This window comes from Berghia stephanieae, chromosome 1 (assembly GCF_034508935.2).
Source record: "Berghia stephanieae isolate SIO BIC M18660-M18661 chromosome 1, UCSD_Bste_1.3, whole genome shotgun sequence".
Taxonomy (NCBI): Eukaryota; Metazoa; Mollusca; class Gastropoda; order Nudibranchia; family Aeolidiidae; genus Berghia; species Berghia stephanieae.
In genome coordinates, this window is record NC_088360.1 from 137,940,614 (window position 1) to 138,010,526 (window position 69,913).

Here is a 69,913-nt window from a genome sequence, read left to right on the forward strand (position 1 = left end):
TAAGCTTCAATTTTTGTTTATTCATCTTAGCAACACCACTACCACATTATCTCATTCACCAGTAGTGTTTCATTCATCCCGTTTTGTTGATAAAGGGGAAACCCAAAACGTCCATATTATCTGTTTTCATATATTAAAATGAAGCTTACATTCAATTTCACATATTGTTATTTATTTTTTGTTCTCAAGTATAATTGTGTAGAAAATAACAGTACATTTATGCCACAAAATACTAAGCATCAAAACCTATGAAAACAAAGGTTATTAATATTTGTATGTGCAGCAATGCAAAATGAAAATATATTCATATTCATAACATGGTGTGTCACCTACTCCAGTTATTCACATTGTCTTTACTGAAGTTGATTGAAAGGAGAGAGGAAGTGTAACAACACAAAAAGGCTAGAGGAGAAACGTGTACATTTCATCATGGTTTCTATTAATAACAGCGATAACTTCAGCATATAATAACGATAAACTCAGCATATCGGTCAAACAATTGCGAATGGATTAATTTGTTGGTTTTGTTTGTTTGTTGCTTTAGGTCTCTTCCAACACAATTGAGGTTATATGAGAGACCGCTGAAACAAAAAAACAAGCAATCTAACAAAAATAGTACAAATGTAAATCAAAATCATAACCTAAAGATATCATAAGCTAAATTATAAATAACCAAGAACAAACAGGCAGAAGATTTACAGAAAAAAAATATCCCCTGTCAAAAATACAATCACAAACCAAAGAAACAGGATAGGCTAGTAAAGAGAAGAAGAAACGACATCACTATCGGATCGTACACCCATGCGAACATCATAGGTATATGATTCAAGGGTGATGCTCCCATCCAACCACCCGCCGAATGGATTAAATGAAAAGCAATATTATTGTTTTAAAAAATTTGGTGTTGTTAAGCACACTTCACACACACACACAAACACACAGACTAAAACAATGAAAGACCCAATATCCTTATACCCTCTCTTTCCCCCATTCCTTAAAAATAAAACACAATCTTAGTCCTCACAAAGGTATGAATTTTAAAAAAAAAATTTAATCCCCAAACTAATACTACACGTTTGACCGTTTCCCTCTCAGCCAAAAACTCCTACCAAGGCCAGGACAAAACCAAGTAATCTCATTCCAAGACAAAGACAGGTAGGAAGATAGAAGACACAGCAAAAGTGACCTCCCCTCCCACTGAGGGGTCAAAAGACCCCCCTCCCAGTGTGTGTCTAAAGCTTGAAGGACAATGTTTTGTGTTATTCTTTACAACACCCACCAACACTGTATAAATACTGCATAACTGAGAAAGGAATGTACGGATTTTGTTAAAAGGTTACAGTCAATCATACAAGTTTATGGTAATACATTGTAAACAGAGTATATGAAATCCAAAGTTGTTTTATATAACGGATCAAGTATAGAAAAAGGGTTAAAGACATCAGTAACTAGAATGTTAAAAAAAACAAACAAAGAAACAAAACAAATGAAACAAAAAAACAAACAAAACAAAACAAACAAACTTAAAGGACAAAAAGAAAGAATTTTTAAAAAAGAGAGAAAGTATGAAGATAAATAAATGGAATACCACGTAGAAATAGCTGAGTATTTGGATGTCACCTGTTGTATATATATATGATATATTATGTATACATATATATATAAATACTGACACTTGATTAGCTGTAGCCATGCAATCAACATCCAGCAGCGATGACCTCCAAACTATGTTGTTTACGAATTAGAGCTCTTGTGATTAGCAAGTGTGTGTGTGTGTGTGTGTGTGTGTCATAACAAAATCTCGACTTCACCCAAGATTCACCCCTTGTGTGTGAAGCAAGTGCTCAACCAACTGAGCTATCAGGACCTCTTGCAATAAACATAGGCCTAATATTATTATTTTGACAATCCTGATGAAAAAGAGGCTGCTGCATCGGTAACACGGCCACACTATGATCCAATGATAAAGAATCTGAACACGTATGTATGAAAGGTGCCAGAAAAAGCAAGAAAGAAAAATACAAGAAAAAAAAACCATCCCAAAAAATCAGTTGACCTCGAGGTAGGTCAACTGATTTTTTGGGATGTTTTTTTTTCTTGCTTTGTCTGGCACCTGCTTTCATACACACTTGTTCAGATCTTTATCTTGCGCCAGTACCTGCTCCTTAATTTCTTAATATGATTAAATGACTGTTTTTTTCTTATTTAAAAGTTAAAATCCTACTTTTGGTGAATACAGACCACGCGTGTTTAAATATCAAAAAGGTTGAAGCAAAATAAAACCTACTTGTACTGGATTAAAACTTCACTCTGATGTTTAAATAAACAAAACCCATGAATTAAATTCAGTGGGACAGTGTGGCTCAGCGGTACAGTCTTTGCTTCGTACCAGAAAGGTACTGAGTTCGACTATCCGCTACGCTGTGTGGCCTTGAGCAAGTCACCGCGCCCTAGCTCAATTTGCGCGCTGCACTGCGGCTGACGCATGGTTTGGTTATTCCAGTCTTCCCTTTGGGATGAATAAAGGCAATTTTATTTTATTATTTATATATCAAACAGTGGGGAAAATAAAATTCAGAAATTGTAAGGAGCGGGCACTAATATCAATAATGGTGAGAAATAGAGAATACAGTTTTCATCTAGCACTTCTCTACACCTTATAAAGTATTTGCTTTCAGGGTTTTACGACACTTGCAACACACTTAGGTCAGACCAGCACCAGTAAAAAGGAAGAAAATGGGATAGTCAAAATATTCTTGAATTACAATTACAGTACCCAAGAAATAATAAGACAAAAGGGAATTGGTTCAAATAGGGAACATATGTTGATTCCAAGAGCATACTATCAGTGTACTTAGTTTGAGATCACCTAAAAGTCTCATTCAGACACCAGTACAGGATCCCACTAAGAGGAACACACTCAAATGTTTACAAGATATGTTCAAAACAAAAATATAACAATCGTTGCATAACAAGAGAGATGATTTACAAAAAAGAAAAAAAAAAAAAACAACTACCCAACACTAACACAAGATTGTTTCTCCCTCAGCCAAGGGCCAGGACAAAACCAAGTAATCTCATTCCACGACAAAGACAGCAAACGATTCAGAAAACAAATATTGGGGGAATAGAAGACACAGCAAGTGACCTCCTGCCAACCATGAGAGGTCAAAAGACCCCACCCAGATACCTTATATTTCTTCTCATCACTATTAACTAGTGGGTAATATGTGAATACTTTGAATTAAAAAAAAATTATTATCAATATCAGCCGATTGCATCTAACATGTTCCCATAGGATTCAACAGTCGTGACGTCACTTCCCTTGTAATGACGCATAGTAACTGGTTCTAAACTATCGGAACAATGGCGGATGCCATTATCTCCATCACCGCCCTTATGAAATACTTCTCCAATGAGCATAAAAGTGTATCCAGAGGACAAAATCATTATAAATCCGATCATGTTTTGACTTTTATACATTCTGATCAAATGACATATGAAAAAGTTCTAGCCAGCACGAAGAATAAAAAGTATGATTTTCTTTGTTTAGAACCAAGCTGCTGGTTGCTTGCTGGGCGGACATGACATCAGACTACTGAATCCTATTGGTGATTACAAAATGAAAGACAAGAGTACAAATAAGACAACGGCCATTCTCTTGACTACATTATTGGTATATTGCATTAAACCCACATGGACATATGTATGCATTTTATCATGAGGATTTTAAAAATCTCTCATAATACCAACAAAAAAAAAAAACAAACAAACACAAAAAAAACAAAAAAACCCTCACCACACATCTAGTTTGAAAATTGTACTAGAAACAACTTCACAAATATGAAAAGGTGTTGGTTTAAAAGAAAAAAAAATCACATTGCTTTTTGAACAATATGCTCTTATTCATTATATAATATATATATATATATTATATATATATATATATATATATATATATATATATATATATAATATATATATATATATATATATTATATACATTCTATTGAATCCCAGACGCTGACAAAACATATCTTTTTGCAATCTGGTCTGAAAATCTATTGAGACGACCCCCCAACTTGTCAAAAGAATCTCACAACTGAGACTTCAAAATTCTCTGGGTGGTTCACCACAAAGTTGTACTCCTTCAGAGCCAATAAGCAAACAGAGCTGGAGTTCCTCTCAGTTTCTATAGCGTGAAACGGATAATATAGCAATTGCTTGCCATCCTTTAGATAGGACACTGGTCTACTGCAAAGAACTTTCTGTCAGAACTAACAGATCCCAAAATAATCCTTCAGAGCCATTGGGCCCATGGAGCCGGAGTTTATCCCGGTTTCTATAGCGTGAAACGGACAATAGCAATTTCTTGCTACCCTTTGGATAGGATGCTAGACTACTGCATAGAGGGGCAGAGAAAAAAAGACCCCAAACAAATCTCGACTGCACCTGGGATCGATCCTAGTCCTTTTGCTTGTAAAGCGAGTGCTCTACCAACTGAGCTATCTGAACCCCCCCCCCCCCCCCCCCCCCATCTTTTGTAAGGTATTGAGTTTAAGACCTTTTAACAAGTGTGGAGTCATCTAAACTGATATGTAGAATAAGTTGGATTTTTTTGTGGCCGAAATAAAAAATATACGCTTTGTCAAGGCTACAGCAGAATATCCAGTCAATATCCCAATTTACTTCCAGATTAGATAGAAAAACCATTTCATTTTGAAGAAAAAAGATAAATAATAAATGATTATTACTGAATAGACTTTTAAAAAACCCCCAACAAAACATAACTGTTTTTGTTACCGTGGAATGGGGCGACTAAGACTAAGGCCACTTGGGTTCACTAAGACCAGCCCCCCCCCCCCCCCCCAAGTGTGACCCCGCAGATTGAAAGATATTAAACAATAAATGTTACAGTGAATGACATAATCAGTCGGGTGGTGAAAAGGTTTGAACTGAGATATTGCCAAGTTTAGTTTTTAGAAGGTCAATTTTTTAAAATCCAAAATGAGTTCTTGTCATAAATGATTAAATGACTACATCTTCGAGAAATATCAAAGCTTAATTTCACATCTAAATATTTTTTTACAGCTAGTATGGTTGAAAAAGTATGAAATTTGAGAAAAATTGCTGGATACCGTTCCCATACATCTGACCATAACTTTGTGAAAAGTCACCCGATTTACTTCAAATAAAGATTACAATGCTCTAGGGAGCATATTCTTTCAGAAAATGAAAAGAAATATATGCAAACCCAAAATTTTCACCTTCCGACTGATTGTGTCATGCACCGACATAAATATGGTAAAATGTACATTATTCAGAGCTGCCAACTTGAAATTTTTAAAAAATTGTCGCTTCCAAGGGAAAAAAAAAAAGAAAAAAAAAAGGAAAGTCGCCTTAAATAGCTTTAGAAATAAATAATTTGCCCTCAGCATGATCCCAAAAATGCCCCAAAGTCCATTTCAAAGGATCTAAGGAACTAAACATTCCTTTTTCAACAAAGATTTATTGAGTCAAAGAGGCCAATACAATCCTGTGGTTGAAGCCAAAATTCGTATTTCTACAAATTTTTCGTAGGACTAGGCAGGTCTGCATTCATTATTTGATAGATTTCACCTTTCCCTGCACTTTTTGTTTTTTGTTTTTAAGGGTTTTACTGCGCTTGCAACACATTTAGGTTATATCAGCGCCAGTAAAAAAAAGGAAGAAAATGGAATAGTAAAAAGTTCTAGAATTACAATTAAAGCACCCAAGAAAAAGTAAGACAAAGGGGAACTGAGAACAAATAGGGATCAGATGTAGATTCCAAGAGTATACCACCAATGTACTTTAGTTTGAGATCACCAATAAGTCTCATCCGGACACAAGCACGACCCCCACTAAGAGGAACACACTCAAATGCTTACAATATAAATTAAACAAATATAATAATACATAACAGAGAGATGATTTACAAGGAAAAAAATATCGTCTCCAATACAATAACTATGCATTTGACTGTTTCCCTCTCAGCCAGGACCCTGACCAGGGCCAGGACAAAACCAAGCAATCCCATTCTAAGACAAAGACAGAATGCAAGTTGGAAAACAGATATCGGGGGATAGAAGACACAATATGTACCTCCCTGCCCACTATGGGAGGTAGGAACCCCACCCAGTCCCTGCACTTTAGAAAAGACCAGCGGTCAGGTTATATCAATATCAAGATATATCATATATTCTTCTTCTTCTTCTTCAAGTACCAAGCCTGTGCCAGACATCGGTGATCATGGTACGCAATTCATCTCTCTGATCAGATAACCTCAGAAAACTAATATTGCTCTTCTCTTTCTTTGTCACATTAATAGTTCAAACTATTGAAATATGTTTTCTTGGTCTACCTTTATTCTTTTTACCTTCTAGCTTTCCTGTGAGAGCAAGATATAAAGATGTTAAAAAAGTGTCCAAAGTGACCAACTTTGTATGATATATCTTGACAATGAAATAACCCACTGTTCTTTTTCTAAAGTGTAGGAAAGGGTGAAATCGAATTAAATCATGTACATTTTAACCATATTTAATATCTTTTAATCTGTGGTGGGGGTGGGGGCACAGGCACATTAGGGGGGGCCGATATTAGTCACCTCAACTGGCCTAAGTCAGTCACCCCATTCTACAATGACTTCTATAACAGTGACACATAAATACACAAAGTACACACACACACAGACCTGCCGACTTGAAATGTAAAAAAATCGTAGTTTTCCGAGAGAAGAAATAGAAGTCACTATAATTAACTTTACAAATTAATATTTTACATTAATCAGTATTAAATATGTCTTCAAAACCCTGAATAGATGCTTTGTGGCATCAAAGTTTTCTTTTTATCATATTGTAATGAATCAAAATTGTCTATTTATTTCTATTGTTGAAGCCAAAAATTCGTATTTTTCCGATTTTTCCGTAGTAGTTGGCACGTCTGCACACACAAATAAACAAAAAAACAAACCCAAACAAGTCATTTGTTCTATCACACAAAAATGCTTGTAAAGTTAATGCATAATTTAGCTTTTGAAAACATTGAATCAACCGTCAGCTTAGGTGTGTCACCCAAACCAAAGGGAAAATAACACGAGGTTGGAGTTGGTTGGAGTGTATGTGTGTATGTGTATGTGTATGTGTGTCGTCACATATTAGAAACAGTTTTCCTATCGGAAGGTGGAGTCGTCCTTCTCTCCTTCTTGATTCGTTTCACCAAGGGGTTGTAGTAAACCCAGTGTTCTCCAACCTCATGGAAATGCTGAAAAAAACCAAAACAAAACAAAACAAATAAACAGAAGGAAGTATTATTATTATTATTATTATCATTACTATTATCATCATCATCATCATTATTATTATTACTATTATCATCATTATTATTATTATTACTACTATTATCATCATTATTATTATTATCACTATTATATTATTATTACATTATTATTATCATTATCATTATTACTATTATTATTATTATTATTATTACTATTATTATTATTATTACTATTATTATTATTATTATTATTATTATTATTATTATTATTATATTATTATTATTATTATTATTATTATTATTACTATTATTATTATAATTATATTATTATTATTATTATTATTATTATTATTATTATTATTATTATTATTATTACTATTATTATTATTATTATTATTATATTATTATTACTATTATTATAATCATCATTATATATTATTATTATTATTAATATTATTATCATACCAAGTGACCTATATTTCAGTAGTCAATAAATTTCAGGATTACGATCAAAAGGGCGCTGGCAATGAACACACATATATACATATCAGAAATTTGGTGTGTAGAAAACTGGAAGTCCGAAAATTTAGCTACTTGTTTATAACAGCCAATCTGTTATATATAATTAAGAACATTTTGCGATTAAAACAACCAACAAAAAACCCCCACAAAAACAAACAACAAAATAGTTTCTTTAAATCTCATCAATTGTTTTGTGGTTAAAGCACGAGTAGCATTTTTGATCTACTCCAAAATGATACAGTTAAACAATGAGATATGATCAAATAAACATAAAACACAACAAACTGAAAAAAAGTTATATTCATTACCCCCCCCCCCCCCCCCAGCCCTTCCCCCGAAAAAAAAAACCCAGAAAAATGTTCTACTTATCTACCTTTGTTTTCCATTTCGTTCCAGCCTCTTTGCGTTGTTTTGCTTCCTCTCTTTGTCTCTGTTCCAATTTATGTTTCTCTTTCGTGGCTGCTTCCACATTCTTTTGTTTTAGGTTAAGGGTCACTACCCTCCATAACCTATACAAAAAAAAACAAAAAAAAAAACAAAGTGAAAACTATAAAATTACTACAAGTGGTAGGGTCCCAATAGCTCAGTTGGTAGAGCACTCATCTAACAATCAAAGGGACCAGTATCTTTATTAACGCAGTTGACCTTTTTTTTCCAGACCCTTCTGTTAAACCAGCAGTGACTGACTGAGCAACTGGGTCTGTTCAATCTTGTGTTAAGTACTTTATGATAGACTAGTGTCCTATCCATAGGATAACAAGCAAACATTACTGTCCATCTAATTCTACACAATATCTGGACAAACTCCAACTCTGTAGGCCTTTTGGCCTTGAAAGACTAAATTTAACAAAACAAACTATGATATTGATTTTTAAAAAAAAAAGGTATTGATAATAAAGACACTTACTGCCGGGATTCAAATTCCCCTTGTTGGTCTGGAGGTAACAAGATCTTCTTGATAATCGGTAATGTTTTGGTATTAACAAACGTTTCATTTTTCTGTGTGAAAGAGAAATAAAACAATGACAAAAAAAAAAAGAAGTAACTTATAAAATGCAGTTTTAGGTAAGAATTCAAATACATGTTTATATGTTTAGATTTAAAGGTCAACAAAGAAATCTTCATACCAAACATGTAATATATATTATATCATATGACATTATATAACATTAAAATTATTATATAGGCAAAGAGATTTTAAACTCTCTCTCTCTCTCTCTCTCTCTCTCTCTCTCTCTTCTATATTCTTCATATATATATATATATTATTAATAAATATATATATATATTATATATATAATCTATATATATCTAAGTCTCCCTCTCTCTCTCTCAGAGCATACTGATAGACAATCTAAACAAAAAGTAATATTCCAGTCTCATGATCCTCTTCTTGTCTAAAAGTCTCAAAACGGGACTTCGAAAATTTTTTACAAGATCGATATTCGAAAGACAAGTTTTCTGACCAAAGTTTTAAAATGTGTTTTTCTTAGAGTACAGCAGTACTAGCAGTTTATCATTCCCATGGACTTACCCCAGTGGACCATTTGCCATACATGACACCGTTCCATTCTCCCTCCACTGACAAGAAAGGTTTCTTTTCATTTGGTTCAAACACTTGGGCTGTCACTCGATGCTTGGACCGTCCATAAAATGGCTGGGAATTCATATGAATAAAAATATCCGTTTGAAACTTTAAAAAATTCTCTCTGATGGAAAAAATTTGGCCACCAACGACTACACGTTCATCCAATCCATTCATCATGTGGGCTATTCAAGGTCCCATCAGACCATCTTGTACTACGATAGAAATGAACACCATGTGGGCTATTCAAGGTCCCATTGGACCATCTTGTACTACGATAGAAATGAACACCATGTGGGCTATTCAAGGTCCCATTAGACCATCTTGTACTACGATAGAAATGAACACCATGTGGGCTATTCAAGGTCCCATTGGACCATCTTGTACTAAGATAAAAATGAACACCATGTGGGCTATTCAAGATCCCATTGGACCATCTTGTACTACGATAGAAATGAACACCATGTGGGCTATTCAAGATCCCATTGACCATTGACAAAAATGATGTTTATACCATTATTGATAAAAATGAACACCATGTGGGCTATTCAAGTCCATCTCCATATGAGATCACCTTCATCTGTACTAAGATAGAAATGAACACCATGTGGGCTATTCAAGGGCCCATTGGACCATCTTGTACAAGGATAGAAATGAACACCATGTGGGCTATTCCAGGTCCCATTGGACCATCTTGTACTACGATAGAAATGGACACTTTTATGTCGTTTTATTGCACAAAAACAATTGTAATTTAGAAGTCGAATAGATGTTTATTTTTAAATACAATAACCAAATTTTGTGTGGCTTTAAACATCTGCTAAAAAAACACATGAAAATAAAACAATGAGAAAATCTAAATAAAAGAAGGATATAAAAAAACCATTAAAATTATAAAATTCATAACCAAGAAAAAATAAAAAATCCCACCAGAAACATACCAGAATGAAACAAAAACTAAACAAGAAACTGTCAAACGTAAAAAAAATAAGAAACAAACGTCAAACAAAGTAAAAATAAAAGAGTACCTGAGCTCAAAACTCTCCCCTTACCTTCGTATGGAAATCTACATTAGCGCTATATCCAGATTTAGCACAAGCTATGACAATTTTGCCTCCTAGCTCCACCCAAGGGACAGTCAATATAGACCTGACATGATATTTGATTAAAAAACAAATTATTATAGGATTTATTTATGAGTGATTTAGTTTGATAAGTTTGAAAACTCAGTAGTCTACCACCCACTAAATAATAATATAAAGAAAGAAATAAATAATTCTCCACAAGGAGTAGCAGGAGCAAATTAGTGTGATCTATTTATTGCTGATTCCAAAATTGCTTTAAGCACTGGCTATGTAAAGAAATTATCATAATATATGATATTATATTATAATTGTAAATCTTCAAAAAATAAACTTTCCCTTAGCATAAACTATTCCTTAGCATCTATAAGCACGTGTAAAAGAAAGTTTATTTTCTCTCATTAATAGTATTAAATATCCCTCATTATCAATAGGCACTAAGCAAATAAAGTGTATACTTCTCATTAAGTGTAAAATATACTTTAATGTCCATGGGCACTATGGACGAAAAGTTGATATTCCTTATAAAGCGTAAAATACCCGTTACCGTCCACAGGCAGTAGATGGAAAGTTGGGGGGCAGCTTCAGACCCAGATGGTCCTGAATTTGATTCGCCCAACCCCTGTTTAGCCTTAATCTAGATCACTCTGCGGTGCTTGGGTTATTGCAGTCTTCCTTTGGAAGAGACTCTTAAGACAGATTTTCCCTTTGGGATTACTTACTGACTTACTTATCCGAACCAGCGACCACCTGAACTCTAGCCCTTCGGTCTTGTGCCATGACGTAGAAGTTAGACGTCTTTTGTAGTTGTTCCAGGTGACTATAAAATGTGTTACTGATGCTTGGATATGGTGGGAGGAATGTGCTTCTCAGGTCTTCAGAGGTTGACATTCAAGCAAGTGGTGTGTTACTGTTTCATTGGGGTGTTGACATAGGGGGCAGGAAGGCGATGTGTCTTTTGCAATTTTGCTTAAATGGCTGTTGAGCGGTATGTGTTGTGTTCTTAGTTGAAAGATGATGCTTTGCTGGTGTCTTCTGAGCTTATTTAGGCTTTCATTCCCTTTAGGATGAACTAAGAGAATTTTAACTATTCATTTCTTACAAAGAGTGTCAAGTCTTCCTTACCGTCCATAGGCGCTAGGGAAGGAGAGTGTATATTCCTCATCGTAATCCAGAACAGACAAGACACACTGGCCAATCATGTGGACACCTATGGACAGGCCCAAGAATTTGGATTTGGTCCAGATATATCCATCCAAACTTATCCGTTTGTTGTGGTGTTCGGCATAGAATGCAGAAACTTGATTCAAAGATGAGAAAAATCAAAAGATAAGACGTGAGTGGGTTACATGAGTTAAAATGTCATATAAAAAGACAAGATATAATCCAATCGTTGCTGCTTGAATTTCAAAGAAGTTTTTTAAACGATCATAAAACGGAATAGAAATGCCAATTTCATTTAAAAAGACAAATTGTGAATGTTTTGAGCTTCCCCTTTGTCAACATGTCACATTAAAATATAAAGTCTTGTTTGTTCGCCTTGGCAGTGACATCCTCTCATCTCTCCTTTACATTAAAAAAAAAAAAAAAAACCAACATTTTTTTAAAAGTTTTTTTTTAATTTGGAAATTTCAATGGTTATCACATGTAGTCAGAAACAGAAATCAATATATAAACAATGATATGGACAGAATCATTCTTCCTTCTTAATATTACAAAAAACCCAAAAAAACTTTTTATAAATTGAGCTTTTATATAGCGCAATATCCATTAAACATGATCAAAGCCCTTTACAAGGGGTCCCAGGCCAACAGCAACACTTAACATGTAGGACGAGACATGACGCCTGTTAGGTGATATTACAATTTTTTACGGACAGAGACAAAACTGTTAATGGCCAGGTACTCATTTAAAACCTGAGTACGGTGAGAGAATGTGAGTAAAGAGCCTTTTCCAAGGACTCAACTATGCACCGAGCTAGGCTTGAACCCAGGACCTTCCGATCTGAAAGCGAGTGTCACACCACAAGACCACGTAGCCGCACAATATTTATACCGCATTATACCATAAAAGCTCCTGGAATAAAATTCTAAAAAACACCTAAAGAATAAAAGTTAACAAAATAGAGATGGAACTTAGAAAGTATTTGAATCATAAAAACGTCCTTACTTGGGGGATGATGGGAAACTTGTTCAGCAATGAAAGCTACATTGTCCTTTGTGGCCCAAGGAATGGGGCCTCCAGTAGACTTTTCCTGAAAGAAATAAAACAGAATATTACAACAGTAAAGCAGTCTTGCGTAGCAATTGTCTTTTTCATACTAAATCCCAGAATCGAGAATATTTTTCCAACTTGTTTTTCAAACAAATTGCTTGTATTATATCTGTTTCCCACTTAATCAATTGAGTGCTTCTTTTTTTGTTTGTTAACTAATTTATTCATCTGTTCATTTATTTATTTATTTATTTATTAATTATTTTTATCTTTTGTTAGCTTTGGTTCACTATTGACTTTACCTGTTTTGATTTCTTAATTGCAAGTTCTATGTTAATTTATGAGTCATACTGGCAATTGCCTAAAAATAAACCTTTGAACTTTGAACTTAAAAAAAATAATAATCATATTTCCTATTTGTATTTAATTGTACTGTACATTTTAACTTCCATGATTGTTATAAGCTTACATGTGACCCACTCTGTCATCTGGTATAATTTTGGAAAGAACAAAAATTAAAGCAAATTGAGATTAAATTCAAAATGATCGGTACTAGGACATTAATGTTTAATAACATTAATGGAACAAAATCGACTCTAAATACATAAGCCATTTATATTTCAAACGAGGTCCCGACAACTCCGTTGGTAGAGCGTTCGCTTTACACGCAAAGGTACCAAGATCGATCCCCGGTGCAGTCAAGATTTTTTTCTGGCCCCCTTGTCCACCCAGCAGTGAACGGGTAGCTGACTATGCTAGATTTGGTGGAAAGTACTTTGCGATAGACTAGTGTCCTATCCAAAGGATAGCAAGCAATTGCTATTGTCCATCTCACATTATAGAAACCAGGATAAACTCCAGCTCCTTGGGCCGAATGGCTCTGAAAGACTACTTTTTATATTTTAGTTTGAGATGAGTTTAGCTTAAAATTCAGTCTAAAGCACCGTATACAACCCAACATAATACCATTTTGAGAAGATAAGTCGCTTATCTGACATATTTAAGTAGTCATAAGGCCCATGGAGCCGGAGTTTATTCCATTTTTCTATAGCATGAAACAGACAATAGAAATTCCTTGCTACCTTTTGGATAGGGCACTGGTCTACCACAAAACACTTTCCACCAGGTCTAACAAACCCAGCTACCCAATTACTGCTGAGTGGACAGGGAGGTAAGTAAAAAAAATCTCGACTACACCCGGAATCGATATCAGTCCCTTTGCTTGTGAAGTGAGTGCTCTACCAACTGAGCTATCAGGACCCCCCCCCCCCCCCCCCCCCCAATATCTACCATGGCCAATAAAATGAGTACCTGGCCATTAACAGCATTGTTTCTGTCCGAAAAAATTATAATATCGCATAACAGGCGTCATGTCCTGTCCTACATGTTAAGTGTTGCTGTTGGCCAGGAACCCCTTGTAAAGTGCTTTGAGCATGTTTAGTGGATATTGCGCTAAATAAAAAAGCCCAAAGCTCAAAAGAAAACTTTATAAAGAGGTCTTACACTATGTTCGGGTGAATTAGGAATATTCCATCGACACTGGAATGTTTCCCCTAATATCGGGTTATAAGGCTTCTTGGCAATCTCACTGGGCCGACCGGCGTGGAAGGCGCCCAAGTACCACCGTACTACTTGTATCATACGCTCTTTGGGAGATTTCAAATCTGCAATTCTGAAATTATTTTTAAAAAACAACAAAAGAAGTCATTAAGTAGAGAATTTCTACTTGAATTTCAAATTAAGGCATTTGTCACGATTCTGTCTAGGTTGCAATCAGAGTAAAATTAGGAAGAAGAAAAGATATCATAGAGTTATTCCAATACCTACCTCCATCACTCCCTCAAAACAAACCAAAAAAAAAAAAAAAAAAAAAAAACCCAAAAAGAAAAAAAAACAATACAACAAAACTTAACAAAGTTGTTGAAATCTTTTTCCTGGCCACTCCTCACAAACTTAATGATTTGGACTTGCAGTTTAGGCAATGCAGAGTAAAATACGTAAGACGTTTTGAATTACCAGATGAGAATCCAACTTACTTGCAAAAAGAATCCGGGTGGGCGAAGAAGTCGGCAAACATCTCAAGAAGCGACCGCCTCTCTAAAATAAACGTGGGAAGGACGACTTTGGTCAGATCCATGCCAATTCTCACTTGGGATAGCAAGTGACCAATGATGCTGCCATGTTGTTCCATAGAACCCACTGAGGAGACAAGCATTTGGGGTTAGTTCTTGAGTGTGCAGCAAAAAGTATGGCTATGCGGTCTTGTGGTATGAAACTCGTCTTTGGATCAGAAGATCCTGGGTTCGAGTCCCGCTCTGAGCGGCGTATTGTTGAGTCTTTGGAAAAGGCTCTTAACTCATATTCTCTCATTGTACTCAGGTGTAAATTGAGTACCTGACTATAAACAACTTTGTCAGTGTTCGAAAAAATTGCATATATAGCCTAATAGGCATCATGCCTCGTCTTACATGTTACGTGTTGCTGTTGGCTGGGGACCCCTTATAGAGCAATATGAGAACATTTTGTGGATATTGCACTATATAAAAGCTAAAGTTGTTTTTGTGTTTTAAAAAATTATAAAGCAAAAAAATAGTGATGAATTAAGATTTGGAAGAAACTTAGTCTTGCCAAGAAAGAATTGAAGTACAGAGATCTGTCCCTGTTCTGACAGTGGCAAATAATCATTACTTAATCTCATGTATCCGACCATTCTCTCCCCCCCCCCCCCCCCCCCATCTTAAAAAAGAAATGGTGCAGATGCTTCTAAAAGTCCATGGTCTCAATGTACCAGGACCTCTATGGATTTCGATTCTCATGCTTATTTCAAGAACTATGACATTTATGGTGTTACTACAGGATGGATGTTAAAAAATATATAATGGGCCTATTTTGAAATATCAGTAACACCGAAAAGTAGAAAAAGTGAAAAATTGTATATCTAAAATGAAATGAGAATGCTTTACCAGATACAAAGCCAAGAAGGTAATCACTCCCTTAAAGAAAAATTGAAACTGAGAGCTTAACTTATAGTCTAAATATTTAGGAACACAGAATTTCATAACAAATGCAACAAAAATAAAAAAAAATAAAAAAATAAAAAATAAGGCTGTTAACATGGTGCGTGTGACAGAGACTAGAGATGTGCTTTTTGTTAATTTCACATCTGCTATAATCCTCTTTGAAAATGTCTACAAAAGTATAGCACATTATCTGCCTTGTCTTTATCTAGTATTGTTCTATTTTAATTATAGTACTTTTCAAACTTACAATCTTCGTCATCTTGAATGTCGTACAATTCTGGGGAAAAAAAAAAGAAGAGAAAACATGTACACAATTTATATCAACACCAGAGATACGTCACTCCCATTCTTAAATTTTTTTTTATTAAAAAGGCACTTGAGGCTTTGACTAATTGCGTGAATTAAGTAACTGGTCATCTTTTAACAGACATAAGGATATCCTCAACTTATTCACTTTACTAATTTAATTTCATTAAAACTTAACATCTATTTTTTTTCCGACAGAGGCAACGCTGTTAATGACCAGGTACTCATTTTACACTTGAGTACGGTGAGAGAATGTGAGGAAAGATTTTCCAAGGACTCAACTATGCACAGTGAGAGGATCGAATCCAGAACCTTCCGATCCGAAAGCGAGTGTCATACCGCAAGGCCACATAGCCACACAAATGATCATTATTTAATTTGTCAATTGTTTTTAGTTTTAGGGACCAAAATCTTACAATTACTCCCACTAGTAAGATGGACTAATAAATGTTAAAAAATTAAAACACAAAAACACATCTGGCCTATTAAATAGCATGCACTGATAAATCACATGATTCTATTGAACTGTTCCCCATTCGGAATTGGTTTATGAGATAGATTTCAAATGCATATCACAGGAATGCAGATCAGTATTATAACAGTTTTGTTTTGAAAAATATAAGCAGAAATAATATGATAATATGATAATGTAATTTCAAAGACATAAGTTGTGACCCCTTGCCTCAAAACGGCATCATGCCGGGATGATTAAGATGTTATTAAGTCAAATTAAAGTTAAACTGGTCAAAAATTGGAATGATCGCTAATTAGCACAATAAAACATAACATTCATTCTCCACAATAAAGCATAAAAACTCAACGCAAGTCTGATAATTCTGGCCATAAATTAAATTTTCAGCATATTCATCATCCCGACATAATACCGTTTTGAGGCGAGGGGTCACAATTTATTTTTTGCATTGATAAGATATGATGTTATTTGCAATGACTTCATACCATCAAAGCAATCGTCCTCCGAGGAAATGATGTTCTTGGCACTATGACATGGGTCAACTGACGTGGATGGGTTTTGTTCTCTGTAAATATATGAGTACATCATATGCATATTAACAAGAAATGAAGTGAGTAAGAACGTGCCAGAAGACAACAGAGAATAAAAAATTTGCAGCAGAAATGGGGGCTTGAACCCAGAACCTTACTGGTTCGATAACTCTGCCTGGCCGGGGAGATTGTGACTCTACCGTATGAGCTATCCCCGACCCCAAGAAAAGTCGCTTCAAATTCTAATCTATCTAGAGCCACTTCTCCCCGACTTCTTGAGGTCATGGGTTCAACACACACATGTGTATTATGCTTCACAACACTTTGGGTCATTTAACTTAGATACTGCTTGCTTTCACTAGGCACAACTTTGTAATGTACAGTTTCCTCTAAATAATGAAAATTTTGCTGCTGGGAGCTCAAAGAAATAAATAATAATAGGAAATGAAATGGAAGTTTAAATTTAATCAACAAAGACAGAAAATGTGGATGTTTACAGATTCCCCGTTATCAACAAAACACGATGAATCAAACACTTAAGATGAATGAGAGAAGCGAGAATGGTGTTTTATTCACCATAACAACGCCATTCTCACATCTCTCATTCGTCTTAAGCGTTTCATCCATCGTGTTTTGTTGATGAACAGGGAAATCCAAAACAACCACATTATCCGTCTTCGCTGATAAAATTCAAGCTTCCATTTCAATTTCTTTTGTTATAGAATTCCTCGAAAAAATAAATGTGTGGCTGGCTGAGAAAACCTTGGAAAGATGAGCAAATTTCATAAATTGAGTGATGTATGCAGTGGTGTGGACCCCATCTTTCTGATCATTTACCACTTTAAATTATTCTCTTTCTATGTTTATTAGAACCCAAGTTATGAATTTTTTTCTGAATAAAATCTGTTGCTGTGGGAAACACTTTATCTTCGATTTTGGCTCATATCTTGAATCGAAGCTTGCCGCATCTTCCCAGGTATTCTCAGCCAGCCTCACAAATACATATAAACAATGTTCACTTCATCTCTAATAACTTGTCTTTATTAACTATATTCATTTATCATTGTGACTACTGTCTTTCAAATACAAATGCGTAATCGCATCAAACAACTTAAATGCCACATTCTGGACAGAAATGGATATAAAAATTTGGCCACAAAACTCGTCCTTCAAAAATCGATCGGTTTAAATGACAATCATCTTGGCAAAAACTCTCAAAACCTGGGACCTCGCAAAGTCATCCATCAAGTCTCAGGTTTGAGTTTTTTTTGCCAAGACGACGATCATTTAAATCGATCGATATTTGAAGGACGAGTTTTCTGGCCAAATTCTTAAATACGTTTCTTTCCAGAGTATGGCAGTTATCTAGTTAAAAGTATTCGTGCACATGTGACCCTTCAAGGTCATACAACTAGATAATGACCCCCAAAAATAATTTTTATTGAATGGAACCTTTAATCTTATCAACAAAGACAGATAATATGGACTTTTCGGGTTTCCCCTTTATCAACAAAATACGATGAATGAAACTCTAAAGACGAATAAGTGTTTCATTCATTGTGTTTTGTTGATAAAGGGGAAACACAAAACATCCACATTATCTGTTTTTGTTTATTAAATTGAAGTTTCCATTTAATTTCCTACTGTTATCAATTACTTGGCTTTAGAACAAACTGGTGCTCTGTATATGGAAATCTTAAATCAGTCAGAAATTGGTTAGAAACAATCTAAGCATTAATCAATATTTATATACATCCCAGTCAATACAGACAACTCATATTTGTTTGTTTGTTTGTTTTTTTTTTCAGAAAATGTTTGAGTTCGAGATATCAGTCGATTAAAATGACTCCCATTTTGTTAAAAAATATTCCACGAGAGACTTTAAAAAATTGGGAGTCGTTTAAATGGATCTGTTATAGCTTTCTGGCCAAATTAAAAAAAAAAAAGTATTTTGTTCGTGTACTGTATAGAAATCACATCAGGTAAACCTGTCAAATTGAATGCATCTGGATATCCTCAATTAAAAATGAAAAAGTTAAACAAAAAAGTTTTTAAAAAAGAGAAATTAAATAAAAGAAAACGTAACTTTTGTTTTAAATAAAACTTTCCACTGTTGATTTGTAGCTCAAGTCTGAATGTTAGTCAAATTCTATCACGGTCACAACCAGAGAAAATATGTGTTAGTTATTTATTTCTCAATTGTTTATCCACATACTCTTCAGTTAAAAAAAGCCACACAATTAAGCAGAATATAAACAACTTTAATAGAGAAAAAAACCCCACAAAAATGTATAAATACATTTTCAGACCTGCCAGCCCGTCATATCCCAAAAGTGGAATCAGAATGTCAGAAATTGGAATTTCAGACAAAAAATAGGAATCTTTTAACAACGGATAATTCTGTATCAAATTTACCACCAACTTTGCCACCAAAATCATAAAGACAGTTTTCAGGACAGCTGGCAAAACTACATATCACATATATTAGGTAATGGAAGGGGGAAGGGGGAAAGGAGTGCAATTCATTTTCCTACTTATTTCCCTTTTAGCAATCAATTTTAAAATTCACCTTTTAAACCCCCCCCCCCCCCCTTTATTTTTTTCTTCTTCTTCTTACCATTATCATAATTTTTGAAAATCGGAATTTAAGAGACAATGGTGGAATAGTGGAAAAGGAAAAGTGAAAATAGGAATGATTCCGCCAAAAGGGGAAGGGTTGGCAGGTAAGCATTTGTTATGAAATCCATGTCATGAAAACGAAAGCACAGGATTGGCTAATCTTCCTCCGTTGTAATCTCTTAAACATAAGAGAAAACATAGATACACAACGAATATGTGTAGATTTCTATAATAATTCAGACTAGTTGTATTTTTTAAAAAAATTGTTGCAAAGACTCTGTTGTAGTGGATTGTTTTATTTCCTCAACAGTTTTCGATCATGCAAATGAATCACTCAAACACGCATACTTAAATCTCTCTCTCACTCATACACACACACACACACACAAACACATGTGACATGTACATATTTAATTTCTGACATTCTAATGAGGGATTAAACTCGTTTATTGTCAAAATATTAGATATGACGTGTTAAGTTAAACTTGCTTGTTTACTACATAACCAAAAAAAAAAAAAACAACAAAATTTTAATTGTTAGTGATCTCACTATCAATTACTAAATTAATAATGAACAAAAACGTAATTTTGTTCAAAGCTTGGGGTGAGTGAACAAAGAAAACAAAAGATAGAAAAAAACTTCCACAAATTTCAATAAAATGCATAGCGTCCAACTTTTTAAGGAGCAAAATCGGGTCAACCAAACGCCCACTATCGTGATAAACTTACAATCTAGATTTAGAGCTATACTCTCAATTTTTCTATTCCTTGTTTTATGACCAGTATCATCCACTAAGACCATCAGTTATTATGTCAGAAAGAAGTGGTCGCCCTTTCTCTATTTCAACGAAAACAGAGAGACACCGAAAATCTTTTCTGCCGTCCAGTATTAGGCTTTATAACAACAAGCAATAATCATTTTATATAATTATTTCACATTTTTACTTTCAAAAAATGTAAATATTAATATATTAACTTATTTGTTTTGCAATCTTTTCAATTTTCAATTTATAGTGACAGTTTTAACTATTTTACAGTGTTGAAATTATTCATATTATAAAGCGCAGCTCTGGTTATAGAGCTGCTCCTTTTTTATAAATACATCCTATTTCCATTGTATTTTTTATCTTATTGTGTAAATTATAACACGTCTGTACAAAAAATTTCCTTTTTGGGATGCAATAAAGTATTATTATTATTATTATTATTATTATTATTATTATTATTATTATTATATACTATTATTATTATTATTATTATTAAAACACTAGTTTTTAAAAATCATAATCCTGAGACACGTCAGGGTCATTTCCTTACTTATAAACAGTATATTTTTTTTTTTTTATAATCTATATTTTTTTTTTCTCTCTTTTTCTCCAGATTGCCAAATCGGGACAGTTGGCTGCTATGAACATTTGGGATATAATACAAGATTATTGAATCGAAAGGAAACTCTAGATAAATAAATAATATTTTAAGAAAACTGAATCAATGAATGAGTGAGTATCATGCCATATTGGTAACACCTGTCTGATGCCGAAGAGATAATTTTCCTGTTATGAGAGATGGACATATCACAAAGAATAATCATGGTATCAATTTTTAAAAAATAAATTATATATATATATATACATATATATGTATATATATATCACATTTTCTAGGTTTATCATACTCAATACACTTCACAATGTTTTATTAATTCACCAAGCCCCCCCCCCCCCCCAAAAAAAAAAAAACCCCAAAAACCCACAAGGAAAACCAACAAACTAGTTTCTATATAGTGCGATATCCACTAAACAAGCTCAAAGAGGTTTACAATTACAAGCCAACAGCAACACTTAACGTGGATAAGACATAACGCCTGTTAGGAGATATTACCATTTTATTTTTAGGACAGAGACAATACAGAAACAATGGCCAGGTACTCATTTTACATCTGAGTACGGTGAGAAAATTTGAGTAAAGAGCATTTTCCAAGGACTCAATTAGCACCGCTCAAACACCAGACCTCATCGCCGAACAATTTGGATTTATCATGCTCAATGCACGTCACTGTTTTATATATTCACCAAATAAGCCATATGAGCTGGAAGAACGGCACGGAGACGGAGCAAACCAAGGAAGTACTGGATAGGAAATGTGGAGGCAACAACTAGAAAAAAAAGATAATTGACTGGTTGGTAATCGCCCTTGAGCGAGGAGAATGGCGTTCCATGACATTAAACCTCTGTAGGGAGACGGAACTCCGGTAAGGTAAGGTAAGGCCATGTGAAACGAAACATTCCATTTCGCACAGACAATTTTTCCTGTTGGGCATCCTTTTAGTTATAGCACTCTTTACAGTATCCATCATGGCCTATAGTCTGTGTCAAAGGAAGTAAACGTGTAAAGTGCCTTTCTGAGGACACAACATTCACTTCGGGTCCAAGTTTTCCTATCACAGTCACCCATTTTGTCACTGACCATTATCAACATCCCTTGATTTTGTTATAGATGAGCCTCTGACTTCGATTCAATAGGTTCCTGTTTTTGATCCTCTCTTTGCGACAGAGGAGTGTCAATCCAAATGGTAGCAAGCAATTTGTATTGTCTATTTCATGCTATAGAAACCAGGATGACCTCTGGCTTCATGGGCCTAATGGCTGTGAAAAGCTACAAAATGCTTTGTTTTTGTTTTTAAGGGTTTTACGGCGCTAGCAACACATTTAGGTCATATCAGTGCCAGTCAAAAGAAGAAAATGGAATAGTCAAAATATTCTAGATTTACAATCAAAGCACCCAAGAAAAAGTAAGACAAAGGAGAAATTGGTTCAAATAGTGAACAGATGTAGATTTCAAGAGCACACTGTCAATGTACTTAGTTTGAGATCCCCTTAAAGTCTCATCCGGGCACCAGCAGGGATCCCACTAAGAGGAATACACTCAAATGTTTATAAATCATATGTTAAAAAAAACAGCAGTACATAACAGAGAGATGATTTACAAGGAAAAAGAATATCATCTCCCAAAACTATAACTACACATTCGACTGTTTCCCTCGCAGCCAAGGACTCCGGCCAGGTTCAGCAAAACAAAGTAATCTCATTCCAAGACAAAGGCACAGAAAGCAATTGGAAAACTGATATAGGGAGGGGTATAGAAGACACAGCAAGTACCTCCCTGCCCACTATGGGAGACACAAAATGCTTTAAATGACTCCTGTATCATATACATGAAATGAGAACAAAGCATGATCTGAGTTGGAATAGAAATAACTGACAGGAATGAAATTTTAAAAAAAACATGCATTTCGACTAAATTAAGTATAAGTTTTGAGGGCAGAAAATGAAAAAATAATCTTACTTTGGTGATTTTTGGTCTTCGGCATCGTAAAATTCTTCATCTTCACTGGATGAGTAGGATCTTTCTGGAACTGGATCGATTCCTTCATCTGATGAATTTGGAAATAAAAAGAATTCATTAACACGACGACACGACAAGTAATCCTTCATAATAATATTAATATAAACGTGGTCATCAAAGATCAAACAAATTATACTGTGAGGCTTTAAGACCAGTCTGTAATTTCACAGTCTGAAATATAATTGATAATAATAATAATAATAATAATAATAATAATAATAATAATAATAATAATAATATAATAATAATAATAATAATAATAATAATAATAATAATAATAATAAATAATAATAATAATAATAATAATAATAATAATAATAATAAATAATAATAATAATAATAATAATAATAATATCATCAATATTTTATCTAAGTATTTCAATCAATCAGATTAGCCTTTCTCGTGTGAAAACCCTGGAGCTTGAACATTTTCACAAAAGGTATAATCTCAAAAGTTTCAATAATCAAAATATAAACTGAATTGAATGCTAAACGGAAATATAAGGAACAAATTTTTTAAAAACACACACAAACCCTCCCCCTCCAAAAAAACAAACAACTAACAATGTTATGTAACTAGATATGAAAATAACAGGAAGGAAAAATGAAGACTGAAAAATGAAAGAAAAGAAAAAACAAAACCAAAACCATTTTGTGTCAACAATGCACAAACTTTTATCTCTGTAGTCTTTCTTTGATTTGACTGGTCTAAAGCAACTCATGGACAATCTGAGTAAACGGCATTGATTATTGACATCGGCTGGAATGGTTACATTTAGGAGAAACAAGAGTTAAAAAAGGCGATGCTTTAAACCACTGAAAAAATATTTGAATATTTGAATCATTCATACACAATTAATTTTTAACAATAGGCTAATTGAAGATTTAATAAAAGAAAAATAGCAAAGGTAACGGCGACGTTAATAATGTTAATAATCTGACATGCAAGTTTCTTATACAACATGGCAACAATCAATAAACAATGTATATGGTCTTTCTAAAAATAACTTGTAGGGGATATTAGCGAAGTCCACGGTTTGAGAGTTATTGCCAAGATGAGAGACATTTTAATCGATTAATATATGAAGGATGATCTTTCTGGTCTAAATTTTTAATATAAGTCTTTTTAGAGTACGGCAACAGAGGTCTTTAAGCTTGTGCTCTTTGACCATCTTATTCCATAATACTTGGATGAAATTTCTAAAAGTCGTAGTATTGATTATCACTCAGTTTGGCAAAGTAGATGTCATGAGAGTTGTCAAATTTGATTTGAAAATAGTGTGACATGTAAGTCCAAATAAAATAGACTTTTAGAATGAATGACAATGATGTCCCTCAACGTTTTGTTATTGTTTTCAGAGTGATTAGTTCTCACTAAAATATATCAATGATAAGCATTGTCACACATAGTCTTTTGTGTGATGGTACTGGGTGGGCAGATGTTGTGAATATTTTAGCTAAACAGATACAATCAATAAGGTTGAATAAAATTCACCAGTAATTGTAAAAAAAAAAAAAAAAAAAAAAAGTAAACCACAAAGGCATGTGCAATCTTGGTTGTTGTTAGTCGGTTTAGAAAAAAAATAATTAAAAAAATAGGTGAGTACTATTCACCTATACAGCTGTCAACCTGCTGCAATAAATGGCTGTTCTATACATAGCATAAGTAAGCTCTATGATGTTCAAGAAAAATCTACAGCTGTCTTGAATCAGAAGAAATTTGACTGCATTGTACACAGCGTACACAACGACAACAGTTTAGTTGAGACGGTATCCCGTTCCTGACACCTGCTGACCCGGTCACGGTGAGCGGTCAATCACCGAGAGGAATTTACCTAACGGGGATTGCCGTTTCACTCAATTTAACAATGTTTTGTTTTATTGTCTGTTAGACACCCATATTGAATGAGTTGAAATATCACTACTTGGTATAAAAGTTTATATTTTCTACTTTTACTGTGTGTTTTTTATTTTTTCATAGTATTACTAGATTTCTCAATATAAGTTATCAATGAACGGTAACAAATTACACAAAAAATATAGCGGGTGCAACATTTCAAAAATTAGAGAAAAAAAAACGTTGCTATGGATTTGTCTGAATTTTATGTATTATAAAGACAAGATGTAAATACTTCTCCTCACAAAAAACGTATTTTTCCTCAACAAAAATATATCCGCTACGAGCATTCAAACTTGTCAGTGTAGTTTGGGGCTGGTCTTTAACTGCATTGCGTTGATGGCAAATCGCATTTTATTCATATCATTGATAATGTCGGATGCTCTTTTTTTCCAATTTTGCTGTTGTTTGGTGACAGGTCTCTGTGCCTTGTTCTCCAAGAAGTCTAAGTCCAAACTTATATTGAGTGATGTGTGGTATGCACTGGTACTCAAGGAGGTGTTGTTTTGGGATTATTTTGTTTGGAAAATATTTTCTGTATGTATCCGTGTAATGTTTTATTGCACTTTGAATATATTGGAGTGTGTCTGCTTTGATTGATTTTGTGTGTGAAATAAAGTTGTGCACATGACTATAGGCCTTGTTTATATTGTAGAAAATTAATCCAATACTGCATGCGTCGTCAGTGATGAGTGGGTCGTGGGTGCAGTTCTTTGTTTGTTGGATAATTGGAAGTGTAGACTTTTTCTTGTAAGTATTTGTGGCAGTGGTTGCCAATGAATGACCTGCTGTGGTAAGCCTGTTGTGTAATGCGGTATTCTGTCCAATTCAGAAGCAATAGGACCATCCCTGAGGGTGAGTGGCTCGTGCATGAGATTTGAAAGTCTCTCCTGCGTTTTGGAGTTTGTTGTTATATTCTACTCTGTCGATATCAAACATGCAAGTGCAACCCGTTTCAAGGTTGATTTATTTATTATTAACGTCTTGGCAATGAGAAAATACAAAGAAGCTAATGAGTCGTGTGTTCAATGTGCTTTATAATGTGTACTTTTTACACATAAATTATGAGTGTGCTCCTTGCTTGTCCAATGCCGTGTCAGTCCCATAGACTAAAAGAATGTCATTAGAATAATTTGAACATTTAAATGGTTTCTTGCGGGCACGTTTCTCTTTCTGTGTTAAACAAATCATACCACATGTCCTACATAATGAATTCACTGCTTGGTTATGACTTGCAATTGTGTGGTCCATGCTGTAAGAGAAAATTCAAAATTGACTGAGCGATGTAAGCAATGATATAGTGAATTAATGAATAAAATGAGTTTTAAAACACTCTGTATTACTTCTCATATCCATGCATACATAACAGCGTACATAAAATTTGGAAAAAGAAAAACCATAAACTTCACCCAATTTGGTGAAAGAAAGGGGGGGGGGGGGGGGGGGGGAAAATTCTAAAAAGCATTTGAGCTAAGTTGAGGCCCAACACACCCTTTCATTTAAAATTAAACATTAGCAAGATAATTCAAATTATGCAATTTAAAAATCAAATTAACTCATCATTGAAAAAAATAAAAAATAAAAATATAATTAACAATAAAACCGCAGCGAAATATTACGTTTCAAGAACAAGGCTAAAGAGGTAATATCATTATTACCTGACCTACCACGGAAAAATAATCATTACATGATAATGAAAACTGAAGAGTAAATGAAACTTACCTCATTTCGTAGTAAAACTTGTGCCTTGTGAATCACACCAAAAAAAATTTGAAGTTTATAGCAACGTTTTTTTAGAATCCTGAGGTAATTACAAGTAATTTTATTTAAATGTTATAGAAAAATATGTGAATTTGAATCACGGCTTGTGGAATAAGTACTGGAGATATTGAAATAAAAATTGGACCGATGGAAAGAGGAGGTCTGCGAGAATTCTTTGCATTTGGGTGGAATTGCATCGTCACGAAGATCGTGAGGTTAATTGGTACGGAAATCATCCATTGGTATCACCCAATGCACGTCAAATCTACGTTCTGGGAATTGATATCGGCTGACCGCTGTTGACCCCGGTTACCTGTCGGGTGAGGTTACGTCGGCGCTCGGAGCAGCGGGAAACTAAACGGTCAGATTTATAGTGCAGTTTAGACGCCGTGTGTAGAATGTTCTCCTATAAGGCAGTATAATTTAATTAATCTATATTCATATATGTTTTGTTTTTGTTTTTGTTTTTAAGGGTTTTACGGCGCTTGCAACACATTAAGGTCATATCAGCGCCAGTAAAAAGGAAGAAAATGGGATAGTAAAAAGTTCTAGAATTACAATTAAAGCACCAAAGAAAAGGTAAGACAAAGGGGAATTTGTTTAAATAGGAAACAGATGTAGATTCCAAGAGCACACTATCAAAGTACTTAGTTTGAGATCACCTAAAAGTCTCATCCACACACAAGCCCAGGTCCCAACTAAGAAGAGGGATACACTCAAATGTTTAAAAATCATATATAATATTTAAACAAAACAATACAGTGCATAACAGGGAGATGATTTACAAGGAAAAAAATATCATCTCCCAAAACTCTATACATTTGACTGTTTCCCTCCCAGCTAAGGTATCCAGCCAGGGCAAGGACAAAACCAAGTAATCTCATTCCAAGACAAAGAGAGAAAGCATGTTGGAAAACAGACATAGGGGGATAGAAGACACAGTATGTACCTCCCTGCCCACTATGGGAGGTCAGGAACCCCACCCAGTATTCATATATGTAAATATTCTTTAAAAAGGTGTGGATAAAAATATCTCAAATGATGGTTTATATTGCATTATGGTATTGTCATTACTATGAAAGCCGTTTTGGGTTGCTCGAATGTGAAGATCATGAAAGTAAAGTTGACAGTTGGAATGCGATGAAAAATATCATGGATTTTTGGAATGAAACAATAGAGAAAACAACAGTCAGCTCATGCGAGGATTTAGGATGAACATTTTGAAACAGGCAGCTGTCATAAATAGTCAATAACATCTCTATGTATTATAGCATCACAAATATATCCAGCAGGAAAATGAAAAATTTTCATGCTTCATCATAACAATATTAATCAAAAAAAGAAATACAAATGAAAAAATCACTAAATAAAAAAAATAAAAAAGTTTAAGATTTCTGTTAAGTTCTATATTTGTGATGTGCAATAAATTATTATTAAAGAATCAACTTTGAGTGATTAATACAACATGAAATGAAAATTCATGTCTTTATCCATGAAATTTCAATCCATTCTGTTTCATTTGTCAAATAAACAAGTTTCTTCATAAAACTTCTTCAATTACTGTAAATTGCACACTTTTCCAGGAAGAGTAAAATTCATGAATAAATATATCACTGCTTTCAGTTCACTGAAACTTAATTTTCTAATCCAGATATAATTAAAATAAATAATTATTAACATGTAACTCTATGTTCATTAAAAATGCCAGTAACATCTTCATTAAGCCAAGCATTGAAAACGATTAAATTTACATTTCTGAAGGTACAAGGAAATGTGTGAAACATTGCAAAGCTCATCGAGTAAGCTGTGGATCAAGGGCATTTGTTCTAATCAATGTTTTTCATTGGGTATTTGTCAAGCAGCTTGAGTTTAAAAAAAAAAGAAGATATTAAAGCTGCAATCATATTTTCACTAGTTGCCTGAAAGTTTCGAAAATGTTTAGGTCACAATTAAAGAGATAAATTTCAATCATGCCATTAAAAAAATTGACAAAAATGCTAAACAAAAGAAAAAAAAAAAAAAAGAAAAGAAAGAAAACGCAAAAAATCCCTTTGTTTAAAAAAATATACAAAAATGATCACAGCTAAAAAAAGCCATTATAAAGAAAAACAAAAACTTATAAAAAGTATTAAAAACAACATAAAACGAAGAAAAAAAAATCTAAACTGAAAAACAATTATTTTGAAGATACCAATCCATGCAAAAATTACAAAATCTGACATGAACTGTCAACGAAAAAAATGACAGTTGTCAATTTTAAAAAATGACAATCTATTGTGCGGATGCAAAGAAAAGCAGCTGAAAGACTAAATAATGTGACTCAAATTGCCTCAAACAGGTACTATGGTCCTGATGACCCAGATTCTAAAAACTGACTCTTAACTCGAAATTATGAACTTTTGAGTATTATTGATATCCTTCAACTGAGGAGAATAAGTGTAGTTTTCTGAAACTGAAAAACAACAACACCCCCCCCCCCCCCCTCAAATTTCATCCTTTCACCGCACGATGACTTAATCTTAACCAATCAAAAGATCAAACATAACCTGTAGACAACAGATCTTTTTTCCATGAATCACAAAGGAATGGAACAATCTACTAGAAAAAAATAAAGACAGCGCAAAGAAGTCATGAACAAATCCTGGTCGTTCACAGCACATAAAACATGGTGCAGCACCTGTTGCCTAATGAAGAAGAAAAAGAATCTGGTAAAAATAAAAATTGCTGAAATTAAGGCAATCATATCCTCACTATCAAAATGGTCCTCACCATCTGTAACAAGTCCTTTAGATCCATAAGGCTCAGGGAGCCAGAGTTTGGCCCTATATCCATACCATTAAACAGACAATAGAAATTGCTTGCTACCCTTTGGATAAGAAGATAGTCTATTGCAAAAATACCTCCCATTACATCTAACACTATCCAGGTATCCAATCACTGATGGGTGAACAGGGGGATCAGAATTTTTTTTTTTTTTTTGGATACTTTCGGAATGGACATCAGTCCCTTTGATAGAGAAGCAGGCATTCTAGCAAAAAATTAATGTCTGAACAAGTGTGTATGAAAGGTGCCAGACAAAGCAAGAAAGAAAAATAGAAGAAAAAAGACCATCCCAAAAGATCAGTCTACCTTGATTGGGGATCAAACATCAGACCTTCTGAACTTTCTTGCTTTGTCTGGCACCTTTCATACACACTTGTTCAGATCTTTATCTTACACTGGTGCCTGCTCCTTAATTTCTTAATTAGGCATTCTACCATCAGAGCAATTGGAACTCTCTTGCATCTATAAGGAGGATTTTCAAAGTCAGTTCCTGATAATTTTTCAGCTCTAATGTAAAAGAGGATTTTACCATTCATTGCAATTTTTAAAAATTATGTTTTAGTTATAACACAAGAGCATTTGGCTGAATATGGAACGCACACCATGATGTAATACCAGATTGAGGGTTTGAGTCACAAAAAATAATACATGAAGTAAACAAGTAACTAAAATCAAAACAACAAAAAACAAAAAAAAAAAAAAAAACAAAACACGGAGAACCTGGGTATAAGGCAAAGCATGGGCCACATACCAGGGCAGACAAGATTAGGCAGTGATATGCTAGTCTGGCTTTTCAGAGTTGGTTTCTCCTCGATATTCGCCTGACACATGTTTTCCGTAGATAGCGAAGGGGCCACTTTGAATAGCAAATATAACAAATAATCAAAACTGTTCAAATAACATTTTTATAAAAAGGACTGAGAAGGTAATTGCAAAATGGAGAGAAAGATAAAAGGAGTAAATGTGACTCATAAATAAGGGAACAACACAAAACAAATGACGTCTTAGCCCTTTTCAAGTAAACATGTGATTACTTGAAAACGCCGTTTGTTTTGTGTTGTTCCCTTATTTATGAGTCACATTTTCTCCCTTTCTCTGTCTCTCCATTTTATTGACTCATTTAGGCATCTCTAGATTTTGGTTTTAATTGCAAAATGTAAATGAGTAATTTTGTATGTGTGAGTGTGTATGTGAAGGCATCAATGAATGTGGACGTGTACCAGTGTGTAATTGTTTAAATGTTGAACATCTATTAAACACGTGTGTACAATAATATCATAATAAGATGTCAGTGTGTTTTCTAGGGGTTAGAGGAGTGTTTCTTATTCTTATTGTACAGTTACAGTGATGGACACAGTGTCCTTCTGGTCCAGATTTAGGTGTGTACAGGATGGAGTAAGTATATATTCATAATGTGAAATACACTGGAATGCCTAAATGTGTCTGGTCTGGGACCCACAACAAGACTTGAATTAGGTTTGAGGGGAAATATGAATATAAAAAGCTTAATATAAATTTCTCGACTTGCTATCAAAATTGTACATGTCACTAGATTATGTAAGCCCCCATCTCCGCCGCGAAATTTATATTCTCTATTTTGTTTTCTGGCACTTTCCTACTCACTTCATTTCTTGTTATTATCAACATAAGTGCCTGCTGAATTAAAAATTCATTTCAAATACTGGAGCATACTCAATGTCTCAATCGTTTCTATGTTACATGTTTGTGTTGAGATTGGCTTTTAATTAAGCTTAAATGCTGGCCAACTAACTTCGCAGTGTTTGTGTGTGTTGAACCCGTGACCTCAAGAAAGGGAGAGAAGGCTCTAATAAGACTGTTAGAAGTGATCTTTTTTGGGATCGGGATATCTCATACGGTAGAGTCACGATCTCCCCAGCCGGGCAGATTGTCGTACCTGTAAGGTCGTGGGTTCGAGCCCCCATCGCCGCCCTGAAATTTTTATTCTCTATTGTCTTCTGGTACTTTCCTACTCACTTCATTTCTTGTTGTTATTAAATTATGTGAACAGTGGTAAAATTACAGCTAACCACATAGTAACAAAATTTTGAATTGATCCTAATTTCCATTTCTAAAAGCTTTGTCATGACTGCTAAACCTATTGTTGCTTTGGGGGGGGGGGGGGGGTTCCCCCTGTAATGTTTAATGTTATGTAAAAAATAAAAACAATAAAAAGATATTTCATTCTTAAAACTGCAACAAAGATAGTTTTGACTGTGTCACAAAAGAAATCAAAACACAACTTTCAAGCTGATAAAAACATTTCTGTTAAAAGCCTGTAAGAATATTAGTTGGAATGGGTAATTAGTGGGTGGACTATTCATTAATTCTGTCCTTAAAGTGTACGAGCCCCATTCAGCTGAACATTAAAAAACAAGACAGAAAGAGAAAAGGGGGAAAGTTTGGGGTGGAGAGAGAGAGAGAGAGAGAGAGAGAGAGAGAGAGAGAGAGAGAGAGAGAGAGAGAGAGAGAGAGAGAGAGAGAGAGAGAGAGAGAGAGAGAAGAGAGAGAGAGAGAGAGAGAGAGAGAGGAGAGAGAGAGAGGGAGAAGGAGAGAGAGAGAGGGAGAGAGAGGGAGAGAGAGAGAGGGAGAGAGAGAGAGAGAGAGAGAGAGAGTGAGAGAGAGAGAGAGAGAGAGAGGGAGGGAGACAGAGAGACAGACCTGTCAAATACACCCCTTATGGTAAATAGATGAGATTACACACAGCCTTCTCATTTCATGAACATAAGCAATTATTTCCTCTAAATGTCTAGACATATTCCTAGATAGTTCAAAGTCCCTCAAGTTGGGTGTTACACTCTTGTGGTCTTTTCTCTTGATCTTAGTTTGACAACAGACACAAACAAGTCAACCAGGACAAAAACAGAAAAGGTTGATACCGTAAAAAAAACCCCCCAAAAATCCCAACAAGAAATACCCTCTGATCGGATGTATGAAACCATTGCTTTACAATTCGATCATCATTTGGTCAGCTCTTTCTCTTGTCGGTCATAGTTCCATTTTAATACCATGAAAGCATTATTTCTTGACAGATTCAATTTTCCTCAATTTACTGATTTTATGTCTTGACCAGGAATATTGAAAATGATTATTTCCCCCCCCCCCCCCCACCTCCTTCTTATTTGCCCTCATTTTCATGACTCATTAGGAAGCCTGTCAAGTATATAAACATTATGCAATCAAACTTTGGAAAATAAAACATACTTGAATTTTCAATGACACGGACAGATGGAGAGTAAAGACTGCTTGTAAACCCAATTAGTGCTGCAACAATAAATACTATGATAAAATTCCAAACATTAGCACACAACAATGACAAAAACAAAAGAAAACAAGATATAAATATGACGCGACACTGACACTCAAAAACCTCCTCTCATCATTCGCATTGACTCAACTCATTCATGAATTTAAGCATCAATTTAGAAGCAGTAGTGAGATACTAGCCGACTACTACACATAATGTGCCAACCTTTATAAATAGCATTTGTCAAACCATCACAAATTCTAAAAAAAAACCCCCAAGAATTGTCCTTTTACCTTGTCGAGACGATGAAAAATGGCCAAAATTGGCACTATCTGTCATCAGGGGAGGGTCGTGAATCGTTCCATTTAGCACAGGTTCCTTGAGACTCTCCTACACAAAAACAAAACAAAAAAAACCAAAAAATAAGAAAACGAATTAGGAATAATTGGTCATTGCAATTGGATTCAATGGTCTGATGTCACGTCGCTCAGCAACGGTGGCCATCGTGGTTCTAAACAAAGAAAATCTGTACTTTTTATTCTTCATGCTGGCTAGAATTTTTCATATGTCTTGTGATCAGAATGTGTATAAGTCAAAACATGATCAGATTTGTTTTTTCCTCTGGATACGCTTTTACTTTTATGCTCATTGGAGAAATATTTCATAAGGGCGTCCGCCATTGTTCTGATAGTTTAGAGCAAGTTACTAAGTTACCATGCGTCATTACGAGGGAAGTGACGCCACGACTGTTGAAGCGTATTCAACAACATTTGAGGCTATGTTCATTTGATTCCACCCTGCTTAACCTGGATTTTTACCGACTACCGACACACCAAGCAAAGTGACTCTGCGATACAATATTTGCTTTTCACCCAAAAGGTACAAAGTTCTACTACCAAGTTCGTTGTGTGGCCTTGAGCAAGTAACCTTACACTGCCTCATTTTGCAGTTCTGTCTGTACTGCGACTGATGCCTCTGGGTTATTTCAGGGTTCCCTTGGAATAGACCTCTGAAGACAAATCGTCTTGGGAATGAATAAAGGGAATTCTATTTATTTACTGGCATTATTTATTTTATTTTTCTGCTTTCGATACCTTTTATTTCACATAATGATAAATTAAGATGACAGCCAACTTGTCAAACAGCTTTGAAACTGAGACATTTTGATGTTTGGAGTCATCTTAATGTAAGAATACTTGAAAAGGTTTCTGGAGAAAAAAGTTATTGTCCACATTTGGCTGATATGCACTCACTTGTATTTATTTTTCCTTTGATTTTAAGAAACAACTGAATATCAGCTAACTATTTATGCATCAGAGTTCTCTTAATTAATAAATACAATAATTATAATAATAATAATAATAATAAATAATAATAATAATAATAATAATAATAATAATATATATTATTATTAACATTAATATATTATTATTACTCAGCAGTACGGTCTTTGCTTCATACCCGAAAGTTACAGAGTTCAATCACCCACCACTCTGCGTGGCCTTGAGCAAGTCACCTCGCCCTTGCTCGCTATGCAGCGCTGCCCTGAGGCATAAATATTACCCTTACCTTTGCAATTTGAAGTTGAACTATAGAATGCTTGATAGCTTCAATCATTGCCTATGGTCAAATTTAAAAAAAAAAAGAAAAAAAAAAGAATCATAATCATAATATAGAAAACAGCAATAATCAACATGTTTATTTCATCTATATCAATTGAGAGTAAGAAACCAAAACAAAACAATACACAGATTATTTTTAACATCTCTTATCTTATGTTATCATAATGATAAACTTAATTCAAACCACTTCACTTGTCATTTTGATTTCATTGATGACTCACTTATCAAAATAATGAAATAAACAAGCTATTGTGGTATATTGATAAAACCATAAAATAAAATTAGTCTGTAAATATGACAAAATTCTTACAAGGTCTTAAAACATGGTTGACAACAAAGTACCTCATAAGACGAATCAAATGCTTAAAGAATTATTCAGGTACTTGAATTCTGAACATATCAAGAGTAGAAAGCTAACGAAAGAGTGAAAATGGAGAGGCTTCGTATGGGAACAAAACAGACATTGTCTGTTTTGTTCCCATACAAAGCCTCTCCATTTTCACTCTTTCGTTAGTATTTTACGATCACCGGCTTCAGGCAGCCCTCCCATTTTCTACTTTTCAAGAGTGGAAAGAGAAGCTAACTTACATCTGCAGTGACCTTGATCACATCGTACCTCTCTCTATCCACTTCACTTGGACATGCTTCAATTTTTCTTTCCAATGCCTAAAAAATAAATATTGAAAACAATCCATAGAGTCACTGACGAGGTAAAAATCTGTGGTAAATGTGGAAACACTATCAAGAAAGAAGGGCAATAACAAGCATAAATGAAAAGCTGGATATGAAACAGTGTCAGACAAAGCAGAAAGAAAAATACAAGAAAAAAAAAAAAATCAAATTACCACGACTTGTAGAGCAGGCTGACTTTTTAGGATGATTTTTTTTGCTTGTATTTAATAAATTGATCTTTTTTATAGAGCAATACCCACTAAACATGCTGAAAGCGTTTTACAATGGGTCCCTGGCCAACAGCAACATTTAACATGTAGGATGGGACAATTTTTTTCAGACAGAGACGACGCTGTTAATGACCAGGTACTTGCTTTACACCTGAGTACAGTGAAATAATGTGAGTAAAGAGCCCTTTCCAAGGACTCAACTATACGCTGAGCGAGGTTCAAACCCAGGACCTTCCGACCTGATAGCGAGTGTCATACCACTAGACCACAAAGTCCTGGGTTCGAGCCTTGGAAAAGACTCTTTACTCACATTCTCTCACCGTACTCAGGTGTAAAATGAGTACCTAGCCGTTAACACCGTTGTCTCTGTCCGAAAAAAAATTGTAATATCGCCTAACAGGCGTCATGTCTCGTTCTACATGTTATGTGTTGCTGTTGGTCAGGGATCCCTTGTAAAGCGCTTGAGCACGTTTAGTGGATATTGCGCTATATAAAAAAAGCTCAAGATCAAAGCTCAAGTATGACTTCATGTGTCCAATAAAATATGAGAGATCATAAAGCTTTTACAGTCTCAATCAAATTGGTGAAGTCAACTGTTAAATAGCATGATAGATAAATGGTGGGAAAGAAATGTGATAACTCTACTGTTTAAATAACAGTGAAAGGACAATTAAAGAGTATAAAATTGAAATATGTATATTGTTCAAAATCCTTTTTTAAAAATCACCTCATTTTGATTGATCAACAGTTGAAGGTAGGCGTCAGTTTCCAGCAGTTTCTTCTCAAAGTCTTCCAAAGTGATTGGGTGCTCTCCTCCACCCATTCTCTGTAAAGATATGAGCAATATTCATATATCAAATAAGATACTTTGATAAGGCCAGAACCATGAAATCTTTAGATAAATAAAGTCAATATAATTTAAGATAATTAAATAACTTGTGTCATGATTTTTTTGAGCAATATTCATATATTAAATAAGGCACTTTGATAAGGCCAGAATCATGAAATCTTTAGATAAATAAAGTCAATATAATTTAAGATAATTAAAATTTAAGATAATTAAATAACTTGTGTCATGATTTTTTTTTAAAACATAAAAAATAATTTAAAAAAAAAAAAAAAAACATCTCTCCGACAGATATTAATTACGGAAACTTTTCTCACAGCCCAGAAATAGATTCTTTTTATCTTTTTTCAAATACAGATTGAATTTTGACTTTGAAATTAAGAATTCAATCTACAGTAAAATGAATGGATAAAATTGAAACATAAATCATTAAACTTTAAAACATTTTTTTTTTCTTCCAAAACTGAGTTCAAATGTCCTATACTAAAACTTTACTTGTGCGGCTGTGTGGACTTGAGGTATGACATTCGCTTTTGGAGTGGAAGGTTTGAGCTTCGCTCTGCGCATAACTGCGTCCTTGGAAAAGGCTCTTTACTCATACTCTCTCACCATACTCAAGTGTAAAGTGAGTACCTGTCAAAAAAAATGTAATATCGCCTAACAGGTGTCATGTCTCGTTCTATATGTTATGTGTTGCTGTTGGTCAGGGACCCTCTGTAAAGCACTTTGAGCATGTATAGTGGATATTGCGCTATATAAAAGCTCAGTTTTTTTATTTTTTATTTTCACACAATAGCCCATGATTCAACTTCCCCAAAATAAGTTTTTCATTCAATCATGCAATCTTGTTGTACCACTAATGGGCACTAATGGAGATATTTTTCAATCTACAGAGTGCCAGTCAATCATTTCTAATTTACCTGGCCACTTGTTTTAAAGATGGCAGTTTCAAGAGATTCAATCCACTTTTCCCTTTCATCCTCATCTCTTGCTGTAAAAAAAAAAAAAAGGATCAAATCAAATTATGACATTGCTAAATTTTTGTCATATATAAATAAAAAATGTAATTAGTTAACCAGATCATTCTGGTCAAAGTCGGCTTAATTAAAAATCAAAATCAATGTCTTGAAAGCAAAAGTTGTCTTAGTTCTACCATACGGAAGAAGAGATACATGGCAAATGTATGCAAAAGATGACCATCATTGTTTTTGTTTGTTTTTAAGGGTTTTACGGCGCTTGCAACACATTTAGGTTATATCAGCGCCAGTAAAAAGGAAGAAAATGGGATAGTATAAAGTTCTAGAATTACAATTAAAGCATCCAAGAAAAAGTAAGACAAAGGGGAACTGGGAACAAATAGGGATCAGATGTAGATTCCAAGAGCATACCATCAATGTACTAAGTTTGAGATCACCAATAAGTCTCATCTAGACACAAGCACGGCCCCCACTAAGAGGAATACACTCAAATGTTTACAAATCATATGTTAAAAATGAAAAGAATAACAGTACATAACACAGAAATGATTTACAAGGAAAAAAATATCATCTCCCAAAACTATAACTATACATTCGACTGTTTCCCTCCACTCCAGCCAAGGTCAGGACAAAACCAAGAAATCTCACTCCAAGACAAAGACAGAAAGCAATTGGAAAACAGATGAAGGGGGATAGAAGACACAGCAAGTACCTCCCTGCCCACTATAGGAGGTAGGAGTGACCATCATTCTACAATGCCTCCTCAATTGATGACAATAAGGGTGACCAAAGAGGGAAATCCACTGTGGACAAAGACTTGAAAACTATAGAACTGACCTGGGAAGAGGCGAGCACTAGATAAAGATGAAAGGCGAGTCTGTACTGCCTAAAATGTCAAAGACACGAAGTAACTCCGTAAGTAACTGGAGTGAAAAAACAAACAATAACAACCCAAGTGTGGCTTTTGAAAAAAAAAAAAATAAAGTCCGTAGTATATAAACATTTATGTTTTTCATCATATTGTAACATGTAACATATCGAAAAATAGCTTCTGACAACAAACATGACCAAGATGCTTTTACCTTGAAAGTGGAAAGTTTTATGGTCAACAGTGATGGTAAATGTGCTGTCATCTTCATCATCAATGCCGATGATGGCTCCCTTTGAAATATTAAAAAATGAAAAGAACAAAGTCATCGAGTAAAATAAAAAAAAAAAAAAGAATAAAAGTGACATCAATCAATGAAAAAAAAAAGACAAAAAATGCCCATTAAAATAACACATTTACAGTTTTACCATGCTCAATGGACTTCATAACGCTTTATTAATTCTTCCAATCAGACCCAATGGAATTACTTTTCCAATTCCATGCCCTATGAGTTTTCTATTGGGTTATCTTTTGTACAGGCTCTCTTATAATATCCATCATTGCCTGTTCAGTTACTCAATCTAAACCGAGTTGAGTGAGATAGTATGTGTAAAGTTCTTTATTAAGGACACAATACTGGGACCAAAGTTTGACAATCATTGACACCCATCCAATATCTGACCATAGTCAATATCACTTGACTTTGTCACAAAATGCACATTATCAAATAGCCCAACAAGTGAAGCCTCTCAATTTTAAATGAATACAATTTGTTTTTTAAAATTAAAACAATTCAGTACGTTTAATTCTTCATCAGTAAATACCATATTACAGTAGGTTGATTATTGATACATGTTCAAGAAAACTTGAATACTGAGATTTGTATAACAAACATCAGACTCAAAGTTAGGAAACATTGAAGTATATAAAATTGGTATAAACAGGGTGAAAAAATATGTCAATGGAATATTGTAACAATTTATTTTGCCAACAAAAAAGGAAAAAAATTTAATGACAAAAGAGTTAAAATAATTTTATTAATTTTTACCCGAGAAGTTAATTTCCTAAAAGTATTAAACTAAAAAAGATTGACCTTCTACAAGGAAGTCATCTAATCCTTACCCTTAAACGAACACACCCTCTTCTGGATCCCTTGACCATTTTCTCTTTGGACTGAAAATAAAAGAAAATGAAGATTATTTCATAACAATCTACAGGACTCTCACCTTACAAATTATAAGGATCTCTAGGAAAATCAGAAAAAGGATTAGTCCGATATGATTGGTAAGGTTGTGAGAGTGTGATTAAAATAAAGGCGTGTACAAAAAAATCAATTAAAAAAGTCTTCAACAATGAATAGCACATTACAACATGTTACATGTTAAAAGTTGAATGCTTAAAACATACCCGACTCAAAAGTTAATAAATCTTTAAGTATTACACAAAAGTTAAAATAAGTTGCACCCCTTTCTTAGCTAAGTTGCAGATTCAGCTATCCAATTACAACTGGGTAGTCCTTCAGAATTAGGCCTATAGAGCCAAAATGTATCTCTGTTTCTATAACGTGAAATCGACAACAGCAATTGTTTGCTACCTTTTGGATAGGATGCTAGCCTATCACAAAGTACTTTCTGATAGATCTAACAGAGCCAGCTACCCAATCACTAACTGTTGTGTGGGCAGGGGGGGGGGGGGGGAATCTCGACTTCACCCTGGATCAATCTCGATCCCTTTGCGTGTGAAGTGAGTGCATTGTCAACTGAGCTACTGGGTAGACAGAGGAATTGTTAAAATTTAACACCACCCCCAGCATTGAAGCTAACGATTTTATGGTTGTCCATGGTGGGGGCCGAGGGGCTGTCCTCTTACCACCCTGACCATGGAAGAGTTGATGTTGGTGTGGTGCGTGTTATAGTTATAGCAATCTGTCTCCAGTCTCCAGGGTCGCGATATGAGTAAAGATGAGTAAAAATGAGTAAAATTGAGAGTTTTTATATAGCACAATATCCACTCAAGGCGCTTTACAAGTGGTCCCTAGTCAACAGCCAACAGCAACACTTAACATGTAGGACGAGACACGGAGGGCATGGCACATGTGATGTAAGGCGATATTACAGGGTTATTGTTTTTTTTTTTCAAAGACGATGCTGTTACTGTTAACGGCGAGATCATCATTTTACACATGAACAAGATAACAGAATGTGAGTAAAGAGCCTTTTCCAAGGACTCAACTATGTGCCGAGCAAGGCTCGAACCCAGGACCTTCCGAACCGAAAGCGAGTGTCATAGTCATACCACAAGACCACACAGCCCCACAAGACTAAAGAAGAGTAAAGACTTGTGATTTGTGATGAAGCTGAAGGATTTCAATTTCTTGGAAAGACAAGGCACCACTATGTACTGCTGAAGTATCGCTGTCCCCGGGAGTGAGGGATAATCTCTTGTTACTGTCCGTTATCTGTGTAAATTAATGTAATCATAGGCATAGGTACAGTTGTAGGAGTGGAGGAAGGGGGGAGGGGCGATCGGCGATATCCTGGAACTTTTTTATTTTTATAATTCTGTGCATGCATTTTAAAAAGTCCCGGTTGAGAGCACGTTTTATTTAAAAACTCATGAGCGCTAAATATTTACCGTGTAGTATGATAGAATCCCAGAGTCTCCATCGAGGACAAACCACCGATACTGCCATCCTTTCATAACATTGGTCCATTTACTCAGAGGTCCTTCCATTTTTTGTTGACTTGCCCACAATTTTGATCTCTGGTTACAATGATAATAATGTTGATGGTTCAGCGCATTGTAATTCCGTCATTGGTAAGGAATGTCACTAGGCTGATGGCACTACCTGTATCAGTATTAATCTGAATTTTGTGGAGTGTTATCAATTCGCAAAGTCTGGAAATAATCCAGTGCAAGTGGGGTGTGTGGCTGTGTTTACGTGAAGCCTAACTTATCATTCATCATCAGCAGTCGGAGACACTCGTGTGAACTAAATAATAGTCATAATAAAATTATCTTATACATACGACAGAAATCCATTCATAAAATTGTAAAAAATATAAAATATCTTTTTAATGTGTTTAATCTCACAGTAAATGGAAAAATACTTTGTCAATATAAAGTTAAAAGTGTCAATTAAAATAATATTGCAAACAGGATTTATCTTGTCTTCAAATGTAAGAAGCGAAAATGAGTTACCGATACTGTGAGCGTAACGGTAGACATGACAATTACAGTGCTCTTGTTTAATAAAAACAAAAAGGGGCCTCTTTGACGGACTGACACTCTTATCTTTCCATGTTACAAAACTTGAAATAAAACTTGTACTTGAAATGTTGAGATTGTTGGAACCATAATATGAAATGTCTAGCTTGTTCATTTGATTTTCTGTTCAGCAATGTATACGGTATAATTGACACATCAATAAACTAGGGATGGACAACAGTCAAGGTAGACATATTTGTTTCTCTGCCGCACTCATTTCACTTTCACACGTTCACTCCATTCCATCATTCATCATCGTATTATTTTATTAACGTTGTATCTACGTACACTAACTGTAACTTGAGCAGCAGCAGTGGGAGTCAAATTGTGACCCAACTCTCCCATAAGAAAGATATCACTGGAAATTGCCGTTCGCTTTTACTAAGTTTTAGGGGGGTTCAATTCAAGATGCATAACTTCGTTATAATATAAAGAGGAATATCGCAGATATGAGATATCTTGGGTATTGGTAGGCACTTTGATAACTCCAGTCCAGTGGCCGCCGATAGGCTCACTGTAAGGTGAAACTCGTTTTTTGGAACTTTATTTTTGACCCTTTACTGTTTTGGTCACCATGGCGTTATTTGTGAACCTATGTGACTAACTTTGGTATCATTATTAAGGGCACAAAACAGGCTTTCTAACTAGGCAGTTTAGTGAGCAGCAGCAGTGGCAGTCAAATTTTGACCCAACTCGCCCATAGGAAAGTTGTGACTGGAAATTGCCGTTCGCGTTTTGGGGGGTTCAATTAAAGATGCATAACTTCGTTATAAAGAGGAATCTCGCAGATATTTTGGTATCATTATTTTCGTCTTTCCAATTTCCTTTTATATGGTGCCAATTAAGGAAAAATCCATCAATAATTCCAGAAGTTATATGAAGTTAAAATTTGGCAATTTTCAAATGCATTTATTTTTTTATTTACCGCGTGTGTTTTTAAAATTTAAACGCTTGTTTTTAGAATAACATCTAAACTTTATTCATGCCAAATTTCAGGGCTCTATATCGATGCGCAGACACCTTTTAACTCTGCGCCGAAATGCCTTGTTTACATTATCTTCTCATCATGGCTGCCGGGCGATATCGATATTCATATCGATATTTTAAATTTAGTTATGTATGATGTTAAATTTAGTCCATAATATTTTCAGTACTATTATTTTCTATTTTTTTATTTTGAATACATAATTTCCAACTTTATTTATAGGCATTTTATAGTTTTTGTTTTAAAAGTTCGTATATTTCTTCTCTTTGTGAAATCCGATATTAATAATATCGATATTTTAAAAATACCAATTGTTTTAATTTAATTTTATTTTACTTTGCCATCAAGTCATCAAGTTTCTTTCCCATATGTTTAGATATGTTTATCATTTGTATCCATATTCTAAAGGCCTTAGCCTTAATAATTATTATGGTAAGAAGTTCTTTTAGTTTTGGCACCCCCATACATTGAGAGAGAAGGGGGGGGGGGGGGGGGGCGGGGATAAAATTATATTAATTGTCAGTTCAAATGATGTAACAGCAATAAACCCAAAGTGGTTCAGCAGAATTTTTTAAAGTATTAAAAGCCAGAACTTTCCTTCTAATTATAATAGGGAATCTGTTTCAATTTATTTGAACTTTTTCAATCTACCATTTTATTTATATGCAATTAAATTGCCATAGGTAAAAATAAACTCATTATGTCATTACACAACACGTAATCTTTTTATTTAAATACTCTCAAACCCTTTTTTATTCTCTCTGTATTAATTAAAAGAGGGTAATTATTTGCAATTGTTTCAGTGAGATATTGGAGATAAATCCAAAAGTGATAGAGCAAATTGTTTCTTACGTCTTTTAATTATGTAACATTTGCGACATATTATGTAATAATGTGTTAATTTGAAATGTTTATCTTCCTCTTTATTAATTTAAATGCATTGTTCTCGATAAGACGAACATTTTGGGATACAATATATGATAAGAACTCCATATTGACTGTTTTAACCATTTTTTATTAACATCACGCGTTTTCGGTCACAACTTTGCAATGGTAATTTTGGGGTAAAAATCGGTCTGAAATTTCAGACTTTGAACTGCCGTAACTACATTTCTAATCAAGATAGAAACAACATTCAAACTGTTTTGTAATCTGTGTTGCCAGCTCTTTCATATGACATTGGTTTCAAGTGTGTGAGGTACATTTAGAATTTCTATTAAACTCCCTATTCTAACGGTGTATTTAATTCTTAATTCCTGATTGTATTTCTCAGAAAGCTTATGTAATAAAAATTTATAAATTTTTGAATTATAAGAACTTTTTAAATTATGGATACATTTTAATTATACTTCATATATCGATAGACAATTAATTGAAGAATATCTCTGCCAAATTTCATCAAAATTGATACACTCGCTCATTATTTTATTTTTTCCGCCATCAACCCCACTTTTTAAGACAAAAACCTCATATTTTCCCCCTTTTCATTTATCCTTAATTTTTTCCATACTTTCCATCCATAAAAATGATTTATATGAAAATAAAGCTTATTTCCTGACCATTAAAATGATACCTAACACTTGCCAATTATTTTTTAATTGAAACAAAATTACTGAAAACAATAAGTGGGCCATGTTGACTGTAAAACTCAAAATTTCCCGATCGCCGCGAGATGCTGGTTTTGAGGCAGCAGTGAGATCACAGATTCTCTCTGTAAAATTGACAAAAAATTTCAATAGAAAAATATAAATAACTCTGGAACCGTAGGTCGTAGAGAAACAAATAAGGTATCAAATTTTATGTTTTTTCAAGTCCCATCCCCCTGACTGAGTCAAATCAAGATATTTTGAGTTTGAAAATTTTATCAAAGTGCCTAGTATTGGTTGGTATCATTATTTTCGTTTCCAACCGGGCACCTAGCCTCAGGATCTACGTACACGGTAACAACAGTAACATACATGGTAACCTTGAATCTCGCCTTTAATGAATTATATTGTATTGTTTTTTTTTTTAAAATAACACACACACACACACACATACAGAGCGAGGTACATCCATTGCTTGTCGGCAAACCAGTTACCGGGGTTACCCCGGGCTACCGTGTATGTAGATCCTGAGGCTAGGTGCCCGGTTACCATGTATATGAGTATGAGTTCATCATAGAGGGTCGGTGGCCCGTTGATGGTCTTTGAATCGGTCTCCACCAACTTGTGGAGGTCGAAAGGCTGGCTTCAATGGGAAATCGGTGCTGTATTTTAGATCCTGCAGGAAACTGTCAATTTGGCTTTTAAAGCTTTTTATGCTTGGCGCTGTAACTATTTTTTCAGGCAGGCTATTCCATGTACGTAGACACTGCCTATTACTAATAATATTATTATCAATCATCACAATTCACAATTCAAGTCACAATCACAGAATCACCACAGTGTCACTCTCACACTCAGTACAGTCAATGTCAATCACAAAGCATCACAATCCAATCATACTCAAACTCAAACAAAAACCTTGAAATTGAATTGCTCAAATAACTTTTAATTAACTGAGTTGAAAAAACGTCATTAATAACTGGACACAACAATGATGCTGCCCGATACTTTTTCAGTTTCTCCCATTTCCATTTCTCTTCGTTTTCAACATGTAATGTAATGTAAGTGTAAGTGAATAGTCAAATCAAGTTAATAAAAAAGGCAAAGGTATTTGTTTAAATTCAAATCTCAATTAATTTTCCAGGTTATGTGATTGCCAAGTATGGACGTTCAGCAGACAGTCTTCGTACATCTTGTAAAAAATGTGGCTATGGTAAGTCTTGTTTCATTGCTTTGAAAAATTAAACTGTTGTCCGTCTGAATGAATTATAGTTTTATCATTATTTATTTTCAGCATCAAAAACTGAACGTTGCCTTTGCTAAAATAGCTCTTCATTGGCTTCCTGTTAAGGAGCGAATATTGTATAAAGTTCTGATATTATGTTTTATAAATCTCAACATGTGTCAACCAACTTATCTTCATGATAAACCTGATCCCTCCACTCGTCATATGATGGAATATTGCGAGTTACTCAAGGAAAAAGCTCTTATGTGTCATGTGGAGGACGATCTTTTTGTTCTAGAAGTAGAAGTGTCCCAACTCTCTGGAACAAACTTCTCAAATAAAAACTACATCATTCTTCATCTTAAAGATATGTTCAAAAAGCATCTAAGACTTTTTTCTTTTCCAAATTGAATTGTTGACTTTCCTGTAAAGAGCTCTGAGTACTTCCTCAGTGATATGGTAGAGCGCTCAACAATTTGAAATTATTATTATTAATATTATTATAATTATTATTATTATTATCATCATTATTATTATTATTATTATTATTATTATTATTATTATATTATTATTATTATTATTATTGTTTTTATTATTATTATTAATAAAATATATCAAGTATGATCCGAGACATGGAGGTAAAAAAAGGTTTTACTATATTGATTTCTTGGATGTATTGGGAAAATGTAAATTCCCGAACTAGCGCAATTCGTTATATCTTTCTTCAAATTTGTTTTATTTATGTGTTTGTTTTGTATGTGTGTGTGTGTGTGTGTGTGTGTGTGTAGTTAAAGAAGGTAATTCATTAAGCATGGCTTTGATAAGTTTTGTGTAAACTCAGTTAACACCACATATGTTCAATTTTCAGACTTTTTACAACTTGAAAATGAAGCCAGAGACCGTGAAAAAACTTACTGCTTTCTGTTATAATGAGGGATTAACTCTGCCATGAAGAGTTACTTTTTACACAACAAATCGCGAGGGAGCATCATTTTTGTTTTCTTTGTTTCAGGTGGCCATATGACATATCAGTGTCGTAATTTCCTTAAAGCTGACCCAAGCAAAGAAGTTGTATTGGATGTGAGCAGCACAAGTTCTGAATCGGATGAGGGGCCATTTGTATCTCCTTTGACTCAACTCAATGCAGGTTATTGATAAATAAATAACTGTGATAGGCTATCATTTTGATTAAGCAAACTACGACAAACTACTACCACTACTACTACTACTACTAGACTAGTGCTACCACCACTACTACTAATCCTAATACTACTACTATTACTATTACTTCTACTACTACTACTACTACTACTACTACTACTACTACTACTAATTAAATTTGAATTTACATGTATTCCTCATTGGTGATGGGATGTAACAATAATCTTTATTTTCAGTTTCTTCAATTATTTTAGCTACTGTTAGAATAAAAACTTGAGCTTTTATATAGTACAATGTCCATTAAACGTGCTCAAAGGGTCCCTGACCAACAGCAACCCATAACATGAATAACGAGACATGATGCCTATTAGGCTATTTTACTTTTAGTTTTTGGGCAGAGACAGCGCTGTTAATGGTTAGGTACTCATTTTACACCTAAGTATGATGAGAGAATTTGAATAAAGACCCTTTACCAGGGACTCAACTATGCACCGAGCGAGGCTAAAACCCAGGACCTTCCGACTCGAAAGCAAGTGTCATACCACAATACCACATAGCCACACATCAAAAAAAAAAAGATAGATTGGCAAGAAACACCCAATTTATCGAATATGTGTATTGGAGTTTAGTTAGTTACTTCAAAATCAAGTTCTGTCCAATCCGAGAATTTAAATTGATTTTTAAGTTTTCATTCACATAGTTAATTAGTCATTAATTTTTATTTAAAAAAAAAAAATTAAAATCCCATCAAATGAAAAAGATATCCTTATTGTGTTTCCACAGAATTGAAGTCGTCTAAAAGTCAGAAAGAGAAGAAAAAAGAAAAGAAGAAAAAATCACAACGGTATGTACACGGTTATAAACCCTTCGATTGTTGGGGCATTGGTATATGAATGTCATTAGACTAGATTAACTGGAAGTTACTGCAAGTTTTACCTTGTTATGTTGTATGAATGTTGTTAATGAGTTTCTTGCTCTTTTTTGTTGGCTCTCATCTCACTTATACCCCTGATCTGTCCAGTTAAGTTAGGAGAACTGAAGCATTTTCCATTATGTTCAGTGCACATTACATACACAATTGCAATCAACACCTTGTCAGGAATGAGTCTGTTATCAACTATTAATTTGCATTACATCATCTATCTTGCACAATAGGCCATAGAGGGTGTTATTGCCCGTTGCTATATTGTGCAGGATCACCCGTGGTCATCCAGTACTTTTTTGTGTGTTAGGTATACTCTTTCTGATTTAGGTTGTTTATTCTATTTTTAGTCATGAACACTTTGTTTTTACTTATAACTAGTAGAGTTTTACTTGCGTTTCCACTTTACCGTTCACCAATTGAGACAGAAGTTCTGAGTTAAGATTTTATAATGGTTGAAAAGTGTTAGAATTCCGAATTTGTTTAAAATAAACTTTTATCATTTTTTTTTCATAGTCTTGATAATTTTATTAAATGTGTCACATATCATAGAAAAGGCAATTATTCTTCTCTTTTTTTTTACGTTTGAATCATCTCTGCATCTTATACAGTCAAAAAGTTGTGCCTTTTTTAAAACCTCATTCATAAGCAAACCAAAGTTATACCCCTTACATCAGCCATCCTAGGGGGGAATATTTGAAGAGGGTCAGCCTTTTAAGGGATAGACAAAAGCAACATGGCATTGAGAGCAGCAAGCAACCATTGTGTGATTATTAAATGTGTGAAGTCAGGCAAATAGAATCAATAGCGCTTTTGTTTCTACAGAATTATTTGTTTGTTTTGAAGGAAAGTATATGTATGTATTCTCATTCCACTTCACTCTCTCTTTACTGACTTTTCAGGATTTTTCCCTGAAATGTCATACTTACCCAAAACAAAATTTGATTTTTTTTTTTTACAGTCAAACTCAAAAATGATAAGTACATACCATGCATAATTTTATTCAGCGAAACAAGCTTTGCATAACAGCATTACATTCTTATAGATACGACAAACATTTTTGTTCAAATTTTGTGATGGACAAAATAAATCTGGATAGGAAAAATGTACATTTTATGGTAAGAAATATGACGATTTTCCTGTAGTTGGTGCGGAGAGGGTTAACTATGATAATTTTTTAATGTGGTAAATTGAGATTGATAAACATCTGTAATTTTGTAATTGTGGGGCTATGCGTTCTAGTGGTATGACACCTGCCTTTCTGAGCAGCACATTGTAGACTCCTTGGTAAAAGCTCTTAACTTACATTCTCTCATCATACTCAGGTGTAAAATGAGTACTTGGCCATTAGCAGTGTTGTCTCTGTCGGAAAAATTATAATTTTGAAGGCATCCTGTCTCGTCCTACATTTTAAGTTTTGCTGTTGGCTAGGAAACCCTTGTAAAGTGCTTTAAGCACATTTAGTGAGTATTTGTATAGATTCTCACGTTTTTTCCTCCTATAAAGTCATTAATCAATGTGGTTAACCTGTTAACCAGTTGAAATATTGTAGAAAAAAATATGTCCCTTATTAGGCATTTTTTCTTTCAAGCAGTATTCTAAATATATTGCCTTTTACTAATTGTATATGCTTTTCTATTGAGTGATTTCAATGTGTTCATTTTGACCATTTTTCCCAGGGATTCCTCAAGCAGTAGGAAGAAGCGAAAATCCAGTAAGGAGAGAAAAAAGAAAAAGAGAAAGAAGAAAAAATATGAAAGTTCCGATTCAGACAGTGAAGATGAAAGTTCTGATGAAGAAAAAGCCAATAGTAGAAGACACAGAGATGGAAAGAAAAAGAAGGGAAAACGTCGGCATGCCTCATCATCCAGTGAAAGCGGTAACGACGACAGTGGCAGCGATAGTGATGAGGAGAGGCACAGAAAATCAAAGAAAAGAAAAGAGGAAAAGGAAAAGCACGGCGAGAGAGAAGATTGTTCAACTGAAGACAGCACGAAACATAAACATTCTGACTCAGAAGATGGCGAGTCGCATAGAAGAAAACATAGAAAAAAGAAGAAGAAACACAAGCACAGATAAATGAATGTTCTTATGCTTGCTTTTGTACTTTGATAAGATCAGACCTACCTAGTACTACGAAAAATTAGTGGAAATACGAAATTTGGCTCCAGCTAAAGAACTGCATTTGCCTTTTTTGACTCAATAAATTTTGTTGAAAAAGAAAGTTTAGTTCCTTTGATAATTTTTGATAGATTTTTAAAAATTTCAATCAGGCAGCTCTTTATGAGTAAGATTGACACTGGTTTGGCTATAGTTATGTTTGCTTTAATTGTTGGTAAAATGACTCAAATATGTTGAATTGTTTTTATGTTATTTGAAATTCATACTTTTGAAAAGAGAGTGTCAGCAGATTTGTGGATAACAAGTGGAAGAATGCAAGATAATAAATACTTTTTTTTTTAATCTAAAAAATAAAAAAGATCTTTTAAAAGTTATCTTGAATTGTGTTTTTATTTATATTTCCCCAGGGAGGTTTATGGGCTTTTTATCGTGCACGAGGTTGATAGATATTTTTGGAGAGAGTTTTTACCCACTATCAATGTCAGACTCTCATCAGATCATATCAGGTCAATCTATTTAAAGCAAATTAAAAACCATTTTTTTTTTCTATTCTTAACGATTTTAATTAAGAAAAATAAATGTCAATGTAAAAAGTCTGTCATTTATCATGGATTGATTTACCTGATAATTTCTGGTGAGAATCTATTACATAAATGTCAATGTAAAACGTCTGTCATTTATCATGGATTGATTTACCTGATAATTTCTGGTGAGAATCACAGTCACGAGAATCTATTACATAAATGTCAATGTAAAAAGTCTGTCATTTATCATGGATTGATTTACCTGATAATTTCTGGCGAGAATCACAGTCATGAGAATCTATTAAATAAATGTCAATGTAAAAAGTCTGTCATTCATCATGGATTGATTTTCCTGATAATTTCTGGCGAGAATCACAGTCACGAGAATCTGTTAAATCCAGGTGACAAAAACAAAAACAAAACTTGAGCATAATATTCACTAATTGTGCTCAAAGCGCCTTACAAGGAGACTAGCCAAAAGCAACACTTAGCATGTAGCTGTGCCTATATAAAAAGTCTGTCATTTATCATGGATTGATTTTCCTGATAATTTCTGGCGAGAATCTATAAAATTAAATTAAATCCAGGTGACAAAAAAAAACCAAACAAAAAAACTTGAGCACAATATTCACCAATAGTGCTCAAAGCGCCTTACAAGGAGACTAGCCAAAAGCAACACTTAGCATGTATCTGTGCCTATGTGAGCTTTTATTATAGAGCTCTATATCCACTAAATGTGCTCAGAGCGCTTTACAAGAGGTCCCAAGCCAAAAGTAATACCTAGGATGTAAGTGTAAGGACGAAACTTGACCCCTGTACGGAGCTTATTATTTTCTGCTGTCACAGGCCAGGTGATCATTTTACACCTGGGTGTAATGAGATAATGTAAGTAAAGAGCCTTCTCCACCCAGAGCGTGGTTCGAACCAGGGATCTAACTATCTGATTATCATATCATACGACCACAAAAGCCTAAAAAGCTATGTGAATAGAGAATTTGAATCTGAGAGCCGTGAGGTTAGAACATATTGCTGCACAAAGATTTTCTTGTCTCTCTTTGTCTTCCTATTAGCTGTTTCTTAAGCGCATGCGTTCTAAGACTGTTGCAGACTGGGTGGGGATCCTGACCTCCCATAGCGGGCAGGGAGGTACATACTATGTCTTCTATCCCCCTATGTCTGTTTTCCAATCCAGCATGCTTTCTGTCTTTGTCTTGGAATGAGATTACTTGGTTTTGTCCTGGCCCTGGCCGGATACCTTGGCTGGGAGGGAAAAAGTCAAATGTATAGTTCGTTTTGGGAGATGATATTTTTTTCCTTGTAAATCTCTCTGTTATGTACTCTATTATGTTTTATTTATGTATTATATATGATTTGTTAACATTTGAGTGTATTCCTCTTAGTGGGGACCTGTGCTTGTGTCTGGATGAGACTTTTAGGTGATCTCTATTTAAGTACACTGATAGTGTGCTCTTGGAATCTACATCTGTTCCCTTTCGAACCAATTCCCCTTTGTCTGTCTTATTCTTGGATGCTTTAATTGTAATTCTTGAACTTTTTAATATCCCATTTTTTCCCTTTTTACTGGCGCTGATATGACCTTAATGTGTTGCAAGCGCCGTAAAACCCTTAAAAACAAAACAAAACAAACTGTTGCAGACTTCTACGTCTGAATCAATCAACTGTCTTTTGTATCCTTCTCCCATAGAGGGCAGGGAGTCACTCGCTGTATTCTATCCTCCTATATCTGTTTTCCAGCTTGCTTTCTGTCTTTGTCTTGGAATGAGGTTACACACTCAGTTTTGTCATGACACTGGCTGGTACTGGTAGGGAAACAGTCGAATGTAAAGTTATAGTTTTGGGAGAGAATATTTTTTCCGCATGTACAAATCATATATCTGTTTTGTACTGTGATACTTTATATTTTTTGAACATATGATTTGTAAACATCTGTGTGTATACCCTTTAGTGGGGACCTGTGCTTGTGTCAGGATGAGACTTTTAGGTGATCTCAAACTATGCACTATGATAGTGTACTCTTGGAATCTAAATCTTTTCCCTATATGTACCATACCCCTTTGTCTTACTTTTCTTGCGTGCATTTAATTGTAAATCTATGTACAATTTTTTTTCTATCCCGTTTTCTTCCTTTTTACTGCGCTAAAATGACTTGAATGTGTCGCAAGCGTCGTAAAACTCTTTATGAGAAACAAGCTGCCCGTCTTTCTTTTCTTGTCTTATGCTTAGCGGGTTGTTGAATTGGACTTCTGGTAGGATCTGTTTGCCCCTTTGCCCTTAGTCTACTGTCGCTTCTTTGATGTTTTCTTTCTTGTCTTGGAGTTCGATGACTCGATTTTGATGAGGATTTGTCTGGAGACATTTCTCCGAGTGAAGTAGTTGGATGTGAGTTTTTGGGTTCATATATATATGATGTTTATAGGCTGACTGAAAGGGTTGTTCCAAACTGTTGTTCTTAAAATGAGATGTTAATTGTGTAAGAACTACCTTCTCCAAAAGTTTTGACAAAAAAGGTAAGTTTGATACAGGACGATAATTGTTTAATATATTGTGGTTCAGTGATGGTTTCTTCAGAAGTGGTTTGACGAGGGCACGATGGAACTTCGCCAGTCAGTATGGATGTATTTATGATTGATGGAATGGATGGTAATAATGTACCGGTGGAGCTGGCCAAAAGCTGTGCTGGTAGGGGATCAAGGTCGCAGGATTTAATATATATATATATATATGAGAGATGATATTTTACATGTAAACCATCTCTCTGGTCGACTGTGGAACAATGCTTATTAAAAACCACACGGGTGTCTCTCAATTGGTGAGGATCTCTTAGGCTGGGCACAGATGTAGATTGCTGTTGTGATCCTGTAGCTGCCCCCTTTGTCATCCCCTTTTTCTCATATGGCAAAGGGACGAGACCGATCCCAGGTGCAGTCGAGATTTTGTTTTCTGATCACCCTGCCCACCCAGGAGTGACAGACCTGGCGGAAAGTACTTTTGTAATAGACTAGCGTCCTTAACAAAGGCCAACAAACAATTGTTATTGTCCGTTTCACGCTATAGAAACCGGGACAAACTCCGGCTCCATTTGCCTTATGGCTCTGAATGACTATCTTTAAAAGGAATTCTGTCTACCCAAAATAAATGAGTACCCAGATTCAATTTAAATTAGTCGGAGAGTGCTATTGAACCTCGCTTTTATCAATGCCATTTGAACCTTTACGTTGCAAGCCGGGATAAACTCCGGCCGTCTGAATTAAAAGGTCAAGTCGACCAGTATGTAAAAAAAAAAACAAAACAAAAAGTAATCCTTCAGGGCTATAGGACCCATGGAGCCGAAGTTTATCCCGATTCCCATAGCGTGAAACAGAGAGTAGCAATTGCTTGCGACCAATTGGATAGGACGCTAGTCTATCGCAAAGTACTTTCCGCCAGGTCTAACACCTAACTACCAATCACTGCTAGGTGGACAGGTGGGGGGGGGGGTGGTGGTTGATTTCGCCCGGGATCGATCTAGGTCCATTTACGTGTGAAGCGAGTGCTCTACCAACTGAGCTATCAGGATCCCCGTGGACTACTATATACTTGGGAATAAATAAATAGAATACACTCAGTTCTTTCCAGGAGGAACAGTTTTCCTAGGGTTTAGTCAACGGGAAAAATTGGAATAACTTGGGCGCGAGCCGCAGCGCATGTCGCAAAGTGAACTAGGGCGGGATGACTGTGTGTCTCAAGGCCACAAGGTGCGGCAGAGACTCGAACTCGGTATCTTCTGTATCAAGCAAATGGGAGCGATCTATGTTACCTTTCCATGTGCTCGAGGTCATAGGAACATTGGAATATGTGCTCAAAATGACCCGCATAGTGAAACGTGTTCACAGTTTTTGAAAGTTTTTAACATCACGATTGGTCATTTTATTCAGCTTGACACATGAGTATATTTACAACTTTGATAAACAAAGCAGCGTGTTTACATTTCTGAAGAAATATCCAATCGTTGGACAGCACAAATCGTGTGATTGATGACTTGGTTGGACGAAAACATGAATATAGATAGAATGCTCTTGGCTGAAAAGCTCATAACATTGCCATCCGGAAGTATAACGGACAAACACACAAAACTATGTGTATCCATGAACGTTTATAGTCAGGTTAATACAGTTCAGTGAGCATTACTCATAAACGCGGATGGCAAAAAAACAATAACAAAAACCTGAGTGACGTCATCTTCGAACTATCTATCAATCGCTCCCATTATAGATAGAATGCGCTTGGCCAAGGAGTTCACAACATTGCCATCCGGAAGTATAACGGACCAACACACAAACTCTGTGTAACCATGAACTTTTATAGTCTGGTTAAGACAGTTTAGTGAGAACAACTCACAAACGCGGATGGCAAAAACAATAACAAAGGCCTGAATGACGTCAACTTCATACTATCTATATCAAGTCACATTTCCACGCTTCCACGCAGCACGCGATATGATAACACAATGTGTGTAGTGACATGTATCACACTTTATCGTGATAACAAGGGGTCAGGTCAGCAATCGAACTCGTCACTGGACATTTACATCCAATACACATAATTGTGACCCATCGTCTCAAAACGGTATTATGTCGGAACGAACCATATTATGCTTAAAAGCCGAATTAAATGTTAAACTGGTCAAAAATATAATTTTCTTGGCATTAGTACCCTAAAATATGGTATCCGTTCTTCTCAATAAAACATACAAACTCAAGTCTGATATTTCTGGCTATAAATTCAATTTTCAACATCTTAACCAACCCGACTTAATACCGTTTTGAGGCGAAGGGTCACAATTATACGAACTACTCTGCTGCCGTAGTCTGGAAAAAAAACAAAACAACAAAACACGTATTTTAAATTTTGACCAGAAAACTCGTCCTTGAAATTTCGGTCCATTAAAATGACCCTCATCTTGGCAAAAATAAATCAAATAAATCTCAGACCTGGGATCAGAGGTTTCTTTTACAAGACGAGGGTCATTTTAATTTTAATGGGCCGATATTTGAAGGACGAGTTTTCTGGCCAAAATTTTAAATACGTGCTTCTCTCTCTCTCTCTCTCTCTCTCTCTCTCTCTCTCTCTCTCTCTCTCTCTCTCTCTCTCTCTCTCTTCATAGTACGGCAGTGTGCTGTCCATATCTAATGAAGGATTTCAAAGTTATCAAATGAATGCATGTTTTCATTGATCTAATACTAAATGTTTAGATTATAGTAGAGAGGTAATTCGGGACGACTTTGTTTATGTTTTGGAGGTGAGGAGAAAACAAGATGCATAGCTTGTTACTGTTACCGCAAAGGATTTACTTCGTTGTATGCATTGTTTGTTTATTGTAAGTTATTAGCGATCATCTTTCGGTATAACTGCCAACTGTTGTCTGTAATTACATACAACATCATCATCAATACTACTACTACTACTACTACTACTACTACTACTACTACTACTACTACTACTACTACTACTATTACTACTACTACTACCACTACTACTACTACTACTACTACTACTACTACTACTACTACTACCACTACTACTACTACTACTACTACTACTACTACTACTACTACTACTACTACTACTACTACTACTACTACTACCACTGTCAATCAAAACAACTACCACCATCATTATGATTATCGTCATTATCATCATCATCGTCATGGTTGTCATCACCACCGTTATCACTATTATCACCATCATCGGTATCGTCGCCATCATCAACGTCATTACCATCATCTCTTCGTCTTCGTCACCGTTATCATCATCACCATCACCATCATCATCATCATTATAATCGTAATCCCCTACAAGAGATTTATACTGTTCTATAGTTGAACTATCCCATTGCTATTTCATTTCACGTTTTAGCTTACACTCTCCAACAATTCAAGCATACAAACCCAAAATCCTCGGGGACTTCGATGCTCTCGTTGGAGCCGTCTTGTTTGGGTCTCGTGTACGGTATGACGTCATAGACTTTCATATGTGTGACGTCAGTATTCCTGACGCCATGCAGTTGAGTCCGTTCATGGTGGAGTTTCAATCTGCAGAAGTAAACAGAGGAAGTGACGAACTCGATGGAGTGATTGTGACGTCATATGAACAAGAGATGCTCGGAGCTGGTTATGGGAACAAAAGTACGCTATATAAATCTTTCATTTGTGACCCATCGTCTCAAAACGGCATTATGTCGCAACGAAGCATATGCTTAAAAGCCGAATTTAATGTTAAACTGGTCAAAAATATAAATTGTTGGCATTGGTACTCTAAAATATGGTATCCATTCTCCACGATAAAACAAACAACTCAACATAAGTCTGATATTTCTGGCAATAAATTCAATTTTCAACATCTTAACCATCCCGACTTAAAACCGTTTTGAGGCGAAGGGTCACATTTATTTAACATATTTATGTACCAACTGTGTGTGTTTACGTTTGATTTGGCTTAGATTAAGAGCCATCACCATCATCATCGTCATCGTCATCATCATCATCATCATCATCATCATCATCATCATCATGTCAGTCTGATTACTCAAACAATAGAAAGCGTTCAGTCTGTACCATATCAAAGTTTATTACATCTGATTTTCCTCTCTCCAACTACTTGTAGTCATTGGATTCAATAGTCTGTTGTCACGTCGCCCAGCAACGGCGACCATCGTGGTTCTAAACAAAGAAAATCGGTACTTTTTATTCTTCATGCTGGCTAGAACTTTTCATATGTCTTGTGATCAGATTGTGTAAAAGTCAAAACATGACCAGATATATGTTTTTAACCCCTCTGGATACGCTTTTATGCTCGTCGGAGAAATATTTCATTAGGGCGTCCGCCATTGTTCCGATAGTTTAGAGCCAGTTACTTAGTTACAATGCGTCATTTCGAGGGAAGTGACGTCACGACTGTTGAAGCTTATTGAATTTCTGGATCGAATTTACTATTTTCAGAAATAGCAGAAAGAATTGACTCCTTCAAATAGAAATAGAAGGCCTAATAACATATTAAACTTGCCAAAACTGGAGTACATTTCGGACCAGTTGTTCTTGTTTGCGGGTCTGATAATCCACATCGTTACGGCTATCAGATCTTTCAAATATATACACTCTGAGTTTGGCCTAGTGGGATGACGTGTTAGAACTCTTGGCCAAGAATTGAGATGATACGCTGAGTGGCAGAACGTTATTTATTTGATAATAGCGATGACTAAAAAAACCCCAATGATGATAAAGAAGGTGACGATGATGATGACGACGACGATGATGCTGGTGATGATGATGATGATGATGACGACGATGGTGATGATGATGATGATGATGATGATGATGATGATGATGATGATGATGATGATGATGATGATGGAGAAGGAAAAGGAGAAGGAACATGAGTAGAAGAAGAAAGGAGTTTTTGTCACTTTCATGTATAAAACATTGCCTTCAATAAAATAAACTGAATCCAAATTTAAGAAAAAAAGAAATTCATTGTAAAATCGATTTTGATCATCAATGACACGCCAAGATAAAACAAAAAAACAAAAAAAAAAAAACAATAACAAACACGGGAGCATTTATTATTATTATCATTATTATTATATTATTATTATCATCATCATCATCATCATCATCATCATCATCATCATCATCATCATCATCATCATCATCATCATCATCATCATTATCATTATTATTATTTTGTCTTTTTTATGAAATGAAATTTTCAAGGCCTTATCCTGCGACAGTTTCATTCCTGGATTCGATTCGACGGGTCTGCATCAATATATGTAGTCGATTACCAACCAGTGACCTTCAAAATCTATGCAGATGCCACATTGAACTGCGTCTGGCAGAACGGAACAGACGGTGTCAAAACGGCGTAAGTTAATAATATTTTATTTATCAGTATTGCATTGAATAAAATAAAATTTAGTCTCCTGCCCAAATCAATTAATTTCTATTCTTGGTTTTAGGAATAGTGGCTTGAATAAACCGTCTAAATTCTATTCTACGGTATTATATCTTATTTTTCATGGCCTTCCTTCCTGACATGTATTAACTCACTCAACCCTAACATCGACTATATCCGTAGTTTACCCGGGTTAATTTTACCCCATGCCTACTTATTACATTTTTTTCTGAAACAAATTATAGGCGAAGTATCAAAGCTAATGCTTTTTAAAAGTTTTTACATGTTAATGATAGTTGAATAAAAATATCTATGTACATGCTCTTTTCTAATACATTTTTCCAACTTTCCAAATTTCTAGGATTGAGTGAGTTAAGAGTGGTAGAGTTGTGTATTATACATTATGCAAAGAACTGTGCAGTAGACCAGTGTTGTATCTTGACTGTAGCTCCAAGAGCTAATCACCGAAAAAGATGATTGGGTTTGCATTTTGTTGTGTTCTTGGATCATTTATTAATAATATGTATATTTTCAATAATCAACAAACCAAATTGTTATAGTAAGAACATTTACATTTACAACACATTTTATAGCAAGAATGATATTCTTAATCTTAGAAAATGTTAATCAACTCATGTCTATGTAAAATTACAACAGAAACATCCCCATATGCCAACACCCTAATGAAACAATAAAACCTCCTAAAGACCCCAGATGCACATTCCTCCCACCAAATCAAAGCATCAGTAACACACTCTATAGTCACCTGTAACAACTACAAAAGACATTCAACTTTTACGTCATGTCAAACATAAGTGCCAGAGTCCATCTGGCTTGGGATAAGCGATTCATTCTTCTGAGGAAAAATCGTCATAAACTTAAACAAGCCATGCACTCACTTATTAATTGTTACAGTGAATGACATAATCAGTCGGATGGTGAAAAGGTTTGAACTGAGATATTGCCAAGTTTAGTTAGAAGGTCAGTTTGGATAAAAAATGAGTTCTTGACATAAATGATTAAATCAACCCTTTTTGTACATCTTCGGGAAATATCAAAGCTTAATTTCACTTCTAAATATTTGTTACAGCTAGTCAAGATAAAAATGTATGAAATTTGAGAAAAGTTGCTGGATACCTTTCCCAAACATCTGACCATTACTTCATGAAAAATCACCCGATTTACTTCAAATAAAGATTAAAATGCTCTGGGGCGCATATGCTTTCAGAAAATGCAAAAAATGCAAATATAAAATGTTCACCTTCGGAATGATTATGTCATGCACTGACACAATTTTCCAATTCTTCCTCTCCTTTCAACTCCGCTTGTCTTGACATCATCACCAATTGCCCCTCCCCAGGGGGATTCGCATCTGGGCCCAGGAGTGGCAGGCGTCAGAGATGGGAACAATGGACAGGCTGGTAGAAGGGGTCAATCAGGGTCACACGATCTTCTTCTACATCGACGCAGGGTCGGCTAACCCTCCTCAGTACCGCTCTCATTGGGCTGGCGCAGTACACGGTAAGGAAAACAAGAATGTTACAAATTGATGTGTAGATAGTATGCGCTTGGCTGAGAAGCTCACAACATTGCCATCCGGATGTATTACGGACTAACACACAAAACTATGTGTAACCTTAAACGTTTATAGTCTGGTTAATAAAGTTTAGTGAGAATTACTCATAGACGCGGATGGCAAAAAACAACAACAATGTCCTGAGTGATGTCAACTTCGAACTATCTATACTCGTTTACGGCTTACGTTTTTTTTCTTCATAAATTGGTTTTTAGTAATAACAAAATGTAATATAACAGCTTTAAAAAAGAACAAATACCAAACATGGAACGTTTCGGGCTCAAAGCCCTTCTTCAGCCAACAACAAAAAATTAAATAGTAAAGACTTAAATACATTCATAAATTCCAGATTGACGACATATAGATTTCTGTCGTAAATCTGGAAGTTAGCAATGTATTTGTCTTTACTTTTACTCCCATGGAGCCGGAGTTTATCCCGGTTTCTATAGCGTGAAACGGACAATAGCAGTTGCTTGCCACCCTTTGGATAGGATGCTAGTCTATCGCAAAGTACTTTCCACCAGACCCCCCCCCCACCCCTACCCCCTCTTAAATAAGTGTTATGTAAATACGACATTTATGCTTAACTTTACGACGACCCACATGAACAATGTTAGCGAAAAGAAATAAAAATGGGGTTAATCCACGCCGCTTGACAACGGAGTGTGATGTCACGTGTCTTCCGGCAATCACGGGCTTAAAATGGCTGCCGAATATAAACAGTGAATCTGCTTTTCAGTTAAAGTGTTTTTTTTTTGTTTTTTTTTTGTTTTGTCATTCTTGATTCTCTCTTTTTTGTTGTTGTTGTTGTTTTCTTCTCTCAGATATCACGTCCAGTGACAATGGGACCATCACCTTCTATTCCCAAACTGTTTCCCAAACACACTTGATCGGGATGGAAATCAACACAGCAACAAATGGAAGCGTCACTATCAAACGGAATGTTCTAGACAGGACATCTGGGGGTTTTGTCTCTTGCTATTTCCTCACGGGGACTTTTGGGTACGATCCTGCGCCTGTCCATTTTTACTGGAAGAATCTGTTCCTCTTGGACAAGGGACACCACTCAGTTTAAACTAAAATATTAAAAAATAATCAAGGGTTATCTCTCTTTGAGTTGTTACCTTTAATCATCTTCTGCGCTTCAACAGTCGTAACGTCACTTCCCTCGTAATGACGCATCGTAACTTAGTAACTGGCTCTAAACTATCAGAACAATGGCGGACACCCTTATGGCATATTTCTCCGACGAGCATAAAAGCGTATCCAGAGGAAAAGAACATGATAAATCTGATCGTGTTTTGACTTTTACACATTCTTATCACAAGACATATGAAAAGTTCTAGCCAGCATGTAGAATAAAAAGTACCGATTTTCTTTGTTTAGAACCACGATGGCCGCCGTTGCTGGGCGACATGACATCAGACTATTGAATCCAATTGATGGTTTCTCCTTGACCTCTTGCTATTATGCATGGCAAGCTATTGCCATGGATGTCCTTTTAATTATTATCTTATAAGTGTGAGTCTCGGGTTATTCAGTCACTTATCGTAACAATAAAGTGTATTTGGCCCCTGATATCAATTGATAGAATGCGCTTGGCCAAGGAGTTCACAACATTGCCATCCGGAAGTATAACGGACCAACACACAAACTCTGTGTAACCATGAACTTTTATAGTCTGGTTAATACAGTTAAGTGAGAACAACTCACAAACGCGGATGGCAAAAACAATAACAAAGGCCTGAGTGACGTCATCTGCATACTATCTATAGGTTACCGTGAACCGAAGACCCATAGCCGGCATAAGTCCTTGCCTATCACTCGGAGCAAACAGTTCACGTCCTGAGCATCACTCACAACTTTAACACAGACATTGAAAACAAATGCACCGTGTTGTCACGTGTTGCTGTGCGATTCCTTCATCAGTGTGTCAGAATATTGCGATAAATACTCACTTGAAGGACTGAACGTGGCCTTCGTAAACTCATGGCCTGATACTGGCCAAAAAAATACAACGTCAAAAGACAAGTCTTTGGCCACAAAAGAAAACAGATCGTGAGTTGTATTTTTATTCAACAGTTCGACCAATGAGCACTGCTAACGACAACTCACTAGGGCTTTAGTGTCTGGCGATAGATAGTAGGCGCTTGGCTAAGAAGCTCATAACATTGCCATCCGGAAGTATAACGGACCAGCACACAAAACTTTGTGTATTCATGAACGTTTATAGTCAGGTTAATACAGTTCAGTGAGCATTACCTACTCATAAACGCGGATGACAAAAAACAATAACAAAGACCTGAGTGACGTCATCTTCGAACTATCTATAGATCGCTCCCATTCTCTCTCTCTCTCTCTCTCTCTACATATCTAACTATCTATCTATCTTTCTCTCTCTCTCTCTCTCTCTCTCTCTCTCTCTCTCTTCCCTCCCCCCCCCCCCCCCCCCCCCCCCCCCTCCATCCACTCTTTCAATGGTGCTACTTTGTAAACACAAAATAGAAACACAACATTAATCTCAGTCAAGTGGAACGACGAGAAAACACTATCTATGACTATGATTAACCCTCATTGTACTGGGGCCTACATATTTTAGTTGTTACTGTGAAATTGTTTTTGTCGTTATCTGCTCTCAAATCACGACATTGTGATCTCTTATCTCGTTTCCATATCAAGCTTTTATAAAAAGATATCTATATCTACTTAACTACTTACTGTGCTAGGATGCTTATTATGTGTAGTTAGTTGTGGAGTTAGTTTTGTATTTATTGACATACACATGTATATTTGACATATTATGGACAACAACAAAGGGGCAGTGCCCTAACTCTTCACTCACAATTTCGATTTTACTACTACTACCAGACACCTCATTGTCTATACCAAGAGTTAACTTGAACTTTTGTTATTATTATTATTATTATTATTATTATTATCATCATCATCATCATCATCATCATCATCATCATCATCATCATCATCATCATCATATTCATATTAATTATTATTATTATTATATTATTATTATTATATTATTATTATTATTATTATTATTATTATTATTATTATTATTATTATTATTATTATTATTATTATTATTATTATCAACTCAGGGTGAAGGAAATTCTTAGAAAATTGTAGTCCTTCAGAGCCATTAGGCACACGGAGCCGGAGTTTATCCCGGTTTATATAGCGTGAAATGGACAATAGCAATTGCTTGCTACCCGTTGGATAGGTCGCTAGTCTATCGCAAAGTTCTTTCCGCCAGATCTAACAGACCCAGCTACCCATTCGATGCACCCAGGATCGATTTTTATCTTGGTAAATTTTGCGTGTGAAGCGAGTGATCTTCCAATTGAGCTATCGGTCCCCTTTTAGAAAATTGCTGCACTCAACTTTGTAAGCTTACCGGAATTTCACGGATTGTATTTGTTTTGAGAGCGGAGGGATATCTAGTGACCTTGTATGATTCACTGAATGGAATTCGCAACTGAAATACATGAACTTATTCATTTATAAAACCCTGAAGTTGAGGAAACTATGCAGAATATGAGGACACAGTAGTCAGTAGCCGTAATGATTGAAGTATTTACCACGAATAGATTTCCTTGTGTGTACCTGTTCACGAGTTACTGTAACCCCAACAACTATTATTATTTATTTATTTCTTATTTGTTTTCCTTTTCGTTCCCAAGCCAAGGCTAAGACTGTCACAAGCTGACAAATAAGGAAAGGGAGATAACGCGATGTGTCAGTCATGGTGAAACACTGACACCACAAAATACTTCTCAGATCTGAGGTACACTCTGACACTGACAAAAACACTTTTTAAATTTTGACCGAAAAATTTAAAAATAAAGAATGAAGGAAAAGAAACAAAATAAAACTAAATTAAAAAAAAAAAAAATAAAAGTGAAAATCAAACAGACACAAACAAAAAAACCCAAAAGAAAAAAAAAACCCAAAAAAACTCCCAAAAACCCAAGCAAATAACAATACAAATGAAAAACAAAAATCAAACAAAAAAAAAAAACAAAACAAAACAAACAAAAACAAACCAAATTTCATCCACCAAAAATCAGCAACCCCCCCCCCCCCCACATAAAAAAAAAAACAAACAAAAAAATAGAAACGAAAAAACAAAAACAAACAAAGAAAAGAACAAAAAACAAAAGAAAAAACAAAAAAAAAAAAAACAACAAAAAACAAACAAACAAACAAACAAACAAACAAACAAACAAAAAAGTAAAACAAAAACAAAACAAATCCCAACAAAACGACAAAGATCAAAACAAACTTGAGAATATATATTGATAAATTAACATGGAGACCAACTTGCTAATCGATCTTAAATTTAAATCTGAAAAAAAGTTTGAGCTTTTATATAGCGCAGTATCCACTAGATGTGCTCTAGCGCTTTACAAGAGGTCCCTGACCAACAGCAACACGTAACATGTAGAACGAGACATGACGCCTGTTAGGCGATATTACAATTATTTTTTCCGACAGAAACAACGCTGCTAACGTCAGGTACTCGTTTTACACCTGAGTGCGATGAGAGAATGTGAGTAAAGAGCATTTTCCAAGGACTCAACTATGCGCCGTGCAAGGTTCGAACCCAGTACCTTCCGATCCGAAAGCCAGTGTCATACCACAAGACCACATTATAGCCTCTGTTGAGGTCTCAGCAGGTGTTTGTGAATGTGTTACAAGTTAGGTGTAAATAGATCGAATTTGGAAATTAAAGCTTCCTGGCTAAAATTAAAATGAAATCCCCCACCAAGAAAACAAAACAAAACAACAACAAAAAAAAAACAAAAAAAACAAACAAACAAACAAACAAAACAACATTTAAAAAAATCATATAAACAATACAAAACAAAATAATATCTGCTTTGTCAGTTTATGGCATTGCTGCCAAGATACGGGTTTAGGCAACTATTATCTCAATAACCCATAACACACACACACACACACACACACACACATATATATATATATATATATATATATATATATATATATATAATGGGGGGGGGTGGGGGGCGAAGTGGCCGAGTGGTTAAGGCATTGCACTGTGACCCGGATGACTCGGGTTCGAGTCCCCGCGTCAGGCACTTTCGTTTTTTACCTTGAGCAAGATTATTAACCCCCAATTTGCTAACTTGGACAACATGGGTGATTCCCGTTGACATCAGACATCTTGTTTATGAGTTATCTATATTCCTTCTTGGAATGCCTTGGCGACGATATCTTATGATGTGGTGGCGCAAAAGGCATAATAAATAAATAAATAAATAAATAAATAAATAAATAAATAAATAAATAAATAATAATATAATAATAATAATAATAATAATAATAATAATAATAATAATAATAATAATAATAATAATAATAATAATAATAATAATAAACTCCTCTAACCAGTTTGCTGCCGTACTCTTGGAAGATCGGCCAGAAAACTTGTTCTTCAAATATCGATCTATGTATTTAAATGACCCTCGTCTTGGCTACAAAAACTCTCAGACCTTCGCAAGGTCCCAGGTTTGAGAACTTGCATGGCCAAGATGAGGGTAATTTAAATCGATCGATATTTGAAGAACACCTTTTCTGGCCAAGTTTTTAAATACTTGTTTTTCCAGCATATGGAAGTAAAATAGTGAGAGTTCTGAAAAATAATGTGTATGAAACAGTTGCAGAGAAAGCGGGAAGGTAAATTATACAAGTTAAAAATAAAAAAACAAACCCCAAAACATCCCCAAAATCAGCCTGCTCCCTAATTTGTCGCATGCGGCTATGTGGTCTTGTCGTATGACACTCGCTTTCGGATCAGAGGGTACTGGCTTCGAGGCTCGCTCGACGCATAATTGAGTCCTTGGAAAATACTCTTTACTCACATTCTCTCATCGTCGTGACTCAGATGTAAAATGAGTACCTGATCGTTAACAGCGTTGTCTCTGTCGGAACAAAATTGTAATATCGCCTTGCAGGCTTCACGTCCCGTTCTGCATGTTACGTGTTGCAGTTGATCAGGGATCCTTTGTAAAGCGCTCTGAGCATGTTCAGTGGATATTGCGCTCTTATATAGATAGTATGCAGATGATGTCACTCAGGCCTTCGTTATTGTTTTTGCCATCCGCGTTTAAGAGTTGTTCTCACTAAACTGTATTAACCAGACTAGAAAAGTTCATGGTTACACAGAGTTTGTGTGTTGGTCCGTTATACTTCCGGATGGCAATGTTGTGAACTCCTTGGCCAAGCGCATTCTATCTATAAATAGTATGCGCTTGGCTAAGAAGCTCACAACATTGCCATCCGGAAGTGTGACGGACCAACACACAAAACTATGTGTAACCATAAACTTTTATAGTGTGGTTCATACAGTTTTGTGAGAAGTACTCATAACCGTAGATGGCAAAAACAATAACAAAGACCTGATTGGCGTCATCTTCTTCGCTCTATCTATATTAACTTTCCATGTGCTCGAGGTCATTGGTCACATTGCAAAATGTGCTCAAAGTAACCCACATAGTGAAAAGTGTTCAAAGCTTTTTAAATATCTAACATCACAATTGGTCATTTTATTCAGCTTGACACATGGTTATGTTTATAACCTTTGTAAACAAAGCAGTGTGTTTACATTTTAAAAGAAATTATCCCATTGTTGGACAGCAACAAATCATGTGATTGTTGACCTGGTTGGACGAAACCATGAATATAGATAGAATGAAGTTGACGTCGTTCAGGTCTTTGATATTGATTGTTGACCTGGTTGGACGAAACCATGAATATAGATAGAATGAAGTTGACGTCGTTCAGGTCTTTGATATTGTTTTTTTGCCATCCATGCTTATGAGTAATTCTCACTAAACTGTTTTATCCAGACTATAAAAGTTCGTGGTTACACAGAGTTTTGTGTGTTTTGGTCAGTTATACTTCCGGATGGCAATGTTGTAAGCTTCTTAACCAAGCGTATACTATCTATAGATCGCTCCCATTTACACGCCGAATGAAACGTGTGTTCTAAAAATAACTTCGTTGATTCAACATACTAGAGTTATCTTATCTTTGACATTCCTATGCTTCAATAATTATCATAATAACCTATCATTATCATCAGAGTTATCTAACACAATCAGGCGTACATATGTTAACATAATACTCTTCCTTTTAGTGACTCGATTGTGTCCCTTGTCGTAAGTAAGAGTAACATTATCAACTTGTATAGATAGTATGCGCTTGGCTAATAAGTTCACAACATTGCCATCCGGAAGTATAACTGACCAACACACATAACTCTGTGTAGAGATGAACTTTTATAGATAGTATGCGCTTTAAGAAGCTCATAACATTGCCATCCGGAAGTATAATGGACCAACACACAAAACTGTGTGTATCCATGAACGTTTATAGTCGGGTTAATACAGTTCAGTGAACATTACTCATAGACGCGGATGGCAAAAACAATAACAAAGACCTGAGTGACGTCATCTTCGAACTATTTATAGTCTGGTTAATACAGTTTAGTGAGAATTCCCCAAGAACGTGGACGTGGCAAAAAACAATAACAAAGACCTGAGTGACGTCATCTTCATTCTATCTATATTGTGGTGACATACTTTTACTTATTGGTATCAAATCAAAGTAATCCTAATACTAAAAAATTATACCCGTAGATCAAAATATGTAAAAAATAATGAACAAAAATAAATATAGCAATAACAGCTTCAAATAATAACAAAAACACAAATCATGGATAGTTTCGGGATCAAAAACCTTCTTCAGCCTACAACAAAAACAATAAAAACATAAATACATTACTTTAAAAATCCAAAAAAAAAAAGAAGAAAACATTTATAGATAGTTTGAAGATGACGTCACTCAGGTCTTTGTTATTGTTTTTTGCCATCCCAGGTGTGAGAGTTTTTGTCAAGATGAAGGTCATTTAAATCGATCGATATAATTTGAAGTACGGGTTTTCCAGCCAAATTTTTAAATACGTGTTTTTCCAGCCAAATTTTTAAATACGTGTTTTTCCAGAGTACGGCGGTTAACTCACTCAATCCTAGAGATTTTTGCTACTTTTTTAAATTGGAAAAAAAAATGTATTAAAAATGAGCATGTACATCGTTTTATTCAACTATCAGTAACATGCAAAAACTAAAAACATTAGCTTTGATACTACGCCTATAATTGGTCTCAGAAACATAATATAATAAATAGGCCTGGTGTAAAAGTAACCCCGGGTAAACTACGGATATAGTCGGTGTTAGGGTTGAGTAAGGAAAGATAAGAATGAATACCTGGCAAGTTGTGGAAAAATACCTGGTAAACGCGCCCGGGGGAGACAAAGAAAAACACTCATAGACCAACTGACGGGCTTCACCAACCTAACAATCCAAGAGCTGTTTGAAAAAGCAAGAGACAGGGAGGAATGGAGAGAGATAATTCATGCAGTATCCGAAGCCTGGACCAGGCATGGAACCTAGAAGAAGAAGAAGAAGGGTGGAGTGAGTTAACCAGTTATGCCCATTTTTTGAACGTATCGGATTCACCCATTATAAAACCAGACATCGGCGGAGGCGGGTCACAGTAACACATTATTATCATTCACAATCAATAATGTAAACATGCAAATTAAATGAAATACCGGAGGTTCAAAATTAACGACCCATTCAAGTTATTTCTTATTTCCAGCACACCATTTATCTAACTTTCAATTGAAACCCAACCGAGCAAATGTAACACACTGTTTCTATTATCCGTCTCCGTTTTTATCTAGTTCTAGTTCAAAAGGAAAACTTAATCCATGTAGAGAATCATTGTTAGTTCGAAGTCTACATTTAACATTCCCTTTGAGTGTCAATGATGAAGCACATTCGTAGGAAAGTATTATTATTATTATTATTTAGTACGTGGATACACAGGAGCAGCAGTTTAAAGTGACACTCGAAGATTGAAGTGTGTATCTTATTTTCATGGGATTTTATTTTCTGGATAATTATTTATGTACTGTGCTTTTGTTTCCTTGGGGAAACAAATCCCCAAACAAAACCAGGTATGTCTTTTGAAATGTCACATATAATTTTTGTTGTTGTTGAATAAAAGGTTGATTGAGATAGATTGCGCGTTAGGAATTTTGTTTTGATTTAGTAAAAAGAGTAACCAAAGTAATAGAGAGTACTTTTTTTTAGATATAAGGAAAAACCCTAAAACAAACATACAGTGAATCAAACAGTCAAACAAAAGAAAAAGACCCCTCCCCCCTCCCCCCGCCAAAAAAAAAAAAAAATCAAAAATGAAAAAGAAAAAAGCTAAACAAAGGGGGAAAAACCCTAAAAAAAAAACAAACAAAAAACAAAACAAAACCAACCAAACAAACAAAAGAGAAACGAAACAAAACAGAGACGAAACAAAACAGAAAACAAGGTTCGCTTTGATGAATTTTGTGTCAATCAGTTTTTTCTTTTCACTCCACCTCCACCCTTTCTTTTTTTTTTTTTCATTCTCCTTTTCCTCCCGTCCTTACTTCATCTCCTTATTTTACTTCCTTTTCAATATTTATTTATCTTCTCTTCTGCATTATCGTCATCATTGTCGTCGTTGTAACAACCACCCTCGCCACCCCCACCACCTCTTTCCCCTCCTCCTCCTCCTCTTCCTCCTCCACCTCCTCCTCCTCCTCCTCCACCTCCTCCTACCTCCTCCTCCTCCCTCCCTCCCCTCCTCCTCCTCCCTCCTCCTCCCCTCCTCCTCCTCCCCTCCTCCTCCCCCCCCTCCTCCACCTCCTCCACCTCCTCCTCCTCCACCTCCTCCTCCACCTCCTCCTCCTTCTTCTTCTCCTCCTCCTCCTCCTCCTCTTAATTATTTGAAGTTTCAGGTTTGAAGCTTTTCGATCGAAATTTTCATCTCTTCCTTTTCGATTTCGTCTTTGTCACAAACACTGCCGCCACCACCACTATCACCAACACTACGTCCTCCTCCTCCTCTTCCTCTTCTTCTTCTTCTTCTTCTTCTTCTTCTATTTCTTCTTCTTAACCTCTGTTAAAAGACTTGCGACTATACGCCCATTTAGGGGGTCATCGTAATCGATTGATATTTTACGTGAAAATTTTCTGGTCAAAATGTAAAAGATCAGCTTGCAACTATAATATGGTTTTGATCAACTTATACATACACATTTTCAGGTCTCATAAAGGAATGCAAGTAGCGTGTCTGATAACGGCAACGGCTGCCATAATGGTTCTAAACAAAGAAAATTGGTACTTTTTATTCTTCATGCTGGCTAGACCTTTTCATATGTCTTGTGATCAGAATGTGTAAAAGTCAAAACATGATCAGATTTATAATTTTGTTTCCTCTGGATACGCTTTTATGCTCGTCGGAGAAATATTTATTAAGGGCGTCTGCCATTGTTCGGATATTTTAGGGCCAGTTACTAAGTTACCATGCGTCATTACGAGGGAAGTGACGTCACGACTGTTGAAGCGTATTGTGGGCTTGTTTTAACATTGTTGTAATGGGTAATATTTTTCGTTAATTTGACCGAGAGTATTGCCACCGGCCCAAAATAATTT

The 69,913-nt window shown here is 35.2% G+C and overlaps 4 protein-coding genes across 7 annotated transcripts in view; 3 read left to right on the top strand and 1 right to left on the bottom strand.

The window, feature by feature from the left end:
- Positions 1-6,235: 6,235 nt before the first annotated feature.
- Positions 6,236-41,007, bottom strand: LOC144963332 (oxysterol-binding protein-related protein 9-like). Of its 4 annotated transcripts, XM_078897266.1 has the most exons (22): positions 40,648-40,981; positions 39,136-39,186; positions 38,228-38,306; positions 37,089-37,159; positions 36,049-36,147; positions 35,008-35,085; positions 34,367-34,417; positions 33,091-33,187; positions 30,284-30,388; positions 22,992-23,079; positions 21,173-21,199; positions 16,983-17,062; positions 15,967-15,996; positions 14,736-14,898; positions 14,203-14,371; positions 12,655-12,739; positions 11,611-11,785; positions 10,456-10,552; positions 9,353-9,475; positions 8,726-8,817; positions 8,192-8,327; positions 6,236-7,281 (listed from the first exon to the last, which is right to left on the bottom strand). In XM_078897266.1, the coding sequence occupies exons 1-22, from the start codon at positions 40,744-40,746 to the stop codon at positions 7,168-7,170; spliced, it is 2,109 nt and encodes a 702-aa protein (XP_078753392.1). In that variant the 5' UTR covers positions 40,747-40,981; the 3' UTR covers positions 6,236-7,167. The 4 variants fall into 4 exon arrangements, with proteins under 4 accessions (XP_078753392.1, XP_078753393.1, XP_078753394.1 ...); XM_078897267.1 differs by lacking the exon at positions 21,173-21,199 and having other exon boundaries at positions 40,648-41,007; XM_078897268.1 differs by lacking the exon at positions 30,284-30,388 and having other exon boundaries at positions 40,648-40,994.
- A 289-nt stretch (positions 41,008-41,296) lies between these two features.
- LOC144963333 (uncharacterized) lies at positions 41,297-49,654 on the top strand. Its single transcript, XM_078897270.1, has 5 exons — positions 41,297-41,466; positions 44,996-45,064; positions 46,089-46,223; positions 47,021-47,081; positions 48,839-49,654. The coding sequence occupies exons 1-5, from the start codon at positions 41,451-41,453 to the stop codon at positions 49,236-49,238; spliced, it is 681 nt and encodes a 226-aa protein (XP_078753396.1). The 5' UTR covers positions 41,297-41,450; the 3' UTR covers positions 49,239-49,654.
- A 5,327-nt stretch (positions 49,655-54,981) lies between these two features.
- On the top strand, positions 54,982-60,435 carry LOC144965627 (uncharacterized). The gene is made up of 5 exons (XM_078901173.1): positions 54,982-55,181; positions 55,721-55,989; positions 57,574-57,724; positions 59,115-59,275; positions 60,155-60,435. The coding sequence occupies exons 1-5, from the start codon at positions 55,120-55,122 to the stop codon at positions 60,403-60,405; spliced, it is 894 nt and encodes a 297-aa protein (XP_078757299.1). The 5' UTR covers positions 54,982-55,119; the 3' UTR covers positions 60,406-60,435.
- Positions 60,436-67,925: 7,490 nt separating this feature from the next.
- LOC144963337 (uncharacterized) overlaps positions 67,926-69,913 on the top strand; it is a 247,965-nt gene continuing 245,977 nt past the window's right edge. The window contains exon 1 of the mRNA XM_078897275.1: positions 67,926-68,394. The gene's annotated coding sequence lies outside the window, so the exon portion shown is untranslated. The remainder of the gene's footprint in view (positions 68,395-69,913) is intronic.

Bases quoted from the DNA above. Each gene is read 5' to 3' on its own strand.
- LOC144963332 (XM_078897266.1), bottom strand. From the start codon at position 40,746: ATGGAAGGACCTCTGAGTAAATGGACCAATGTTATGAAAGGATGGCAG. The intron at 39,187-40,647 runs GTAAATATTTAG...TTTTATTTTCAG, and splicing joins GGATTCTATCATACTACACG to TCCAAAGAGAAAATGGTCAA. The intron at 14,372-14,735 runs GTAAGTTGGATT...AAATAATTTCAG, and splicing joins CACCCGGATTCTTTTTGCAA to AATTGCAGATTTGAAATCTC.
- LOC144963333 (XM_078897270.1), top strand. The intron at 45,065-46,088 runs GTAAGTCTTGTT...TCTTTGTTTCAG, and splicing joins TTGTAAAAAATGTGGCTATG to GTGGCCATATGACATATCAG. The intron at 47,082-48,838 runs GTATGTACACGG...CATTTTTCCCAG, and splicing joins AAGAAGAAAAAATCACAACG to GGATTCCTCAAGCAGTAGGA.
- LOC144965627 (XM_078901173.1), top strand. From the start codon at position 55,120: ATGCATAGCTTGTTACTGTTACCGCAAAGGATTTACTTCGTTGTATGC. The intron at 55,182-55,720 runs GTAAGTTATTAG...TTCACGTTTTAG, and splicing joins GTATGCATTGTTTGTTTATT to CTTACACTCTCCAACAATTC. The intron at 57,725-59,114 runs GTAAGTTAATAA...GCCCCTCCCCAG, and splicing joins ACAGACGGTGTCAAAACGGC to GGGGATTCGCATCTGGGCCC.